This window comes from Berghia stephanieae, chromosome 6, assembly GCF_034508935.2.
Source record: "Berghia stephanieae isolate SIO BIC M18660-M18661 chromosome 6, UCSD_Bste_1.3, whole genome shotgun sequence".
Taxonomy (NCBI): domain Eukaryota; kingdom Metazoa; phylum Mollusca; class Gastropoda; order Nudibranchia; family Aeolidiidae; genus Berghia; species Berghia stephanieae.
The window spans coordinates 45,095,298-45,167,386 of record NC_088365.1 but is presented as its reverse complement, the minus strand read 5'-3'; the positions used below and the strand labels follow the sequence as shown (position 1 = coordinate 45,167,386).

The 72,089-nt window shown below is 36.3% G+C and overlaps 3 protein-coding genes across 5 annotated transcripts in view; 1 reads left to right on the top strand and 2 right to left on the bottom strand.

Annotated features, from left to right (window-relative positions):
- LOC144975104 (ectopic P granules protein 5 homolog) overlaps window positions 1-474 on the top strand; it is a 57,728-nt gene extending 57,254 nt beyond the window's left edge. For all 3 annotated transcript variants that reach the window (XM_078918831.1, XM_078918833.1, XM_078918832.1), the window contains one exon: window positions 1-474. This exon is cut by the window's left edge and continues 1,049 nt beyond it. The gene's annotated coding sequence lies outside the window, so the exon portion shown is untranslated.
- Window positions 475-15,671: 15,197 nt separating this feature from the next.
- LOC144975103 (complex I assembly factor ACAD9, mitochondrial-like) lies at window positions 15,672-44,569 on the bottom strand. Its single transcript, XM_078918830.1, has 19 exons — window positions 44,431-44,569; window positions 38,494-38,777; window positions 37,922-38,009; window positions 35,523-35,624; window positions 34,601-34,707; window positions 32,596-32,696; window positions 31,934-32,084; window positions 31,046-31,148; window positions 30,455-30,528; window positions 29,825-29,900; window positions 29,349-29,419; window positions 27,735-27,854; window positions 27,193-27,321; window positions 26,198-26,277; window positions 24,838-24,964; window positions 23,647-23,724; window positions 22,230-22,358; window positions 16,375-16,447; window positions 15,672-15,947 (listed from the first exon to the last, which is right to left on the bottom strand). Exons 2-19 carry the CDS (start codon window positions 38,767-38,769, stop codon window positions 15,841-15,843), a joined length of 1,992 nt encoding a protein of 663 aa, XP_078774956.1. The 5' UTR covers window positions 38,770-38,777; window positions 44,431-44,569; the 3' UTR covers window positions 15,672-15,840.
- A 4,723-nt stretch (window positions 44,570-49,292) lies between these two features.
- On the bottom strand, window positions 49,293-59,415 carry LOC144975102 (proteasome subunit alpha type-5-like). The gene is made up of 9 exons (XM_078918829.1): window positions 59,341-59,415; window positions 58,156-58,262; window positions 57,392-57,518; window positions 54,058-54,125; window positions 52,841-52,948; window positions 52,266-52,324; window positions 51,257-51,359; window positions 50,670-50,756; window positions 49,293-49,815 (listed from the first exon to the last, which is right to left on the bottom strand). Exons 2-9 carry the CDS (start codon window positions 58,249-58,251, stop codon window positions 49,738-49,740), a joined length of 726 nt encoding a protein of 241 aa, XP_078774955.1. The 5' UTR covers window positions 58,252-58,262; window positions 59,341-59,415; the 3' UTR covers window positions 49,293-49,737.
- Between the last annotated feature and the right edge of the window lie 12,674 nt (window positions 59,416-72,089).

Sequence of the window (72,089 nt, the reverse complement as noted above, 5' to 3'; positions counted from 1 at the left end):
ATGGGCCTGATTTAACAATGTTTTTTAATGGACGATATTTTTCATCGGTATGAGAATATTTCCATTACAATAATGAGACCATAACAATTTGGATTATCAGATCTGTAAATAAGTACAGGTATAGCTAAGCAAGCAATTGACCCATTTACGATGAGAGATTACTACACATTGTTCAAGAATACCGTTCTTGCTTAGTTAACCTAGATTGTTTTAACCATTTATATCATATAAGGTTGCCAATTTTCCATATATTTACGGAATTTAGTATGTTATAAACCCTCAGTATATTTTCCAATCACCTGCTAAGCAGAAAAAAGTAAGTACAAAAGTCTTTTTACTAGAGATCAGCACTCAAAATGGGTCACTCAGTGTGTTTGTGTAAAAGTTCAGTAAATTTTTGTCTCCTGAATTGGTAACTCTGATCATACCTTCATACTTTAAATAAATTTGCCTGACCAGACCATAGTAAAATTATCAATCATGTTGTCTCACATCTCTCATTACTACAAGTTTCATGTCTTAACTTATTTGTTAACTCTAAAGATCTCAGGTTATGATACAAAGATTTAAATTGTGTGTTATCTACTTGTGACTACCGGTTTATTGTTATTTTAATGGGACCATCAAATGTAGTTTTTAATGTTGCAATGAACCAGTCCATGTCATCTACTTATCCAAGGAGGCAATGGGATACTCCATAGCCATCAGTGATAACAGTGGCAACATATGGGTATAAAAACCATGAAATTAGAGGAGATAATAATAATAGTAGTAGGAGTAAAAATGATAATAATACCACCACTAATAAGACCAACCACTAGCTTTCATTTTTCTTTCGATGCTCCTCCAGAGAATAATAATAATAAGTATCAGTTCAACAATCTGACATCTCTCAACTCTTACCTCAGTAAAAAAAAAAAAATTTAATGAAGTGACTGGTGATACCCATTGCTCTGTAATTATTATCAACGTGACAATATCATTGTCACCATCCCATTGGCGAATATAATCACTGCTATATATAATCATCTGGGTGGGGTTCCTGGCCTCCCATAGTGGGCAGGGAGGCACTTACTGTGTCTGCTATCCCCCTATATATCTCTTCCAACTCACTCTCTGTCTTTGTCTTGGAATGAGATTACTTGGTTTTGTCCTGGCCCTGGCCGGATACTCTAGCTGAGAGGGAAACAGTCAAATGTATAGTTAGTTTTGGGAGATGATATTTTTTCCCTTGTAAATCATCTTTCTGTTATGCACTGTATTGTGTTTTCTTTATATTATATACGATTTGTAAAACATTTAAGTGTATTCCTCTTAGTGGAGACCTGTGCTTGTGTCTGGATGAGCCTTTTAGGTGATCTCAAACTAAGTACTTTGATACTGTGCTCTTGGAATCTACACCTGTTTCTTATTTGCACCAATTCCCCTTTGTCTTACCTTTTCTTGGGTGCTTTAATTGTAATTCTAAAACTTTTTACTAACCCATTTTCTTCCTTTTTACTGGTGCTGATATGACCTTAATGTGTTGCAAGCACCGTAAAACCCTTAAAACCAAACCAAAACCAATATATATTCAAGATTAGCCCATTACAATCAATATCATCATCATCATCATCATCATCATCATCATCATAGATGCCTTATTTGTTGACTCACACACTGCCTACCATATTTTCAATGCCATAATTAACATAACATTGTATGTGATTTTTAAAAAAAAAACCAAATCATAGTGATAAGGCCTCTATATACTACAACGTCTCACAATTCCAACAATTGCTGTACATTAAATGAAGCTGTTACTTTGTCTTGTGGTTTCAATCATGTTGAAAACTAAAATAATAAAATTCGACATAAATTGAACTTTATTTTTCAGCACCTAGAGACAAAGCTTTAACAAATGAGGTGAAAATAAAGACAAGTTTTAAGTTATTAGACGAAATATCAGATTCTGTGGATGTTTCGGGTTTCCCCTTTTTTAACAAAACATGATGAATGACACACTAAGGATGAATGAGATATGTGTGAATTGCATATTTAAGGTGAACATTGTTTTTTTGTTTATTCACCTTAACTGTGCCATTCACACATCATATCTCATTCTGTCTTTGTCTAATAAATTGAAGCTTACAATTCAATACGTATCTTTATTTTTTCCTTCGAGCTTCAAGCAGCAACATTTTCAACAATTGAGATGGGGAAAAAAGAACTGAAGAGGGTTCATGACCAATGGTCATGAAGATAGACATGATTACATTCTGGCAATTTTTGTAGAACTATGACATTCTATTGGGGCTGCTGACCTCCGTTAGCTTCATAGATTGAATAAAACGTTTAAAGATATTAAAGGGTTACTAAAAATCTGATGAGAGTAACGTAATTATTTACATGTCTGGTAAACCACTGTGATGGAAATACTATCAAATTAATGCAAAATATTCTCCATTACCACAATGCTAAAACAAGCCCATGATTGCGTTCAGTTGTCAGACCTGCAAATATGTAGGTGTAGGCCAAAGGCAATGTGGTATTTTTAAAGTGAGATAAAGCAATGCATATGTATCTTTAAAATTTAAAGATGGCAGGTTCGAGAATACATCCAGTTTCTTCTTATGATTTATCAGCAAAATGGAAATAGAGAACCGAGATATGGACTAAAAACATAACCATATTTTTTCTTTATTAATTCATTGTTCATTCATTCCATGTTCCATTCACCTTTTGAAATTACCATTTACCTTCATCGTTATTCACAGTGCAAGGGTTATGTTAAAAACGATCTTCTCAACTCATTTGAGTTAAAGCTTTTTATATTTTTTTATATAGCGCAATATCCACTAAACATGCTCAAAACACTTTGCAAAGAGTCCCTGACAAAAGGCAACTCGTAAAATGTAGAACGAGTCATGACGCCTGTTAGGTGATTTAACATTTTTTTTCCGACAGAGACAACGCTATTAACAGCGAGATACTCATTTTAAGCTTGAGTATGGTGAGAGAATGTGATTTCTTTCCATGCGGCAAGTGAGGCTGAAACCCAGGAATTTCCGATCCGAAAGCGAGTGTCATACCGCTAGACCACATAGCTGTACATCAATTTATTTTTTAAATATTCAGATAAAGCAATGGCTTACACATGGCTGGTGTGTTTAAATCAGATTCAAGATGTTTTTCAAGTGAAAAATTAGGGAACAGGCACTGGTGGAAGATAAAAATGTGAAAAGGTGTGATAATTTGAAAATAGAAATGGAGCTAAGTCCTACGTCTTCGTCCCCATCTTTTATTGTTCAACGTTTGTTTGTCAGGACACAGCACATGTTTTACAGCAGAAACACGTACTCTTGTGAAGAACATTAAGAGCATTATCTATAAATCACCCTAAATATCAGATATTCTCTGTGGTGTAATGGTAGCATATCTCACTGGTAATCAGGAGGTCGGAGATTCGATCCTCAGTCGAGTCGAGTTGGTGTTTTTTTGTGGTGATTTTTTCTTGTATTTTTATTTGTGCTTTGTCTGGCACTGTTTCATTCACACCTTTTTTAGATTTTTATCTTTCACTTTATTGGACGCTTTGTCATTTTTAATTGTTTATTAGACAATAACTTTTATTTTCTCCTAAATATGTTGTGCAGCTATGTGGTCTTGTGTGGTATGACACTCGCCTTTGGATTGGAAGGTCTTGGGTTTGAATCCTGCTCTGAGCGATGCATAGTTGAGTCCTTGGAAAAGATTTTTTACTCAGATTCTCTCACCATACACTAGCATAATACTACAATGAATAGCTGGCCGTTAACAACATTGTGTCCGTTGGAAAAAATCACTTGTAATAGTGTCCATGTCTCATCTAACATGTTAAGTATTGTTGTTGGCAAGGGACTCCTCGTAAAGCACTTTGAGCACACTTAGTTGGTATTGCCCTATATAAAAGCTCAAGTTTGTTTTGTTTTGTTTTTATTTGTTTGTTTTTTGTTGGTTTTTTTTTGGGGGGGGGGGGGGGTGTGTTCTTATTCATGTCATGGTTTATAATCAGACAGAAGATAAATCTTTCTTTACAATGAATTGAATATGCAAAAAGTGTTTTAATTAAGAATTATTGATATTTCACGCAAATACAAGTCTGCAAAATATATTGAAACATAATACTCAATAAATAAATACTGGGTAGTAAAAGTTTTTTGTGAAGAGTTCACATGTAGAAGGTGCATGAGAATGCTATATATATACGTCTTTATATTTGTCTTTGTGTGGTATTGACTGTCTTTCATATTTCCAAGAGAAAATATCCAATCAAAATAAAGTACTTCAACATTTTTACCAGTCTTCATTTTGACAGATTTTGGCAGGGTGTTACTTTTTTATTTTATTTTGGAAAGGGCGGGGGGGGGGGGGGGGGGGGGGGGTGAGGATGAGGGGGTATTTTTTCTTTTCTTTTTTTTTTTTTTGATTATGTCTGGTTACATTTTCTGTTTTTGGTGGAGTATTTTTGATTGTTTTTGTTTGTTTGTTTTTTGGTGGGGTTTTTTGGTGTTTATTGGGTTTTTATTTGGTTTTTAAAACTGTATTTTATTTTTTTTACTTATGTATGCAAATGTATTATGCTACGTAAGAATATTACTATCGATTCATGGATAATATGCAGTGTAAAATCGTATACGTTGCCAGTTGATATTTGTGGTCCTAAGTTATCAATGGCACATTATGAAGCAATTTGTATGAGATTATCAATTTTGTTTTCCTTCAAGCTTTTTTGTTATTTATTTGTGTTTTTTTTTTGTTTTTTTTTTTGGTGTTTTGTTTTGTTTTGTTTTTTGATATTTTTTTTTCTTATTGTCATTTGAATTTTTAAACATTTAAATGTGTAACGCCAACCTGCTAACTGGGTGGGGTTCCTACCTCCCATAGTGGGCAGGGAGGTACTTATTGTGTCTTCTATCCCCCTATATTGTTTTCCAACTTGCATTCTGTCTTTGTCTTGGAATGGGATTGCTTGGTTTTGTCCTGGCCCTGGTCGGGGTCCTGGCTGGGAGGAAGACAGTCAAATGCATAGTTATTGTTTTGGGAGATGATATTTTTTTCCTTGTAAATCATCTCTCTGTTATGTATTATTATATTTGTTATAATTTATAATATAAGCATTTGAGTGTGTTCCTCTTAGTGGGGGCCGTGCATGTGTCCGGATGAGACTTATTGGTGATCTCAAACGAAGTACATTGGGGATATGCTCTTGGAATCTACATCTGATCCCTATGTGTTCCCAGTTCCCCTTTGTCTTACTTTTTCTTGGATGCTTTAATTGTAATTCTAGAACTTTTTACTACCCCATTTTCTTCCTTTTTACTGGCGCTGATATAACCTAAATGTGTTGCAAGCGCCGTAAAACCCTTAAAAACAAAAAAACAAAAACAAAACAACCTGCTAATGTGATTTTCTCTGTGATCAAAATGGATAAATTAATCTTAACCAGTGAAATAAATGACCTTTGATTGGTGAAGGATGTAATCAAATTCCTATCAATTTTGTTTTGTTTTGATTGATTAAAAAACAAAAAAAAACCATTTAATTATTATTATTATTATTATTATTATTATTATTATTATTATTATTATTATTATTATTATTATTATTATTATTATTATTATTATCATTATTATTGGGGAGCGAAGTGGCCGAGTGGTTAAGGCATTGCACTGTGGCCCAGAAGGACCCGGGTTCGAGCCTCGCTTCAGGCACTTGGTTTTTTTCTCCTTGAGCAAGATTATTAACCCCCAATTTGCTCACTTGGACTACATGGGTGATTCCTGTTGACATCAGACATCTTGTTTGATTAATTATATATATTCCTTCATGGATTGCCTAGGCGACGATATCTTGGCAGAAGGACATAATCTTTTTATTATTATTATTATTATTATTATTATTATTATTATTATTATTATTATTATTATTATTATTATTATTATTATTATTATTATTATGATTATTATTATTATTATAATTGCTGTTGTTCTTATTATTGATATTATTAAATTTATTACTATTATTATTCTTGTAATTGATATTATTATTAATATTATTATTGTAATCATTTTTATTATCTATTAGATTTGTCACAACACCAAATTGTGGTGCTTAATCAAATTGTGGTCAGTGATAATATTATTAAATATACTGTTATGCAAACCATAGATGGATTCTAGAATTCATAAGTATTTGATAATACAAGGGAGCTCAAGCGCAAAGTCTCTCAATGCAAGATAAACATAAAGAGATCAATGTGAATAGTTTTGATAGGAGGTCTGCCCCCTTTTTTAAAAAATAAAAAAGTATCCACAATGATTTAGTAGAGGACACAATGAATATGACGAATGGCACAGATCACTCTGAGACAGAAATGACACATCCTGTTTGTTTGTTTTTGAGGGTTTAAAAATAAACCACCCAAAAATTTAGCTTTTTAATATAGCGCAACTGGGTGGGATTACTGACCTCCCATAGTGGGCAGGGAGGGGGGGGGGGACATACTGTGTCTTCTATCCCCTTATATCTGTTTTCCAACATGCTTTCTGTCTTTGTCTTGGAATGAGATTACTTGGTTTTGTCCTGGTCCTGGCCAGATGCCCTGGCTGAGAGGGAAACAGTCGAATGTATAGTTAGTTTTGAGAGATGATATTTTTTTCATTGTAAATCATCTCTCTGTTATGCCCTCTATTATGCTTTCTTTATATTATACAATGATTTGTAAACATTTAAGTGTGTTCCTCTTAGCGGGGACCTGTGCTTGTGTCTGATGAGACTTTTAGTGATCTCAAACTAAGTACTTTGATAGAGTGCTTGTGGAATCTACACCTGTTTCTTATTTGAACCAATTCCCCTTTGTCTTCCCTTTTCTTGGATGCTTTATTGGAATTCTAGAACTTTTTACTATCCCATTTTCTTCCTTTTTACTGGCGCTGATATGACCTTAATGTGGTGCAAGCGCCGTAAAACCCTTAAAAACATAAAAACATAAACAATATAGTGCAATATCCACTAAACATGCTCAAAGCGCTTTACAAAGGGTCCCTGGCCATCATCAACACGTAACATGTAGAACTTGACATGACGCCTGTTAGACTATATTGCATTTTTCGACAACGCTGTTAACAGGCAGGTACTCATTTTACACCTGAGTACGGTGAGAGAATGTGAGTAAAGAGCCTTTACCAAAAACTCATGTATGTGCCGAGTGAGGCTCGAACCCAGGACCTTCTGATCCGAAAGCGAGTGTCATACCACAAGAACACATAGCTGCACAACAAAGTGATGGAGATGGGATTCAAACCCATAACATCGGCTTTGACAAGACTTCTCAGAGAGACGACTTACCCATTCAGCCACACTATTTACTGCACTTACAACCCATTTGTGGTCATATCAGCACCAGTAAAAGGGAAGAAAATGGGATAGTCAAAAAATTCTTAAAATATTTAAAGCACCCAAGAAAAATTAAGACAAAGGGGAATTGGTTCAAATAGAAATTAGATGCAGATTCCAACAGCATGCCATCAATCTACATAGTTTTGAGATTACCTAAAAGTCTCATCCAAACACCAGCACAGGTTCCCACTATGAGGAACTATTTGAACCCTTCCCCTGTCTTACTTTTTCTTGTGTGCTTGTAAATCTATAACTTTTTTGACTACTACCCAATGTTCTTCCTTTTCACTGGCGCTGAAATGACTTCAATGTGTCGCATGCGCCATCAAACCCTTAAAAACAAACATCCATACTTAAATATCAATGAGCTTTGATGACCTCCAACTCGTATGATGACCTCCAGTGTGTATGATGAACTCCAGCTTGTATAATGACCTCCAGCGTGTATGACCTCCAGCTTGAATGATGACCTCCAGCTTGTATGATGACTTCCAGCTTATATGATGAACTCCAGCGTGTATGATGACCTCAAGCTTATATGATGACCTCCAGCTTGTAGGATGACCTCCAGCTTGTCAAACATTCTTAAGCCTGAGAGAAGCGAGTCATCTGAAGCCATTGATTTGAGGCTAAAAATAAAATAAAAATTCAGGCCAAAATGTTAAGCTGGAGACATTCAGGTTTCAGGATGTATCAAAAGTTGAGAGCCATCTTAAGTGATTGATTTGAAAAAAAAAAGACCTTTTATATAGTGCAATATCCTCTAAAATGTGATCAAAGCGCATCACAAAGGCTCCCTGACCAACAGCAACATGTAACATGTATAACAAGACATGATGTCTGTTAGGCGATATTACAATTTTTTTAGACAGACAATGCTGTTAACAGACTTGTACTTATTTTACACCTGAGTACTGTGAGAGAATGTGAGTAAAGAGCCTTTTCCAAGGACTCAACTATGCCCCGAGCAAGGCTCGAACCCAGGACCTTCTGATCCGAAAGCGAGTGTCATACCACAAGACCACATAGCCGCACAGTAGAAAAAAATTCTGACCAAATTGGAAGTTATTTTGTCAGGTGTTTTCAGCTTTTAGGAGAAAAGGAAATGAGCTTACCAAGCCCACTGATAGGATTTTGGAAGGAAGAAAGAGGAAAATTCTATACAGGATAGGCACAATTCAATAATGATCATTCGCAGAAGTAGTGGTATGCCAGTGTCTTCAAACATGCTGGTCACTGGTTCAAGTCCCACTCTGGGTTATCTGAAACTTGAGTTCTTGGACAAAGCTCTTTACTCGCATTCTCTGACTGTACTGTGTAAAATGAGTACCTAGCCGGTTTCATCCTACATGTTAAAATGTTTTTGTTTTTAAGGGTTTTACGGTGCTTGCAACACATTTAGGTCATATCAGCACTAGTAAAAAGGAAGAAAATGGGATAGTAAAAAGTTCTGGAATTACAATTAAAGCACCCAAGAAAAAGTAAGACAAAGGGAAATTGGTTCAAATAGGAAACAGTTGTAGATTCCGGGGGTCCCAATAGTTGGTAGAGCACTCGCTTTGCACGCAAAGGGACCAAGGTAGGTTCTGAAGGACTCATGTGTTTATGTTTGGGTGAGGCCTTTGGGGACCAGCGTGGCTCAGCAGTACGGTCTTTGCTTCGTACCCGAAAGGTACCGAGTTTGATCACCTGGAGCTGCGCTGTGTGGCCTTGAGCAAGTCACCTCACCTTAGCTCAATCTGCAGAGCTGCACAGCGGCTTACACCTGGGTTATTCCAGTCTTCCATTGGAATAGATCCTAGAGACAAATTTTCCCTATGGGATGAATAAAAGGAATTTGGAAAAAAAGAGGAGATGAACATTAAAGACCAAGCATGAGGGTTGTCAAATTCTTATTTGTGAAATAAACAAAACAAACACTTCTCTTTCAAAGTATATTTTTGATGTCTTTATACACAAATATTCAAGATCAAAAATAACATTTTATATAAGCGGTATTTTCGGGAATAAGATCATAAAGTTTGTCAAACAAAAAAAATATATATAAAATAACAAATTAAAGCACAATGCAAAATCTGTTCCACCTGGAGATAAATATTCTACAAAAGAATGCATAGGATTTGCCCAGCCTTGAGGATGAAGGAGTGATGAGTTTGAATCTGTTTTTGAAGTAAGAGAGGGCACCGAAAATCAGTTTTAAAGGGAAAATGAAATAACATAATCATGCTACTTCAGTTTGTTATCTAAAAATTTGATGCAAAATAATGTAGCACTCAAGGGACTCTAGCACGCTCTTGGTAGAAGCAAAAAGCATTGTTAGAATCCGAGCCATGAGGAAATCTGATGCTCAAGAGAAATAACCAATACATTCTTTCACCCAGTTCTAGCGTGTTGTATTGCAGAACGTGTTGGAATTCGGCATGCTAGGGCACAGTGAGTATTGTAATAGAATATATTTACATGTATTTAAAAGGTCGCATCTTCGGAACTATCACCTTGAACAGTTTGTTCTTAAAATTCACACGTGCTTCCTTGCAGTTGCAGCACTTTTAGTTTAAATTGCTCTCATTAGGGCAAGTGAAAAAGGTTGGATTATGTTTGTCAGTACTTGCGCACTACAAGATCGTGAGCACAACAGAAAATGGGGAATAATTCAATTAAGAACACATAGATCCCAGCACCTATTTATCCTTGTGTTTAAAGTGACACCACTCAACTTGAATTTTTAAAAAAATGTTTTGCCTCACCTCCCCTCCTCCTGGAGCCAGAGTTTAACCTGGTTTTTATAGCATTTAACAGACTCAAACAATTGTTTTGTTTACCTTTGGATAGGACACTAGTCTAAAACGTACTTTCCACAAGATCTAGCACACCCAGCAACCCATTCACAGCTGAGTGGATCAGCGGAATCACAAAAAAATCTCGACCTGACCCTGGATTAATACCCAGCCACGTTGATGAGGAGCGAGTGTTCTAACAACTGAGCTATCAGGACCTCCTAATTGCCTCCCCCAGACACCAGAAAATGATTCTAGCAAAGGATAATGAGGACTATATTTCCATGATATTAGCAGGTGGATTCCAGCCACTGGCCTCAGGTATTTGTCTACAATAATTATAATGTTTATTCTTCACTAATCTTTAACATTTTAAAGTTTTATACAGATGGATGAATTCAGTGTTGTCAAAATTAAAAATAAATAAGAGTTTTGACAGTCAGTCACAGCAATAAATGTATGGTTTTGTCATTTTGTTCCTTATGCGTGCATAATTCTGCTAATCCAAAAATTATAAAAGTAAAAAATTGCAATAATAATAATAATAATAATAATCATAATAATAATAACAATAATTATAATAATAACATCCCATTCTTTACACATTATCTTAAATGCATCTTTGGTTCTACATGATCTAAAATGGAAACTCTCAAGCAATTAATGCCTATCTGGTCTAACTGGTATACGCCATTATAATGACAACAATATATTTTATGATAATAAAGTCACCTACGCCATTTAACATTTAAGTTAATGACAATATTTATTGAATCAATGACACGATTTTCACTCTACCTGAATTAATTTTTTTTTTTAAAGGGTTTTACGGCGCTTGCAACACATTTAGGTTATATCAGCGCCAGTAAAAAGGAAGAAAATGGGATAGTAATAAGTTCTGGAATTACAGTTAAAGCACCCAAGAAAAAGTAATACAAAAGGGGAACTAGGAACAAATAGGGATCAGATGTAGAATCCAAGAGCATACCACCAATGTACTTAGTTTGAGATCACCTATAAGTCTCATCCAGACACAAGCACAAAATCCAACAAGAGGAATACACTCAAATGCTTACATTATACATTAAAAATAAATGTATAATACATAACAGAGAGATGATTTACAAGGAAAAAAATATCATCTCCCAAACCAATAACTGTGCATTTGACTGTTTCCCTCCCAGCCAGGACTCCGAACAGGGCCAAGTAATGTCATTCCAAGACAAAGACAGAAAAGCATGTTGGAAAATAGATATAAGGGGATAGAAGACACAGTATGTACCTCCCTGCCCACTATGGGAGGTCAGGATCCCCACCCAGTGAATTAATATGGCGAATTATGCAGCAATTTAAATCAGCATGTGAAGCCCCAAAATGCAAAGTTGTCTAATCAATGACACTGACTTGCGCAGCTAAATCTTTGTATTCAGACTTAACGTATACAAAATGACAAACCGTATTAAAATTCACATGTTTTCTTAATGCGCTGGGAAATCTACAGCATCAAATTGAGAAATTAGGGAGCGGACACAGGTGTAAGATAAACACCTTAAAAAGTGCATATGAATATGAAATAGTGCCAGATACAGCAAGAAAGAAATGCAAGAAAAACAAAACAAAAAAACATCCAAAAAAGTAGACTTGAGGTAGACTGATTCTTTGTGGGGTTTTTTCTTGCATTTTTCTGGCCTGCTTTGTCTGGCACTGATTCATACACAGTTTTTCAGAAATCCAAAACGTAACAGTTCGGCCTTCGGGGCAACTAAATCACCAAGAGAATAAGTAAGAAGTAAAGTCTAACATTATCTTTAGAACACATCTTTACTGGCATATGGAGGAAGAGTCTCAAACTTTGTCAAGTGGAATAAAAATTGATAAAAAGGTGATTAAATCTAATGAGTTTATAGCATATCTCGATAAATATTTTTAATGAAATTTTTTTTTAATGACATGGTTGGATTTTTGTTAGTCAACGACTAGCTGTTGACTCTCTGAGTATTAAGTATTATAAGGGCTAAAACAGGAACTTCAAAATTAATAATTATGCTTTCTGATTTACAAAAAAATTTTTTAAATATATATATATATAAAAATATCACTCCTCTGGCATAAAAAATTTGGTTTCTTTGCATGTGTACGAGTTTTCCTAAAACAAAACAAATATGGTTCCATACACTTTGGTTCCGTTTTAATTAATGTACATATTATGTATCACTATGGAGTCTCATTATTATATTTAGAGCTATATAATCTTGTATGTTTTTAATTTATTTTTCATATTTTGCAATGCATTGCATTTTATTGTTCTTCTTTAACTAACGTATTCAAAAATTATATTCTCTGAATTTTACTTAAACTAAAAGGGTATCTTTATTATTTATTTTTAAAAAAATATTATTCCCCGATAAAGAATTTTGATAGCCTGCAATAAATAAACAACAAAAAAATGCACTTGTGCAGTTTTTACCATCAGATAAGAAATGTATTTCATTTTTAAATTCGTAGTTAATATCATGAGTGGTCATTTTGTAATCACAAAAATTGTAAAGTAGGGCAAAAATCAGTTTGTGCTTACATTTTCACATTTAAGCTGAAACCAAAACTCGGATTGTGCGTCAAATCATGGGAACCATTTTATCCAACACAATTTCTAAAGGAAATTGTATAACACTAACACAGCTCGTGGGAAAGTCACATCTCCTCATGAGTCCCTCTGATCTTAGTCAGCACCTGAGGTAGTCTTTTTAGTTTTTTTCAATGTGTTACGAAGCATTTTATAGCAGCTCACAATGAATATCAATAAGAAATTAAATGGAAGTTTTTTGAGCTACAAAAGGTCCTTAAAGGGGAATAATAAAATAAATTAAATTAAAACACCCTGTATTATAGGTATTCAATCTGTTACGAAAAGCTAAATGCAAGAAAAGCTTCATACAATTTGTTTCATTTGAAAAACACACACAGAAAAATATATGTAAAGAAATAACACATTCATATCAATAACAACATATTGAGAGGTTTGTTGATGAGCACTTAAGGTTTTGATGAATGAGCCTGAAGAAAATATAGGCTGTACAATGCTACCCGTTGTATCGACGATTTACATCACGGAGCAAGGCTGTATATATAACAATTGTAAGAATTTATAAGACTTTGAATTATTACTTAAAGCTGCTTTAATAGATGTTCATAATATTTCTCCTCTAGCTCTTTAAAATAATTAAACAGAATGAGCATCACTGTGTTATTCGATTTCACACCTATATATTGCTGTTTGTTTGTTTGTTTTTAAAGGTTTTACGGCGCTTGCAACACATTTAAGTCATATCAGCGCCAGTAAAAGGGAAGAAAATGGGATATTAAAAAGTTCTAGAATTACAAAAAAAAGCAAGACAAAGAGGAATTGGTTTAAATAAGGAACAGATGTAGATTCTAAGAACACACCATCAGTAAACATAGTTTGAGATCACTGAATGTCTCATTCTGGCACAAGCACAGGTTCCCACTAAGAGAAACACACTCAAACATTTACAAATCATAAATAATATATATGTAAAAAAAAAATTAATACAGTGAATAAAAGAGATGTATAAGGTGTATAACAAGACAAAAAAATATCGTCTCCCAGAACTCTGTTTCCCTCAAAGCCACGGTATCCGCCAGGACCAGGACAAAACCAAGTTAATCTCATTTCAAGACAAAGACAAAAAGCAGGTTAGAAAAGAGAGATAGGGGGAAAGAAGACACAGTAAGTGCCTCCCTGTCCACTACTGGAGGTCAAATAACCCCAGCCAGATGCCTATATCTTCTTTTTTAAAAATAAATATTCACACACCATAAATAATATATGTTTGTTTTTTTAAAACACAGAGCGCACATCGTACAAAAACCTAAATCTTTTTAAAATCAATATCTGCATATCATAAATTATAGAGCAGATCCCACATCATGCACAATCCTTAAAAAAAACTTTTATACTCAGCTGTTGCAAAATCATTTTCTTTTTTTCTTTCTTTTAGATATATAATATATATATTCCAAATAGGAATTTACGATCCTCGACTGATAAAACAAAGCTAACTCTTAGAAATAATTATAGTTATAAATTTTATGGTAGCCGTTCCTTTACCCAGACAGGAATGACCTGCCCTTAAGGATAAGAGAAGCAAAATCTACTGATAGTTTTAAATCAATGTTAAAGCACGAACTTTTTACCATTACATTTTCATGACATTGATAAGATATTACATACAATGCTGCTATTGATATCATTGTGGTATATGCAATACATATGTAAATTTTGTGTATTATTTGTAACGTGTATTAAGCATCACACAATGATGAAAATGTACTATATAAATGCCATGTATTATTATTATTTATATTTTAAAAGCCTACATATTTATGAAGCTTCTGGCGAAGTGGCAGAAAGTCAAGGCGACTCATAGATTCAAATCTCTGTAAAGCATCCTTTGCAATAAACTCTTTGAGTATTGCCCCCCTCCCCCCCTCCCCTCGCCATTCTACTCGAGCCAGACTTGGAGCCATGTTGACTTTATCTGAAATATTGCTATATTGCCTCAGGGGGCAGCGTGGCTCAACGATATGGTCTTTGCCTCGTACCCAAAAGGTACCGAGTTCAACTACCTGCATCGTTGTGTGGCCTTGAGCAAGTCACTTCGCCTTAGCTCACTTTGCAGCGCTGCACTCTGACACCTGGGTTATTCCAGTCTTCCCTAAAGACAAATTTCCCCTTGGGGATGAATAAAGGGATTTTTTAAAAAATAATTTTTAAATGCTGGTATAATAATCATCAAAAAGCAGAGCTGCCATTTATAAATATTTAGTCTGTCTACACAGATTTTTTACAAGTGGACATTTGGCAAAGTTAACATTTTTTCCTTAAGATTCTGATTTTTTGACCAACATCAAGTATTGATTATAAAAAAATATTCTGCATAGCACAACAAAGACTGCATAAATTTGCTTACAGTGTCACATTGCTTTTCTAATGGTGGTCTTGAAAAAATATCACTCACAACAGCAATAATGATGATGATGAATGATGTTGATAATAATAATAATAATAATAATAATAATAATAATAATAATAATAATAATAATAATAATAATAATAATAATAATAATAATAATAATAATAATAATAAAAATAATAATAATCATAATCATCAACATCAGCATAATCATAATCAATATCTTTTACTTAGCATTTAACAGATTTATCTGAATACAACGAGTGACTGATATGTCCACTTCATTGATTTAAAAAAACCCGACACACTCATTTGTACCTGTCACGATACAATGGTGAATGGCTAAACTCACAGCTAGTCCATAAGACTGTAGAGTTTCCCTACAACAGATCACATTAAAAACTCATTTCTTGTCCAATAAATACAGAATGTCCTTTTTTATTTTCATAGGATTTCATTTTCTTCTTCTTCTTCTTCTTCATTTTCTTCTTCTTCTTTGACTCCCCCTCCCCTCCCCCATTTTGTTTTCATATTTGAATGTCTAGTTGGTGATGGAACGCAGTCGTAAGATTTTAGCTGTCAGTCAAAACCTTTGTCGCATATGACCACAAAAATACATTATGTACATAATCTTTTATCTCCAATGAGAACTAACGGTTACTGGTCAAGGCGTGTTCAGCAGCAAATCCGCCTGCCTTGAACACACCCCCTGCAATCTGTCCATGGATGTCATCTATTTCTCTTTTAGACTTTTTGGCTGAAAGAAATAAAATTTAGAAAAAAAAATTAATTAATAAATGACAAATAAAACATTCAGTTATGTAAAACTTTAGACATTTGTCGATCAGTTATAAAAACAAATGGATAAAAAATATACCCTCAACTGGCGTATGGCAAAGTCTTCAGCTAAATACCTTTATTTGAGCATTTCCAGAAAATAGACAAATGAATTACATAATACATTATCCTCATAAATTACAAACTTAAATTTACAGAAATAACTAGAAATCCAAATTCTGACTGGAAATACTTTGACTGTTGCTTTTATTATTTAATGTTCATTGTCATCGTTACTAACGTCGTCAACGTCAGTATCGATACTATCATCGTCATTACAATATTTTCACTTGCATCACATCATCTTCATCATTATCATCGTCAAATAAAACTGAATTTGAACTTACATGGAGTCAATTCATGCACGTTCCTCTTGATTCTTTGATCAGCTTCATAACAAAATGCTCTTGTCATCAGGATCTTTATTGGGTGATGAAATAAAAAATAAACACAAGTTAATCAAGATAGCGGGGGGCTGCAAGGTCTGGGCCGGACGTCCCGCTTGCTGAAAGGAAATTGATGTGCATTTCGAACCCAACAACTCTCATTTCCAGGTGCATTGATTGCCGCGTAATCCTGTCTGACAGAGATTATTGCATATGGCCTCTCATGCATTATTGTGTCCATAACAGCACCTTCCCGTGGTGTTCCCCGTTTCTACTGAGTTTGTTATGGGCGCGACCGAGTCCCCGGCGGTATAACCGGGCTAGGGAGTAGGTGGGACCCCTTCCTCTTAAGGTGCAGGAGACAGAACCCACCGATGAGTGGTACACGCTCTGCTCCTCACCCACCCACCTCACACTCATTCTGTAGTGTGGTGTCCTCTGTATGTCCTTACTTTTCTTAATCTACCCCTATAGCTCATACTTGTTTCCTAGTGCTGTAACTTTAACACTTCTATACTCCCTCTTTGGTCGACCTGTGGCCCATGTCTTCTGTATGACTATCTGTGATTGATTGTAATCATGTATCCTTCTTAAAAAATTGAGATTTTTAGGGGAAAGGGCTGGTATCCCTTTGTTTTAGGCCCACAGAATCTCTCATCGACACAAATGACCCAGGACGTGACGATCCTCTGTTTATGAAATATGGCCCTTTAAGCAGAAAGAATAACTGAAATAGATAACTGCAAGCCAGGAAACAGTAAGTGGCGGGGAATGGGCGACCGTCAATCATGAAAGAGACTGTGGGAAAGACAAAATGAAGGCTACTTGACTAAACCCTATAAAAATTAATTATATGAGGAACATGCATCTGCAGCTCAACTCCTGATGTTATGCAGCTGACAAGGAATACAGGTTAGAGTGGGAAGACAGACCAGAGACTCCCCAGCATGCCATGACAAACAAAAGGAAAGCATACGAGCTCGGACGTCGCCTCGAAAAAGGTCTGCGCCAGACAGTGAGTACCCAGGCTGATCTGCGCGAAAAGTCAGCTACTGGGACAAAGAAATTCCACAAACATTTGAATATTTTACAAATTAACATTTGTGGAATCAGGAATAAAAAGACAGAGCTGAAGAAATTATTAAATGAAAAGGAAGTTCACATTGCTTTACTTCAGGAAACCCTGTATAAAAATAGCGATCCATATATTGCTGGTTATACATACTATACCTGCAAATGTGACGACTGCCGTGGTGTTATTACTTATATAAGAAATGACATCACGGGAGATGTTACTTCTAAACCATCACAGAACTCAACTGATGTACAGAAAGTCACCTTATGGCACCTAAATAAGAAATATACCATTTACAACATTTACAACCCTCCACGGTGTACTATAAACCTAACAGATCTAAACAGTTCCCAATACAACAACACAATAATTGCTGGTGACTTCAATGGCCACTCTCCACTATGGGGATACAAAAATCTAAACAACACAGGAAAAGAACTAGAAAAGCTTTGCAATACAACCAACCTCACCATTTTACAAAATGCAGACTCAGTCCCGACCCTTCTTCACAGAGCTCATATGTCCCTGAGTCATCCCGATCTAACCATCATCTCCTCTGACCTTCTGAATTCTTGTCACATTAAAGTCCTGGATGAAATAGGCAGTGACCATAAACCAATTTTAACACAAATAACAGTTCAAACACAGAAGAAAACATTTGAGCAGAAATCCAAATGGAATTTCAAGAAAGCAAACTGGGATGTTTTCACAGCAACATTAGATGACCAGCTTCCAAAAATTACAGATACATCAAGTGTAGAACATTTAAACGAAGCCCTCACCAAAGCCATTCTTGCAGCTGCAAAAGCAGGAATTCCAAGAGGTAGTCGACAGAATTACAAACCCTTCTGGAGCAAAGAAATTGAAAAAGCAGTAAATGCAAGAAAGGAAACAAGGAAAAACTTAGAGGAAAACAAAACCATTAAAAACAAGATTGAGTACAATAAAGCATCGGCAATTGTCAAAAGAACTATTAACAACGCTAAAAGAAAGAAATGGGCAGACACATGCGCTAATATTGACCTCAATCAAAATGGGAAAAAAGCATGGGCCTTACTTAATAATCTTAACAATGAAACCCCGAAAACCAACCCAAAGCCCATGAAAACTACAGAAGGAACAATCGTAGATGACCAAAAAAAAGCCATGATCTTCAACAAACATTTTGCTTCAGTAAACAAGGCATCAAAAAGAAGTGAAAAGGACAAAAAATTGATTAAAGACCTTAAACATCGAGAAAAGGCCCCAAAAGCTATCTCATATCTGTTCAAAGAGGGCTTTACCATGTCAGAACTTCACAGAGTTAAGGAAATCCCCTGGACCAGATAAGATACACAATGAAATGCTCCTGCATCTTAGCGTGAGAGGTAAACAGATGCTTCTCAAACTTATAAATCTAACATGGGAGACAGGAATAGTACCAAGGGGATGGAAAAATGCTATTATAATTCCAATCTTAAAGAAAGATAAACCGCCCGACGAAACGAAAAGTTACCGACCAATATCTCTCACCTCATGTGTTGGAAAGATCGCGGAGAGAATGGTAAATAACCGATTATACTGGTGGCTGGAGACATGTGGCCTACTAAATAAATATCAGGCAGGCTTTAGGATAGGGCAAAGAACAGAAGATCAATTGTTTAGATTAAGTCAAAAAATAATTGATGGCTTTCAAGATGGAAAACATACAGTCGCGGTTTTTGTTGATCTCCAACAGGCCTATGACAAAGTATGGAGGAAAGGGTTGTTATCAAAAATGATGGACTACGGAATTGATGGAAATCTCTACTTCTGGATTAAACAATTTCTCAGTAACAGAACAATCCAAACAAAAATTAATAACGGACTGTCAAACAGAGAAGTATTAGAGGAAGGTCTACCACAAGGATCCTGCCTCAGCTGTACTCTCTTTCTTATTTTTATAAATGATCTACCAGAAATATTACAGACAGAAAAGGCCCTATATGCTGACGATTTAGTTATGTGGTATACTACAAAGCACCTACCAATAGCCTCCAATAGAATAAATGAAGATTTAGAAAGCTTAAACACCTTCTGTGATAAATGGAAATTAAAAGTAAATTGCAATAAAACAGTCTACTCTATATTTACTAAGAGCCATCCTGTTTCCAAGAAAGAAATAACACTCTCCATCCAAGGCCATCGACTCGCGAAAGAAGAAAACCCCACATATTTGGGCATACAGTTAGACAGACAACTATCTCTGAACAAACACACTCAGAATGTAAAAATCAAAGCCACAAGGAGACTCCAGTTACTAAAACGACTAGCCAGTACTAATTGGGGAGCAGACAAAAACTCGCTTCGACAACTCTATTTAGGCTATGTGCGTTCCGTCATGGACTACAATTTAGCCCTCCAAAATGTAGGTAGTAAAAACACACACAAAACCTTGGACAGAGTACAAAACCAAGCCCTTCGCTTCATCTCCGGTGCCCTGAGATCGACACCCACAGCAGCATGTGAAATACATACTAATGTGGAACCACTTGGACTTCGCAGAGAATCAGCAGTGCTTGAAATGGTTGAAAGATACAAACGAAAAGAGGAAAACCATCCAAACAGAATTCTGGCAGAGAAATGGAAACCAAGAACAAGATTAAAACAAAAATCCCTGCTACACATTGCTAACAACTTGAATGAAAGACACAGACTCCCAGAAAACAGAGAAAAATCTATTTTAATCAGTCAAAAACCTCCATACGCCGAACTAAAACTTCCAAAAATAAAGATTAACCTCATAGAAGAAACAACAAGAAATAAAAACAAATCAGATATACAAACATTAGCAATGAAGACAATACAAAATACCCAGACAACTGGATACATGTTTACACAGATGGATCTGCCCACAAAGGAACTAAATATGCTGGGTATGGGTTTGTAGTAGAATACCCAGATAAAACCTGTGATAAAATCCACAATTCTTGCGGAAGCTCCTGCTCAAACTACGAGGCAGAGGCAGTTGCAATAGAAGCCTCACTGCGACACCTCTCTTCTGTTTTCCAGCTAAACCCTTCAAAACTTCAAAACACTGTCATCTTCACAGACTCCAAATCGGTTCTCCAAGCTCTCGATTTAGATAAACTCTCCTCAACGTTCAATAGTTTAAGATCTCAACTAGATGAATTCCTTACAACACACAGAGTAGACTTATCTCTCCAGTGGATACCGGGACATTCAAATATACCAGGAAATGACAATGCAGACAGACTAGACAGACTCGGATCAACACTTTTACAACCATCATTTCCAGTATCCTTAGACACAGCGAAACAAATAATCAAAACAAATAAGAGAGAAGAATGGATGAACAGTTGGGCAATGAGCACCACGGGTAGATGTATGTTTTCCCATATGACCACTCCTGTAAAGACTGATTGCCTAAATAAGCTCAGAAGACACCAGCAAAGCATCATCTTTCAACTAAGAACACAACACATACCGCTCAACGACCATTTAAGCAAAATTACAAAGACACATCCCCCTCCTGCCCCCTATGTCAACACCCCAATGAAACAGTAACACACCACTTGCTTGAATGTCAACCTCTTGAAGATCTGAGATGCACATTCCTCCCACCAAATCCAAGCATCAGTAACACACTTTATAGTCACCTGGAACAACTACAAAAGACGTCTAACTTCTACGTCATGGCACAAGACCGAAGGGCTAGAGCTCAGGTGGTCGCTGGTTCGGATAAGTAAGTAAGTAAGTAATCAAGATAGCAATTTCTTAACAATGGTTATTAATAACAACGATTTCTGAAATAATGTCTTTACAATGGTGATCAATAACACAAAGATCTGAAATAATGTCTTTATAATCGTAATTAAAAACACAACAATTTCTAAAATAATTTCTTGGATATGGCACATAAAAAATATAACATTTCTGAAATAATTTCATGACTATGGCAGTTTAAAATAATAGTAAAAAACAAAGCAATTCTTAAATCAGCTCCTAACGATGGCATTTAAAAACACAAAAATTCTTAAATAATGTCATGACTATGGCAGCTAAAAACAAAATCTTTATGTGGATTTCGCTTTTTCAATAAATAATGAATTTTAAATCAGCTCACTATATGACCATCCATGGATCAGTGGAAGGGAGAGAACTTTACAACAGACTAGCAGAAAATAATCGTTTCCCACTGTGACCATAGCCATCATTAACTTATAGCCTGACACTGACCAAAAAATGACGTCAAAATGCCAGTCTTTGGCCACAAAAGAAAACAAAACGTGAGTTGTATTCAATAGTTCAACCAATGGGACCACTTGTTTCCATGAGCACTACTAACGGCAACTCACTAGGCGGTGCAAAAACCAAATAATGACCTCAAAATGCCAGTCTTTTTGGGTTTCAGTGTCAGGCTATAACTTAACGATGGCTACGCTGTGACCCACTCACTCATGGTCTATAGAACTGTTAACTTTTTTTTACATTTTCATCTTCAGGTCAGCTTACAAAGAAAAGTTTTAGGTATAAATTTTTTGAAACGTTGACAGTCATCTTTTTAAAAATGAGCTTTTCCATAGTGTTGTTTCTTAAGTGTGCTCAATTCACTTTACAATGGGGCCCAAGCCAAAAGCAAATAAATATCAAATTGAAGACAGGACATCTATTGATACAAGGAATAAATATTATCTGACCAGGTAAAAACAAAGTTTAGTCATTGTATAGCAGCTAGTAGTTATTGCTTTATCTTACATACCTCTTGGTCAGCATTACGAATACCTGTACACAGAGACCTGGAAGCTCTTCCAATACAAGATGTCATGGCATAACAATCAATGACAATATCTGCCAATCTCCTCAGCTTCATCTGTTCGTGTACCACTTTCTGTAAGGAAAGAAATATTACTTTTTGTTTTTAAGGGTTCTACGTGCTTGCAACACATTTAGGTCATATCAGTGCTAGTAAATGTGTGTGTGTTTTAAGGGTTTTACGGCATTTGCAACAAATTAAAGTTATATCAGAGCCAGTAAAAAGGAAGAAAATGGGATAGTACAAAGTTCTAGAATTACAATTAAAGCACACAAGAAAAGGTAAGACAAAAGGGAATTGGTTCAAATAGGAAACAGATGTAGATTCCAAGATCACGCTATCAAAGTACTTAGTTTGAGATCACCTAAAAGCTTCACCCAGACACCAGCACAAGATCCCACTAAGAGGAATACACTCAAATGGTTACAAATCATATGGTTCCAGTAAAAGGGAAGAAAATTGGATAGTAAAACATTCTAGATGTTCAATTAAAAGGACTTGAGGAAAAAGTAAGAAGAGGGGAATGGTTCAAATAGGGAACAGATGTAGATTCCAAGAGCATACTATCAGTGTACTTGATAGATGACACAGCAAGTACCTCCCTGCCCACTATGGGAGGTCAGGAACCCCACCCAGAAATATGACTTTATGGCTAGGCTTTCTTCTAACCATTTAATTTAGAGACTGCGTGTACAAATTTGAAAGCCTGATACTTAAACCCAATTTGTGGGTATTTTTATCATTGTTGAAGGGGGCAGTTTGGCTCAGTGGTATGGTTTTTGCTTTGTACCCAAAAAGTACTCAGCTCGACTTTCCATTGCACTGGCATGAGCAAGTTATCACACCCTAGCTCACTTTGAGACGCTGTTTGCAGCTGATGCCTGTGTTATTCCAGTCTTCCCTTGAATCCTAAAAGATGAATAAAGGGCTTTTTTATGGAGATTTTCAGAGTCTCATTAAAAGGAGAAGATGGCAATGGTTGGGGCATGTCTGTCACAGACATGATAAAACACTGATAAGGAAGGCTCTGCGATGGGCGGACACCCCAAGGAAAGAGGAAGCAAGGCCGCCCCAAGGAGCCTTGGAGATGTACTATAGAGAGGGACCTAAACCAGAGAGGTCTGTCCCTCGAGATGACCCCAAGAATAGCTGCTGACAGGACCAGGTGGAGATCCCTTGCATCACCTCAAGTGCCAGCAGGCCTAGGGAGGATTGAGTGAGTGAGTGTTATGAATCATGAATCCAGATACGCAAAGCTCTTAAGGACTTAGTATTTAACGAGGAAGTTGAGACCCTCTGTTTTATGTTTAAGCTGAAATAAAAATCACAATCACACTGTATTATTTGCTAAACCAAAACTTACATTGCCAAATTCTGTCAAGACTTGTTCAACGGATGAACTCAGCTGCATAATTCCATTCTCTAGAATCTTTGCCTCTTGCTGTTGATAATTATAAAATATATCATATTCTAAATATTAATAACACTTTTGATCCTTTTTTTCTTTTCTAAAAGTACTTATGTAAAGGGACAAAGCAAGACAACATTATTTTCTCAATTTAAAAAGTAAATGTAATTAAAAAAAAAAAAAAGAAATGTAAAATATAAAATAAAATAAAATATCTTCTACCAGTAAAAAAAAAATCATAATCTCGAATTGTATTAAAATTCAATTTGATTTCAGCACCAAATGTGAAATATGTATAAAAATGTACTCAAAGTATGTCAACTAGTTTTCATATTACATCAGAACATGTTCCCATTGAACATTGAGCCTATAAAAAGTATACTGAGAATACAAGAAATTCCAAAGAACGTTATTTGAATCACACTAGTTCCAAAAACAAATGGCACCCTTTACAATGACTCATGGTAATCCATGTTGTTAAATTGAGGACCTGCAACCCTTGGTGTTGCAACATGGATAATCCAAATAATTTGCAACTTTGACAAAACGTACCAATGATTTTAAACAACAAAAAATAAAATAAATATAAATAAATAATACTAATAACATCAATAAAACCAACATCAATAATAGTTATAACAATAATAAGAATAATAATAATCACAATAATAATAATAATAATAATAATAATAATAATAATAATAATAATAATAATAATAATAATAATAATAATAATATTATAGATGACTGTCAAGATTGTCAAAATGTCACAACTGGGGTTATGTAATGATGGGTATGACGATTATGATAATGATGATGGTGATAATGACAATGACGAAGACAACAACGATGATGATGATGATGATGATGATGATGATGATGATGATGATGATGATGATGTTGGTGATGGTGAAAATAGTAGTGGTGATAGTTGTGGAGATAGTGGTGGTGGTTGTGGGTGGTCATGATGATGGTGATGATAATAGTGACAAACAATGGTGATAGTCAGGTAATATAGTAACAATATTTTTTTAAAAACTTTTATACACTAACTTCTAGAACGTTGTTTGTCTAGAAGTATTCAGATTATGCAGATTAAAGTAAAGAACGGTGGAATAGAATTTGACCGGTATCTGTCAATCCTACCTCTAACTCTGGGTGGACTTCGGTGTGAAGATTGAGGGGCTCAGGGACAAACACGGTTTTCCCAAGGCTTTTCCGCAAACCAATCTTAATCATCAGCCCTGGATTGTTCAGTGGATCACGAAGCTTTCTGACAGAAAAAGTACAAAGATAGAAGTAGGCTTAAATCGTTGAAATTACAAAGAGGGTCTTGACTTTTAGGTGTATTTTAGCGCTTGTGATAATTTAACCTAGATGTGACAGGGCCGATTTCACAAAAAAAAAAAATTAATGTTGAACAATAATAAGACTCAATTTTTGTCAGAATATGATGGCAGTTTCTGTTGCTTTTGGCAAGAGATCAGCATAGCAGCTTTGATGCCAGTCTATCTTCTCCAGAAGTTATCCTCATCGCAGTTACTCACTCTAATCTCTTGCTGAAAGTGATGGAAACGACATTCACATCCTGACTAAAGTCATACATTGAGTTGACTTAAAGTCAACCCTGACATATGTGGGGTTTAAGATCATTTCAGTGTTAGTAAAAAGGCAGATGATCGTGACAAATGAGGGAGCAGGCACTGGTGTAAGATAACGATCTGCAAAAGGTTTGTATAAAACAGTGCCAGATAAGGAAGAGAGAAAAATACAAGGAAAAAAAAACATCCCAAAAAAACCCAGCCTGCCTTGGCTGGGGATTGAATCTCAGATTATCCCTTGATTATTAGAATTTTGCAGGACTAAGCAAAGGGGCGACCATTTGGCCCGAGAGGACCAGACTAAAATCAAAGCTCTTTGGGTCTGAGCACAAGCTTGAGAAGACCACAGCGTTCCTGCATCCTGTTGACCTTCAGCCATTAAGACATCATGAGAGGAAAGATAAAGAAGATTATCAGAGGGCCGAGGTTCGATCCCCTGTCGAGGCATACTGAGTTTTTAGAGATGTATTTTATTCTGTCTACTTTGTACAGCACTGTTCTGTACAAATCTTTTCAGATTTTTATCTTAGATGATTGAAGAGTCCATTTGATTTTAACACAGAATGGATTTTCTATCGGTATAAAATTCAAATTCTATGATTCTACTTCACAACATATTACACCACCTGGTCAAAGACTGAAGAAAGACAGGTTATAAAATGGCATGTAAGATAGTATTGACAGAACACCTCTTAAAATCTCAAATTAATTCTTAGGCAATTCTTACCCTCTCCTTTCTAAATCATCTCCCATTTATAATATAAGAATACATAAAATAAAAACAACTTAACCTGCACAAAAAGAAAAAGAACTTTCCACTATCTTTATCTAAAAAAAAAAAAGAAGAGGAAAAGGAATAAAATAAGATGAAAAATAATGTTTAAAAACAATTAAAATTAAATTACTTCAGTATTTCCTTCATTGTTTTTCCAGCATGCTGAATGCCTTGCAAAGCCACAAACAAACGTAAAATTTCATTTGTACCCTGAAATAAATGAAAATAGAACATTAAATACATCTAAAAAAACCTCAAAAGGTCATGGGTTTGACCTCAGATTAATTGATTAAACATTCTAAAATATCAAAGCAACCAACAAATATTTTCTTTAACTCACTCAATCCTAGAGATTTTTACTACTTTTCAAAATTGGAAAAAATGGATTTAAAATGAGCATGTACAGAGATAGTTTTATTCATTATCATTAACATGTAAAAACTAAAAACATTAGCTTTGATACTATGCCTATAATTTGTCTCAGAAAAATGTAATAAATAGGCATGTGGTAAAAGTAACCCCTGGTATACTACGGATATAGTTGGTGTTAGGGTTGAGTGAGTTAATTAAGCTGCAGCTGCTATAAATATCATGTTTTTGAAATAGGATGAACAATATAGAATTTGATCAAATATAAAATATCTGAAATTTTCAATTACATTTGTATAAATAGCAGCTGTCTTATCTGAAAGGTCTAACCCCAGTATTAAGTTATGAACTGCTAGCTTAATTCTTGGCACTTTTATACTAAAAGAGTTTAAAATATGACCTTCAAACAGCATTATGTCAGGATGTTTTATAAATAATAATAAATTCCCTTAATTCATCCCCAAGGGGAAATTTGTCTTTAAGATCTGTTCCAAGGAAAGACTGGAATAACCCAGGCATCAGCCGCAGAGCAGCGCCGCAAAGTGAGCTAGGGCAAGATGACTTGCTCAAGGCCACACACTGAGGTGGGTAGTCGAAATTTGAATTTATTGTCAAAAATATGAGTCTTTGATCAATTTCATATCCTTTATTCTGAAGTGCAAAGGACTAAAAAATGTCATATTTCCGATCATTCAAACTTAATATTCACTTTGAAGCACCTAGCTCATCCACATCCGTGAACTCTGATACACACACCTCAAAAATAAGCATGATTCTGGTATCCCGTAGATAGCGTTCATACGGATAGTCTCTCATGTAGCCGAGGCCACCCCAGATTTGGAGACATTCTGACACCTGCACCCATGCGTGTTCTGAGCTGAAAATCTGGAAAAGAGAATAAACACATGTAATAATTTTTATAATAAAGTTACACTGGTCTTCATGGTCACAAATTCATAATGCTCACTTGTTTTCTTTTAGAATTTGCATTTGTAGTGTCTAGTATTTTAAGGGAACAAGAGAGGGGGAGAGGGGGGGAGAGAGAGAGAGAGAGAGAGAGAGAGAGAGAGAGAGAGAGAGAGAGAGAGAGAGAGAGAAAGAGACAGACAGACAGACACAGAGAGAAAGAGAGAGAGAGAGAGAGAGAGAGAGAGAGAGAGGAGAGAGAGAGAGAGAGAGAGAGAGAGAGAGAGAGACAGACAGACACAGAGAGACAAAGAGAGAGAGAGAGAGTGTGTGTGTGTGTGTGTGTGTTTGTGTGTGTGTGTGTAAGTGTTTGTAAGGGTGTGTGTGCTTACTTTGACAATGGCCGACTCCACAGACATGTCAGGATCCTCATACATATCAATGACACCAGACGTGAGGTAGGCCATGCTCTCCATGGCATAGATTGACACGGCCATCTTGGCAAATTTTTCCTGAAGATCACCCATACATCATTAATCATTTGATGAGAAAAATGGCAATGACAGAAAGAGCACAGGAAAAATAAGAGAAAAGAAATCATCACTTAAAATCTGCTTGTGAATCTGTGTACCGAACATCAGACCCTCTGATTGCTACAAGCGCATTAACAAGACTATCATTCATGTCTATTTTGTTTTAAGTTTTTATTTTTTTTTAATATTTCTACTAAAAGAAAATCAAGACTAAAAACCTTTAAACTAAAGACAAAATTCAAAAGACAAACAGGAAGACATGGATTTTATGAGCATATGGTTGGCAAGATTGTTTTTTAGCAACATTCTTGAATTCAATCAGATGTCTGTGAATTGATATCTATAAAACAAGAAGTTTTGTAGTAAATGCTTCCACCATGCTCATCATCCTTTCTATCACAAACACATGACTATTACCACCTGACAATACGTTGCTAAAGAACCGTCTTAAGGAGGTTTGGAGAAATGGAACGTTGTCTGCAGTCTTAATCAATTTAACAACCTAAAATTAAAACACAGACAAAAATCCCCATTCACAAAATCTTTTTTTTTAGAAGAAGGAAATCTGAGACTGTTACTTTTGAAAGGAATAGTTACATATATACTATGCTCAAGCCCAGTTTGGGCTCAAATTGAGAAAGCATCAAATGATCGTGGATCTTTTTTTTTATTTCCTGTAGCTCAACAGTTACAAATTGTGCATCTTTTGCTGGCATATAAGAAATATCAACTGATTGATCAATTTAGCCCTCTAGATCACTGCTATCATCAATTTCGTCAATCACTTCTAGAAGCAGCTAACCTGAACTTCGGCAGGGCATAGAACTAACCCCTTTAATAAGATTTGCTTGCATTTTTTGTTCACTGGGTAAAAATCTGATATGCTGTATATGATAAGGTGCCAAACTAAGCTGATGGAGAAAAAATTGTCAGTTTTCCATGACTAGTGCATCGAACTTTAACCTTCTAATTGTTGAATGGATACTTGAATAATCTTAAAACTTTTAAAAACCATTAAGAACCATTAAATACAATCAAACAGGATATAACATATAATATATCTGATAGTGTATGAAAAAATCAAATTAAAATATGAAAAAAAAAATCAATAAATTGCAATAATTAATTAGACAAAACAAGACGCTTCCATCCATCCTTTTGGGCTGGCAGTCACGTGATTCTTCACTTGTAACAAATTCGGAATTGGGGTATGAGGTAGAGCCAAATCTTTTACATCATGATATTTATCTTACCAACTTTAAATTCCATAATTAATTCTCCGAGAAGGGGTTTGATCCCAAAATATTCATTAGGTGCACTTACTATATTTATTCAATCCTTTCTAAGTACCATTTTCTAAGAACCATTTAGCTATAACTATGTGGACATTACAGGATTTAGACACATACCATTTTCTCAAATATTTTCTATAACAACCTAGATTTTGTGTTTTTTTTTGTAAAAAATACTAACTTGAATGAGACCAAACTCAGACAAACGCTTGGCAAACTGGGTCCTGGTCATCGCATGCTCCACGGTCGATGCTTTCATGGAAACATTTTTGGTGGGGGAAATCAAAAAACAAATAAGATTAAAACGATATCATAGTTTTTGTTTACACTTAGAAATAACAAAGCAGATAAGTTTTTCTTTGCTTTTTGTTTGTTTTAGGTTTTTTTTTGTCTTTTATTTGGGGGGGGGGGGGGTTCTTTTCTTCTTTTTGTTTTATGTCATGCAGATATCTCTGATGTAAATTTTGATTTTAAATCAAATAAATTACAGTGTAGAAGCTTGTCATTGAATTCCACAAAATAAATCACCTGTGCTGAAAACAAGCTGACAAAATAGAACAAAAATTAAATCTAGACCTCAGATCTGGTGTCCTTTAATCTTATTACATTTATAGCACTAGCGCTTCTGCCACATGAAATAAGAAAAAAAATAATTACCCATGAGCTTCTTGAGCACTCCAGAGCTGGAGCTTCCCATGCTAAATCTTCCCCCATTCAAGATTCTCATTGCCAACTGGTTTGGGAGAAAAATATATTGCATTGCTGTGTCTGTATTAAAATATTAGTACTACAGAAAAAAAAGGATAAAACATTTAGTACATGGATAATCAAGAAGGCTATGTGGTCTTGTGGTAGGACACTCACTTTCGGATTTGAATGTCTAGGCTTCGAGTATCACTCTGAGCGGTGCATAGTTGAGTCCTTGGAAAAGTCTCTTTGCTCATATTCTCTCACCGTACTCAGGTGTAAAATGAATGCCTGGCCGTTAACAGCATTGTCTCTGTCAAAAAAAATAAATTAGTGCCTAAGAGGCGTCATGTCTCGCCCTATATGTTAAGTGTTGCTGTTGGCCAAGGACCCCTTGTAAATCACTTTGAACAGGTTTAGTGGATACTGCACTATGCAAATGCTCTAGTTAGTTTAGTTAAAACCTCTTGAATATTTAAATCAAATTCCGAATGAACTTTTATGAACACTCAAAAATTAATAAAAGAAATAAACTAAAATCATCTTGATTCACCCCAAGACAAGGACTCTATGCCTCTAAATATCAACATCAGAAATTACCTTGAATCCACTCCCCACTTCTCCAATCACATTTTCTGCCGGCACTGGCGTGTTTTCAAAATGGACTTCACATGCTGAAAATAAACAAATGCCAAAAATTCATTGATATAAATTCTACTCCACCTGTTGGCATTCTTTCTTTTATTTTATTTATTTATTTTTTTTTTTTTTGTGTTTGTGGGGGTGTGTTAGTGGGAAGGGGAACAATCTACGCATTTTTATTACTATGACATCCATCTGTCAGCTTCATGGCTCTGCAAAATTCCTGCAAACCCATGACTAAGAAATTTTTTGAGACCCATTCCAAAATCAATGAGATTGAGATTTCTGTTCTAAGAGAAATCATCAGCAGTGACTAATAAAGTGTTAGAAAATAGAAAAAGAGAGAAGAGAAAACAGGAAGAGACTTTACTAGAGCCACAAATAAAATATTTAGACAGAAAAAGATTTTAAAATTTTTAAAAATAAAATAAAATAATAGATGTATTACATTCTACTCTCTTCCATAATACTTTCATAACCAGTCACTCAAAAATGGAACAACCCTGAATTTTGACACCAGGGCAATTTTTTGCTGAATCTGTGACTTACTGTTGGATCCTCGAATTCCAAGCTTGTCTTCTGGTTTGCCGTTGGACACTCCACCAAAAGCTCTCTCCACGATGAAAGCTGTCACCTTGTCCTGCTTCTCACCCTAGTTTTTTTTTTTAAATAATAAACAAAAAGTTTGTTAATTAATAGAAATTTTATATGGTCACAAGACTTGATTTTGAATCTCTTTCATAATTAACCGACAGCTAACATGTAGCCAATATCAAATCAGAGAATTTCAATTTCCTGGTAATGGATTTGGTCCTCATTTTTCTAGTGCACACAGAACACTTATTATTATTATTATTATTATTATTATTATTATTATTATTATTATTATTATTATTATTATTATTATTATTATTATTATTATTATTAGTTGCTAATTTGGTCATGGAGACGGAAGAAAGTCCAAATAATCATTTAACGTAAAATTACGATAATTATGTGAAAATGATCTGATTAAAAGAACAAATATTGTTTTTTTAAAATGTGTTTTATTTGACGATGAATGCTATTAAATAGATTTGGAAAACATAAACAAGGAAAGGGGTCTCAATAGTTCAGTTAGTAGATCACTCACTTCACACACAAAGGGACCAAAAGCGATCCCATGTGAAACCGAGATTTTGTTCCGACCCCCTGTCCACCTAACAATGATTGGGTAGCTGGATCTGCTAGACCTGGCATAAAGTATTTTGCAATAGACTAGCATCCTACCCAAAAGATTGCCATTGTCTGTTTCACGCTATAGAAACCGGGATAAACTCTGGCTCCTTGGGATTAATGGTTTTGAAGGACTACAAAAAAAAAACAAAAAAAAAACAAAAAACAAAACAAAAACAAGTAAAGCGTATGGGAAATACCGATAATGGAATGTCTAATTACCTCTGGTGTGGTGATTTCTGTTTTGGCAAACACGGTGAAAACATCAGCCCACCCACCATTGGAAATCCAAATCTTGCCTCCATTAAGATACCAAGTCTTGCCATCATCCGAAAGGGTGGCTCTAGTTTGAATGGAGGCAGCGTCACTGCCACTGGAAATACAAAGTAAGCACATTAAATAACACAGAATGAAATGAAACTGACATAGAAAATACCAAGTAAGCACATTAAATACAACAGAACGACAATGAAACTGACATTGAAAATACAAAGTAAGCACATTAAATAACACAAACGACAATGAAACAGACATTGAAAGTACAAAGTAAGCACATTAAATAACACAGAACGACAATGAAACAGAGACATTGAAAGTACAAAGTAAGGACATTAAATAAAACAGAATGACAATGAAACTGACATTTTGGAACTGGAAAATAAAATAGAGATGGAAAAAAAAACATGGTGAAATTTTAATTTATTTAGAGCATTTAAAAACATTTTCATGTCCACCAAATCATAATTAGTCTTTTTTTGTTTTTTTCAACTGTTTATTTTCCTCATCAAGTTTTAAACAGTCAAGTTAGATGTTTATATGCTGATGTCGTTCAGTTAATGTCATTTTAAAAGTAAATTGTTATTTTTAAATTGACAATGTTATACCTAGTAGGTTCTGTGAGACAAAAAGCAGCAGTCTTTTCTCCTGAGGCCAAAGAGGGAAGATATTTCTCTTTCTGTTCTTCTGTTCCTTCAAGCAGAATACCCTTTGTTAAAAAATAATAATAATAATAATAATAAATAGATAAATTCCTTGAAAGAATTCCCTTTGTAAATTAAAAAAAAACCCTCTCTATTTTGAAAAAATAAAAAGCATTAAATATTGAATCATTGTAACCCATCGTGTATATATCGACTTAAACATATTAATAGGTCTGATAACCGGATGAAATTATGGGCTTGATTTAACATTGTTGTAATGCCTTGGTTTGAGAGTATTTCCATTACAACAATGAGCCCATAACAATTTGAGTTATCAGACCTGTAAATAAGTACTCGTCTGTATACTTCACAAACCCAGTAGTCAATTGGTACAGCAAAAGATTACCAAAAAAACAAAAAACAAAGCAGATTAAGTTCGAAATTGAGTGCAGTAAGATTTCTTTCTGACAACAGTTATACTATAAGTGACTTGGCTGCTTGATCTAAGATAGATTTGGTGAAAAATACTTTTGTGATAGAGCTCATCTAATCCAAAGGGTCACAAGCAATTGCTCCCATCCATTTCACTTTTAGTTAAGTGAATCTTAAGGACAGCCTCTCTTTATAAGCATACAGATTTTCAATTTATTTTCTCTTTCTGTTGTCTTAAATTCAGTTGTTTAAAAATGTCACATAATGGTGTTGACAATACAACCTTCTTTTGCTTTTCTTTCTGACAAAAGAGTTATAAATTTTCTATTTATAAAAATAGAATATTTTACTCTTGGTTGCAAACAACTTTAACTGCCAGAATGATCATTGCTCTGATGCAATATAATATCTACAAGAACTGTTCCAAAAGATAAACATGGCTTACATTCCAAGATTTTTCTTCAACAGAGAGGATGTACAAAATATTTAGTCATCAATCTGTTTTTTTAGCAATGTATTTATGTTTTTATTGGGTTTTTTTTTGTTGGCTGAAGAAGAGTTTTGAGTCTGAAACGTTCTGTGTTTGGTATTTTGTTCTTTTTTGAAGCTGCTATATTAATTTTTTATTATCACTTGGTATAAATGGCTATAGTTCACAAATTATTATCCAGAACAGTTTCGAACTATCAACAAACTAGAGCATAAATATAGCGTAAACGGCCAGTTGCTCATTTTACACCTGAGTACAGTGAGAGAATGTGAGTGAAGAGCCTTTTCCAAGGCTTCAATTATGTGCTGATCAGAGTGGGACTTGAACCCTGGACCTTCCAGGCGAGTGCAATACCACTAGACCACATAGCCACACAACAAATGTGTTTACACACCTCTGAGCTTTATCATTAACATCTTTTTAAAATTTGAATAAAAGACAATTAGAGTCTGAAAAAAAAATAATGCTCTCATCATCATCATTGCCTTTTTCACCCTGGGTCTGGGTACAGGCCACAGACAAACAGTTTCCATCCTTCTCTATCCTGAGCTAACTTTTTTATCTCATTCCATGCCTTATCACTTCTTTGTATATCAGCTTCTTTTATTCTTCTCCATGTTCCCCATGATCTTCCCCTTGATCTTCTGCCCTGAGGGTTCCAGTCCAAGACTTTCTTTGTTATAGTGTGGTCATTCTTTCTAAGGGTGTGTCCGATCTACTTCCATCGTCTTCTTCCTATTTCCTCTCCCATAGTTTCTGCTGTGTTCTTTTCCATACTTCTTTATTCTTAATTCTATCCATCCATTTTATTCTGAGTAGCTTAAGCATGCACTTGCTTACGAAAATCTGTATCCTCCTTATACATGCCTGCGATGCATTCCAAGTTTCACATCCATATAGTAGGAAAGACTTCACGTTTGAGTTGAAAAGTCTTAGCTTTAGTCGAAGGGAGATATCTTTAGTTCTCCAAACTCTGTTCAAAGATGTAAATGCAGCCTGTGCCTTTCCTATCCGTGCTTTAATGCTCTCACAACCAATCAATGATACCTTCAATCCAATAGCTTGATGAGCAGCTAGAGTGACTGCAATGGCACCATCACGAGCTGTAACCTCTGCCATGCGAGCGTACCCAGTTGCATTCAAATTGAGACCTCCTACAAACACAAAAGGAGGAAAAAAAAGAATCACTTGAGTAGAACTACTAATGAGGTGGCAATAAAGGAATGATTTTAGTGTCTTTCTGGCTAAATCAAAAATATATATTCAGTAAAAACACAGTTGATCTTTTAAAACCTATAGGTCCATTTTAGACTTTTAAAAAATTAAAGAAGTCCATCAGAGTCATGAGGCCCATGGAGCAAGAGTATATCACGGTTTCTTTAGAATGAAACGGACAATAGTAATTGCTTCCTACCCTTTCGGTAAGACGTTTGTCTTTTGCAAAGTACTTTCTGTCAGATCTAACAGACCCAGCTACCCAATCACTGCTAGGTGGGCAGAGGGGTCAGAAAAAAAATCTCGACATCACCCAGGACTGATCTCAAAGCTCTTGAGTGCGAAGCGAGTGCTCTACCAACTGAACTATTTCAGGTTAAAGTCTTTTTTTTTAAAGCCTGATGGTCAGACATTAGAAATGAATAAATAAAAAAATGAATTTCCGTTTATCATCCCATAGGGGAAATTTGTCTCTAGGGTCTATTCCAAGGGAGGACTGGAACAACCCAGGCGTCATTATCTTAATCATCACATACTCTGTTTGATATCTCATTTATCAATTACTTATTCTGATTCATTATCTAATCAGACCTGTAAGCGACAGTCGACAAACCATTTTTTAAGTCTATATGTTTACATACAGTCTAAAATGATGATGAAAAGAATTTTTTTAATTGTTGAAATATTAAATCTGACAATTTTCGAACATTTTACAGGTCTGCCTTATTCCATACATTTTGCTTCCAGAATTTACCATATTCTTCTGGAATCTGCAATCCGTAAAGACCGAGATCTTTCACCTGCTGGAGAACTTCTTGTGGGATTTCTTTCTGTTCATCAATACTTTTGGAATCCACTGAGATTGAAAAAAAAACAATTATATTATTTAATCAAGTTTAAAAATCAATTTACTGACAACCGCAGGCCACATCTTGCTTTTAAACCTATAATAGTCATAAACAAAAACTCTCTCTCTCTCTTCTAGGTTCCATGCCTGGTCCAGGCTTCGGATACTGCATGAATTATCTCTCTCCATTCCTCTCTATCTCTTGCTTTTTCAAACAGCTCTTGGATTGTTAGGTTGGTGAAGCCCTTCAGTTGGTCTATGAGTGTTTTTCTTTGTCTCCCCCGGGCGCGTTTACCAGGTATTTTTCCACAACTTGCCAGGTATTCATTCTTATCTTTCCTTACTATGTGTCCGAAAAAGGATAGTTGTCGATCCGCTATTAAGGGCATTAGTTTCCTTTGTTGGTATGTTTGTTTTAGCACTTCTTAGTTCGTTTTGTGTGCAGTATACGATATTCTCTGCATCCTTCTCAAGCACCACATTTCAAAAGCTTCAATGTTCTTTTGTGTTTCTGCATTTGTAGTCCAGCTTTCGCATCCGTATAACAAGATTGGCCACACGTAGCACTTCAAGACTCGGAATCTAATCCCGAACGACATCTGTTTGTTTTTCAAAATGTTTCCCAGGTCCATGAAGGCCTGTTTGGCTTGAGTTATTCTTGCTCGTATGTCTCGGTTACATCTTCCATCTGTTGTCACTATTGAACCTAGGTATTTAAAACTTTCTACGTTGGTAAGTTGCTCGCCGTGAATCGTTATATTGCAGGTGTTGTTGTTTTCGGGGTTTTTCTGTATTACCATGCATTCCGTTTTGGTGATATTCACTTCCATTCCCTTGGCTTCACTATCTACTACCACTTTGTCAACAATCTTTTGAAGTTGGATTTCTGATGTTGCAATGAGTACCGTATCGTCTGCGTATCTTATATTATTTATGTTGTGACCTCCTACTTTTATTCCCTCCATATTAGCTATGCCCCTCATGATTGTTTCTTGGTATAGATTAAACAGATCTGGTGAGGCAACACACCCTTGACGGACTCCTTTCTTAATAGGAATGGAATTTCCTGTAGAGTTTCCGATTTTGATAGATGCCTGCTGGGTGTAGTATAGTGTTTGCATGAGTCTGAGGTCTTTCTCATCAGCGCCAATGGAGTGCAGTTGTTTTAGTATTTCTTCGTGGCGTACTCTATCAAAAGCTTTTTTGTAGTCGACAAAACAGAGGTATAGCGGGGTCTGAACCTGTATAGCTCTTTCACTTAAAACACGGAGGAGGTATATTGCGTTCCTTGTCCCTCTGTCAGGTTGGAATCCATATTGTTCTTCTGCGATTTCGGGGTTAATCTTATTCCTTAGCCTGTTGATAATTATACGCAACAGTATTTTGTTGATGTGGCTTATTAAACTTATAGTTCTAAAATTTTCGCATCTGACTGCACCTGCTTTCTTTGGTATTGCTATGAAAATAGAGTTACAGAGATCTTCTGGAATTTTCCCAGTGTTGTATATATTGTTGAATAATATGTGAAGTTCATCAATTGCTAGATCTCCTAGGCTTTTTAATACCTCTACAGATATTTCATCAGGGCCTGTTGCTTTACCATCCCTCATTCGTTCCATGGCATGTTCAATTTTCAAAACAAAAACATTATAAGGTAAATACAATTACAAACAGGCACAAGAGTTTGTGTTGGACATCATTATGAAATCTTGAAAAAAATTTAAAAAAATAAAAATAAAAATTGAGCTTTATATTATAAGATACAGTCAACAAATGGTCATTTAAGTAACTCTAATTAAAAAGAAAAAGACAGATAATCAGAAGAACCATCCATTTTCATGTGCAGTCCTGATCTGAGTATTGAAGTTTAATCGTCATAATTTTATAAACTTTATCTACTTATCAACATCTATAATGGTGAACGCAAAAATAATTCAAAACCCTTTGAATATTCCCCAACAAAAAAAAACAAAAAAATTTTTTTAATTTAAATATAAGAAAACAGTTTAAAAAAAAAAATAATTACAATACTTTAAATAACTGCTGAATGACTTTTTTTCTAGGAAAAAAACCCCTTGAAGTAAAAGAAGAAAATAAAATTTGAAACTATCAAGGTATATAGGAGGGAATGAAAAAAAAAAATTCAATAAACAAATTAGTCGATCAGATTGCCTTTTATCAGTGATAATTCAGCATTGCTTTAAGGTAAGAAATGTAATATCCGAGTGCAATCCTCAATCTGAACAGCTGCTAGGGAGCAACTGATCACAAACAAACAATATTGATATTAAATTCTTTTAACTCACAATTGTCATAAAACTTTTCAACTGGTGCACACAATTCATTCAACTGCTCATATTCTTCAGTGCTGATCTCGGGGTAGACAAGAAAATTCTGAAATATTATAAATTTTGAAATCAAAAAGACATAATAAAACAACAAAACAATAATAATAATAAGAAGAATTATAATAATAATAATAATAATAATAATAATAATAATAATAATAATAATAATAATAATAATAATAATAATAATAATAAAAATAACAATCACAATTATGACATAATAATAATAATAATAATAATAATAATAATAATAATAATAATAATAATAATAATAATAATAATAATAATAATAATAATAATAATAATAATAATAATAATAATAATAATAAAACCGAACTCCAAATCAGACATTGATTTTTCAGAAACACATCGGTCCTTCAGAGCAAACAGAAACACACACATACACACACACACGCACAGACGCATATACACACACACACAAACACACACACACACACACACACAAAGAGTGAAGCCAAACAAAAAGAAAGAAAAAAAACTGACAAAAGGAGAACATAACATACACTTACAGGGTCAAGTTTTCCAAGGAACAAGTTTTTAGCAACGGGCTCTTTCAATACTGGTTTACGTTCTGTTGGTTCATACTGACTTAGACCCGATGAATCTTGATTCTGCTGTTGCAGGTTGTTGTTACCAGGAGATTTGATGGGAGTGGGACTTGCAGTTGATGCTAAATATCTGACTGGATACAATCCTCTGCATTTTGTTGAGTTCAAGGTCTGTTTTGCGGCTAATTTCAAGTATGATTCGGAAAAGCGCAAGAGTTTGTTTGTGTTGGACATCATTACGAAATCTTGAAAAAAAAAAAGATAAATTATGAAAATTGAGCTTTGTATTATATGATACTGTAAACAAATGGTGATTAGTATAACTCTAAAAGAAAAAGAAAAATCCAGATATTCAGAAGAACCATCCGTTTTCATCTACAGTCCTGATCTGAGTATTGAAAAATGATCCTGAAATTGAGAAATTGTCACCAAAAACAAACATTGATTTGAGCCTTATGAATTTATGTTGTATCTGATATCTGCTAGGTCGTAGTATTTCTGTAAAAGATTATCTTTTATATGGAATGAACGAAGTTGAAATCATTTGTTATATTGTTTCAAGAAGTGATTGGTTCTTAAAAATTATCTCTGTACTATCTTGTTAACATCTTATTTTGGGAGAACTTTTGAAAGCTCCGAGCCCTAGCATTTCTTTCAATTTGTATTTTCACCTGTATCCGTATCTGTATGGTTGGCGCTGAAGAAACCAATGGTCTGGTTGTATTTCAGCGGCGTCCTCATTGGGCGCGGGCCCATGTCAGTCGGGCCTTGAAATCGTTTAGGTGTGGTGCCATGATGACCAGTTCATCCAGCCCATTCCACTCCGAGATAGTTCTAATGAAGAAAGAATTTCTGTAGTTTTGTGTTCTTGTCTGTGGGATTTTGAAGCAGTTCGAATTGTTTGTGGCGTATCTGTCAATGGGGTTTTCGGTTATGTGGTTGGCAAAAGTGAGTGCTCGGATTTTTCTTTTGTTTGGTCGTGGCGTGAAAAAGGAGTCTGCCTTTATTGATGGTATTTGATCTGTTATTATCTTGAACATGAATGACAGACGGATTTCTTTTCTTCTTTGTTGGAGGCTGATGAGATTTCTTTCTTCTAACATTTTTGTCATGCATCCTGGGGTTCTGCTCTTATAGTTCCCAGTTATGAACCGGGCGCCTTGTCTCTGGACTCTCTCAAGTTTTTGAATATCCTGTTTCAGGTAGGGGTCCCAGGCAACTGCTCCGTATTCCAATTGTGATCTCACAAGTGCGAGGTAGGCGTTTTGTTTGCATGACGTTGGGGCGTGGCTAAGATTTCGGCTGAGAAACGCGAGGGTGCAGCTTGCCTTTTGGGTTATTTTGTTAATGTGTTTCCCCCATTTCAAGTCCTTTGAGAAGGTGATGCCAAGGTATGGGTTATCGTCGACTTGTTTCAGGACGGTGTTGTTTAACTTGTAGGTCTCATTGTACTTTTTAGCTGTGCTGAGGATGTAGCATTTGTTTGCGTTAAATTTCATTCCCCAATCATTAGCCCACTGTTCGAGACTATTCAAGTCCTCTTGTAGCAATTTTTGATCATTTGCAGATTTTATTGGTCGGTATATTAGACAGTCATCGGCGAATAACCTAATCTGAGATTTTACTCATAGAGGTAGGTCATTGATGAAACAAAGAAATAGTATGGGTCCTAGCACCGTTCCCTGTGGTACTCCTGATATGACTGGACATTCATCCGATGACGTGCCGTCGAGGACTACTTTCATGGTACGTTTTGTGAGGAAATTACAAAGCCATGTGTGTAAAGAGACACGAATTCCATAATTTTCTAGTTTCTGCAGGAGTTTTTGGTGGGGCACAGTAACAAATGCTTTGGAAAAGTCGAGGATGCCGATGTCTGCCTGAGTGTTGGCATTCTGGAGTCTCAACAGGTCGTTTACAGTTATTAGGAGTTGGCTTTCACATGAGTATCTTTTGCGAAACCCGTGGTTCAGGTCAGTTAGGATGTCATTGTTCTCAAAGTGGTTCATCATGTTCTTACAGATTATATGTTCTAATAGTTTGGATGTTACAGACGTCAGTGAGATTGGACGGTAGTTCTCTGCTTTATTTTTGTTGCCTTTTTTTAATACATGTGCGATGTTTGCCTTCAGCCAGTCATTAGGGAGCATCCCGGTGTCGACCGATTTTTGGAAAATTATGCATAATGAGGAGGCCAAACTCTCAGCACACTCCTTTAGTACTGTGTTGGGGATGTTATCTGGACCTGACGCCTTAGATGGATCGACGTTTTTCAGCAACTTTTCAACTCCTGAGATGTTTATGTTGATATTAGTAAGAGATTGGTCACACCTATGTGATGTCGGTGGGGTGTTGTATTGTGTGGATCATGAGGGGTAAAGACAGATTTAAATTGATCCAAGAGGATCGTTGCTTTATCCTTCCCCTTAATGTACAGGGTTTCATTTTCTTTCAATGGGGCTACACCAATGGAATCGTATTTCTTGCTTTTTATGTAGTTCCAAAATGGCTTGGTATTGTTTGTTTCAAGTCCTTTTTCTATAACATTGTTAATGTGCGTCCATTCTGCTTGCCTTATTTCACGCCTACTTTGAAGCTGCAACGATTTGTATGTATCCCAGGTTCCGCTCAGTTTAGCCCGCTTGAATGCTTTTGCTTTGCGTCTTAGTAGTACTCGTATTTTCCTGTTCATCCACGGCGGCGTTCTTGTATTTTTATGTACTTTTTGGGGAATTGACTCCTTGATTGCACTGAGTAGGCAGGACTGAAAATGGCTCCACATTTCATTTACATCCATACCGTTTTTGTGCTGTTCTGTGATCTCTGATGACAGTCCCTCGATTCGTTTTCGTAGTGCGGCCCAGTTGGCCTTTTGAAAAGGTATCGTGTTTTGGGGGTTGGTTCATATAATTGGGGTTTAGTGTAGTTTCAGTAACAACGCAGGCATGATCTGATATTCCTGGTTGTGATGTTGTTGAATGGATCAGTCATGGATTGGATACGAAAACAAGATCTAAAATATTGTCACCGCGTGTGCATTCTTCGTGAATTTGTGTGAGGTGCGCTCCTGCTGTAATGTCGATGAGGCTTTGTTGTATTGCACGTTGTGGGCAGACAGATAACGTTTTTGAACCGTCCCAGTTTATATCAGGACAGTTAAAGTCTCTGTAAGAATCATTTGGTTTGGAGTTTTTTCTGAATTGATTATTTCAAGCGATTTTTGCAGTTCTACGATGTCAGTTTCGTTTCGATGGGGCATGTAGAACGATCCAACAAGGATGTTTTTATTGCCTTGGACCTTTTGTCAGGCATTTATTTATTCAATTTGCCATCATATATATAAGCATTTTATAAACTCTAGAACAAACCTTGATAGATTTATGAAAGTTTAAAATTTCCTAATTTGACCATTGTTTTGATTCTCGGCCGCCATTTTGATTTTTGAAGTATTGAAAGGTAGTGCAAAGCAGTCCTAGGTTGTTTTTTTCTTTATAGGGTTAGCTTGAGATCGGAGGATTTTTTTTCTATAAGTGTTAGTCATAATTCTTAGTAAAGGAGCTAGGGTGTTTGTTTTTCCTATTAGGGTTAGTTAAAGATACTAGGCTTTATTTTTTCTTTGGGTTAGTTGAGGGAATATTTCAGTTGTTTCCCTTAGCACTAGAAGCGTTCGGAAGGCCTCGACTCATTTTACTTTTAACTTGTAACTTCCGTCCACCTTGTCCAAATGAGTAATGCCAACTTTTCCAACCATAAAAAACCGCCAAAGACCAGAGTTTGTAAATATTGATAGAACCTGGAGACTTGAACCAACGAGCTAAAAATAGGGAGTTTAATAGAAATTCTAAATGTACCTCACACACTTGAAACCAATGTCATATGAAAGAGCTGGCAACACAGATTACAAAACAGTTTGAATTTTGTTTGTATCTTGATTAGAAATGTAGTTACGGCAGTTCAAAGTCTGAAATTTCAGACCGATTTTTACCCCAAAATTACCATTGCAAAGTTGTGACCGAAATCGCGTGATGTTAATAAAAAATGGTTAAAACAGTCAATATGGAGTTCTTATAATATATTGTATACCAAAATGTTCGTCTTATCGAGGACAATGCATTTACATTAATAAAGAGGAAGATAAACATTTCAAATTAACACATTATTACATAATATGACGCAAATGTTACATAATCAAAAACTCGGCTAGACGTAAGAAACAATTTGCTCTATCACTTTTGGATTTATCCCCAATATCTCATTGAAACAATTGCAAATAATTCCCCTCTTCTAATTAATACATAGAGGATAAAAAAGGGTTTGAGAGTATTTAAATGAAAAGATATAAACATGTTGTGTAATGTCATAATGAGTTTATTTTTACCTATGGCAATTTAATTGCATATAAATAAAATGGTAGAAAAAGTTCAAATAAATTGAAACAGATTCCCTATTATACCTAATTAGAAGGAAAGTTCTGGCTTTTAATACTTTAAAAAATTCTGCTGAACCACTTTGGGTTTATTGCTATTACATCATTTGAACTGACAATTAATATAATTTTATCCCCCCACCCCCTTCCCCCTTCTCTCTCAATATATGGGGGTGTCAAAACTAATAGAACTTCTTACCATAATAATTATTAAGGCTAAGGCCTTTAGAATATGGATACAAATGATAAACATATCTAAACATATGGGAAAGAAACTTGATGACTTGATGGCAAAGTAAAATAAAATTAAATTAAAGCAATTGGTATTTTTAAAATATCGATATTATTAATATCGGATTTCACAAAGAGAAGAAATATACGAACTTTTAAAACAAAAACTATAAAAAGCCTATAAATAAAGTTGGAAAGTATGTATTCAAAATAAAAACATAGCAAATAATAGTACTGAAAATATTATGGACTAAATTTAACATAATACATAACTAAGTTTAAAATATCGATATGAATATCGATATCGTCCGGCAGCCATGATGAGAAGATAATGTAAACAAGGCATTTCGGCGCAGAGTTAAAAGGTGTCTGCGCATCGATATAGAGCCCTGAAATTTGGCATGCATAAAGTTTAGATGTTATTCTAAAAACAAGCGTTTAAATTTTAAAAACACACGCGGTAAATAAAAAAATAAATGCATTTGAAAATTGCCAAATTTTAACTTCATATAACTTCTGGAATTATCAATGGATTTTTCCTTAATTGGCACCATTTAAAAGGAAATTGAAAGACGAAAATAATGATATCAAAATATCTGCGATATTCCTCTTTATAACGAAGTTATGCATCTTTAATTGAACCCCCCAAAACGCGAACGGCAATTTTCGGTCACAACTTTCCTATGGGCGAGTTGGGTCAAAATTTGACTGCCACTGCTGTTGCTCACTAAACTGCCTACTAAAAAGGCTGTAATTTTCTAAGTGAACAAAAGTTGGTGATGAATGAAAAAGTTGCAAAGAAAGTTGAAACATTAAGTTTTTAAAATATAAGTAGGTTTTTGCAAAAGGATTTCAAAAGAACTTCAAGTTTGCCTCATCAGTCATCAGTCATCAGTACTTAAATTTAAATTGATGGACTTGACTTGTTCTCAAAACTCAAAGGCAAAGGCAAGGGAACTTCACTTGAGCCTACTACAACTGTATAATTCTTGGGAATATCTAGTAACATCAAAATAATTTCTGTGAAACTATGGATTTCCTAACCCCCCCCCCCCCTTACCTCTTTACTTACAGACATCGAGACTCAATGAATGTCAAGCTCCTCGAGCAGATCAAAATCAAGGACAATCTCAATCTCAATCACTCTGGTAACCGATGTCAAGACCAAGACTGACAGATAGATAGATCAACTTATGGTGGGAATTATGTCCTCATATATATGATAATATGAAATAAGTTACCTGCTGTTTGAACGCAAGATGTAGTGAAAACGGGCTTCAAGTGGCGTTATTAGTTTTGTTTTGTTTTGATGTAATCTGGAATAACGACAGCAAAAATCACAGTCACTATACTAGGAAAAAGGACAAGGGCGTGGCGGAAGTTTATACATTTATACACGTGAAGTGGCTCCGGAACAAGAAATCGTGCAGAATAAGTAATGAGAAAGGATTCGAACCACAAACCGTTTGATTTCTACGGCAAGCGTGCAAGCCGACATTTGCAGGTCTGATAGCTCAAATTATTATGGTCTCATTTTTGTAATCCATCTCTAGTCGCAGTACAAATTGAAAGAAATGCTAGGGCTCGGAGCTTTCAGAAGTTCTCCCAAAATAAGATGTTGTGCGGCTATGTGGTCTTGTGGTATGACACTCGCTTTCGGATCGGAAGGTCCTGGGTTCGAGCCTCGCGCTCGGCGCATAGTTGAGTCCTTGGAAAAGGCTCTTTACTCACTTTCTCTCACCGTACTCAGGTGTAAAATGAGTACCTCGCCGTAACAGCGTTGTCTTTGTCCGAAAAATTCTAATATCGCCTAACAGGCGTCATGTCCCGTCCTATATGTTAAATGTTGCTGTTGACCAGGGACCCCTTGTAAAGCGCTTTGAGCACATTTAGTGGATATTGCGCTATATAAAGCTCTTTTTTTTTTTACTGCGAATAGTGATTTCCTTTATTCGCAGTAGTATTGCGAATGATTTCCTCTATTCGCAGTAGTGATTTCCTCTATTGGCTTAATACTGCGAATATATATTTCCTCTATTCGCAGTAGTACTCACATATTAGTGAGAGGGGCAGATATGACAACAGGGGTGAATACGTCATCAATGCTGGCGAGTGAGAGGTCGAGCGCCGCCATTTTCTTTTTTATGCAACCAGGGACGCTGTGCGATTTAGTCTCTATTTTAATGACTTTGATTGAGCTAGATTAACCTTTATTTGTTGACGGAACATAGGTTTATGACGATAAACTAACTTAGAAATATTAAACTTTACTTTTACTTGTACATTTCTGGTTCGGTCCCATTGGTCGGGTTTATATTATTAACAATGATAACAATAGAAGTTAAACATACATCGACAATTAGACAAAAGAGAGAGAGGGACTTGTTTACTTGGATCTATCTATCTACACATATATCTTTTTATCTATCTATAGATTTGTCTATCTAAGCCCCTATCACGCTGATTCTTGATGACATGTGTCCAATTAAGTTTACAATCCCTGGAACGACAGCGGTTCACACAATTCTTTGATTTTTACACCACCATTAGCCGGCTTTAACTTTATGCAGATTAATGAGGAGACTCAACGACAAAGAATAGGACTCTCCTCTTTGAACCTGCTGTTCGGACTTCCTTGTTCATTTGACACATACCTGTTTTATGACACATGGCTGTTATTAGTAGGGATTGATTAAAAGTGATGAGAACGTGGGAATTCCTTTCAACATTTCAGACCCGTTGATTTCTAACAATGACAGTACCATGCGAATACGAAGTTTGGTAATTATTCAAATATTATGTACAATAAGTAGCACAGTCTCTCTCTCTCTCTCTCTCTCTCTCTCTCAAGCAGTATTCAGTGAGGCCAACAACAGAGTGAGTGACAATGATTGGGAATTCACAAGATAATGTCTTTTTATAATGCATTTGAACAAAGTGACCCCAACTGTCGTCAGTTTGAATAAATACCTGACGATAGGCATTGGTGGATAAAGTATACGAGCAAATAATTATTAATTATGCTTTCTTGGTGACTTGTACAGCATGAAATGAAAATTTTGTTCTATACTGTCAATGCTACTACTACTACTGCTACTACTATATGTAACACGCCTGGCCGGCGGTTTTGTTTTCAGTGTTGTGACTAGTGCTTGTTTTCTGGACCCCCCACCATCAGGTAGAAATTCGTCAACGCACAGTGCATTCATCCAGAATTTAGAAGATCTTATTGAAACTGAAACAAATCTTTGTAATAAATTAGTTATCCTTGGATATCTTAACTTTCATTTTTAACCCACGTCAGATCACTTCAGCATATCTGCAAATACTCTTCTTGAAAATCACAATTTACATCAACATGTGAGTAAACCAACACACATAAAGGGTTACACCATGATTGGGTAGTTACCGGGGGAATTAATATTTCTGATTTGTCAGTGACAGACAGATGCATTGCTGACCACCACGTGATCACATTCTCCTTCCATAGTCCACGGACAGGTAGACCGAAACGCGAGATAACATCTCGTAACATGCGGGTCATTGATATTGTTGCCTTCAACAATCAGATCAAAGCGGACCTTGAGAATCGCCAACACCAAGAGCACAATAATCCTGCTGAAATTTACAATGCCTGTCTCCGTGCTGTATAATCATGCGCCCATACGAACTAGGATTGTGTCAGATCGACTTTCTGGATCACCGCTGACGTACAGTAGAAAGGAGATGGCTTTAAACAAACAACCAAGATGACCGTGTTATTTATAATCCAGTGTGTAAATAGTAAATGAAGTGAAAAACAAAATTATTTCTGAAAAGGGGATTGTATTTCAGTTGTAAAATGAACTCATGTTCCACCTCTAAATCAAAATCCCTTTTCAATGTTGTTAATGAAATGAGTGGTAAATTAAAAACGAATGTCATGCCAGGCAAGATAGATAGAAATATTTTACCAGACGTGTTTGTAAACTATTTTAAAGAAAAAATTGCTAAGATTATATGTAAGCTTGGCTCATGCCAAAATGGAGAAAATTTGATTGTTAGCATGTCATATAAAGGCCCTCTTTATTTACTGATTTTAAAACAGTTCATCTGAAGTACGTGATGTCATCCTATTAATCATATGGCCTCCTACTAAGTCCTGCTCATTAGATCCTATCCCATTAAAGCTTCTTTTAAAATGTCTTGACTCAACCTTAGATATAATTACCTATATTATTAATCCCTTTGCTCTGGAATAATACATATCTGCCTTTTATTAAAAAAACATCTGTCACTCCTCTCCTGAAGAAATCGAACCTTGATCCTGATGATTTAAAAAAACTACCACCCCGTATCAAATTTGCCCTTCACTTCTAAGGTTCTCGAAAAGATTGTTTTAAAGCAGTTAAAATCACACCTATAGTCTAACAATTTAATTGATAAATATCAGTCTGCTTATAGAGAATATCACAGTGCTGAAACTGCTTTACTGAAAATTATCAATGATTTATGTCTGTGATAGAGGAGAAGTCTCCATACTTACTTAACTTGACAATTCAGCAGCTTTCGACACAATAGATCACATAATTCTATATAACAGACTTTTTGATAATTATGGTGACACCATCCTTCAATGGTTTAAGTCATATTAAGTAATAGAATAAAATCTGTCTTGATTGATGGCAAGCAGTCAATTGATTTAACATTGAAATTCTGTGTCCCACAAGGCTCGGTCCTAGGTCCAGTGCTCTATGCCCCTTGGGCACACCATTGAGCCCCACGGAGTGAATTATCACACGTATGCCAATGATATGTAGCTGTATAAGTCTGTCTAGCATGCATGTGGGTTCACTTCATGTGGAACAGTGTTGCGCACCCATAGGGCATTGGATGCAGAGTCATAGACTAAAACTTCATGAAGAAAAAAAAATGAAATTTTATTATTTTGTACACCCTCTAATGTCATTGACCTAGTCTTCCTAACTCAGGAAGACAAGGTTTATGACCTGTTTTCTCAGGTCATCATCTACTGTTTTAACTGTTTGATCACCTCTGCTGGGAACCTCTTGCCAGATTGATCAGCACAATCTCATTTCCTATAACTATATAAAAGTCTAGACTGAGTGTCTTCTTTGAAGGGCCTCCCAACTTTGAGATTTTTCGCATACTTGTACAGGCTAATTTCATTTGGCAAATACTCTGCTACTCTTTTTGATGTTTCAATTTTATTAGTTTTTTTTTGGTAAGCTTTTTTATTATTTTTTTTCACGAGCTGCAATAAGAGTTGCTCCTTTTTTTAATCTTTCACTAGTAATGAACTTATGACTGGTGGTAGGGCAGTTAACCCTTGTAGGATAGAAAAATAAATTGAGTAAATGTGGCTCATATATAGGGGAACAACACAAGCCAAACAACGGTTCGGCCCTTGGCCTTCGTCAGGAGACGACTAAACACAAAAATGTAAGGTTACAAAAATCATATTATGTCAAATCCACATGACAAAATGTGATTTTTTGTAACCTTACATTATTATTACAAAAATCACATTTTGACAAACCACATTTGACTAAATGTGATAATTTGTAACCATACATTTTTTGTGTTTTGACGTTGATTGTCTCCAGACGAAGGCCAAGGGCTGAAAAGTTGTTTTGTGTTGTTCCCCTATAGGTTATATATGAGTCACATTTACTCTCTTTACTTTTCTATTCATCTTATTGGCTCGTTTAGGTACCTCTAGTTTTTGGTTTAACCCTAGTAGCTGGATTTTAGTGTACTCTGCAATGCGGCACACTGGAACTGATGACCAAATTTTGTCTAAATATAATAATAAGCTGTTACCTCCCATGAGCAAAAGATTTTGGCACACCCTTTTTTAGTGTCTCCTGAGAGCATGCTGGAAGCCAGCGAGTACTGTATGCCATTTACAAATTATGGACAATTGTAGTTGTAGTATTCTTTGATGACAGACATCTCCAGAACGTAATTTAAAAAAAATAAAAAATAACCCAAAGCAGATAGTCTAGTCTTTTGAAAGTCAGTTTCCATGTTGTATTCTACTCATGCTAATTTTTTCAGGTTATCTTTCTATGTTCAGAAAAACAAGAACTATTTCATTGGGTTTTTTTAAAGAGTTTTTTAAAATTTGTTCTCATATGTATTCAAGCAATACAGAAATCAACAAAAGATTTTTTTAAAATGGACATTAACATATCCTCTCATTCTCTCCACCTGAAACCAACATTGTTTTAAAACTTTTTTTTTTTGTTATCATTTTATTATAGTTTTCATAATTCTTTCAACATCACAATTTCATTATTGTGCTCAAGCACTCCATCACACAATACTACAGCTAATCGATTGTAATGTTACTAACTTAAGCCTTTTTTCTTTCTTTGAGAATTGTGTCATACATGTTATAAACTAAGAATGTGTTAAATAGTTTCAGTGTTCCTCAACTCATTCTCCTCTCACACAAGGTCATTTTTAACACGTATCTACCATACAACAAAAATTTGTGAGTTAAAAAAAACATTTTATGTAAAAATCAAACACAGTAAAGTAGCTCAGATGTCCTTGATAATTGCTTCCAACTCGTCTTTAGTCATCATGCAAAACAATTCCTTGGGAGTTACCGTGCACATCTGGTGGGTTGAAAAAAAACAAAAACCGACATGATAAATCAAAGTTAAATAATAACATAAAAACATATAAAACATTTTGGTACACCAAAATGATGCATTATTAGCCCACTAGTCATCGCCAAGTGCTAAGTAAGATAAGAAGCAAAGCAATAAAATAGGGTTGATGTTTGTTTGGAGCAGCTATCATTAACTAAACCCTCTCCTTACCATCCAGAGGAAAATCGTCACATTCGTTATGATTCAACTGACAATTGTCTCATTCTGATTTCTTTTGTACATCACAAAATGTAAAGAAATGCTTTGATTACAGCTATAAATACTAAACACTGTGTTGTAGTTGTAGACATAATTTTGCTAAACAACATTCTGTATACAATGCACTTGTTACTTTTCTGTTTGAGTAAAGAAAAGTCTATATTTGTGTTGGGTGGGTGTGAATTTTCGGGGGAAATTGGCTAAAATGGCCGGTAATACTGGTAAGGAGAGAGTTAAGTAAGTTCTGAACACAGACATAGAAAGAAATACAAAAATGAACATTAACCGGTGGAAACAGAAAACATATATAAATAAAAATTGTAATAAATATTATTTTAACTAATTTTTCCTTTCAAAAGAACAATCACAATGCAAAAATTTAAATACCATAATTTATCACAAACATCATGGGGAAACACCCACTAAATCTTGGTCTGAACCATAACCATGAGCACAATCACAAAATCTAATTTTACCCCCCCCCCCCCCCCCCCCCCCCCCACCAAAAAAAAACAACAAAAAACAAAATAAATAAAACCAAAAACAAACAAACAAACCCAACCCATTTCACAGTTTGTGCTCTGATAAAATCTCATTACCTCTACATTGGAAGAATTCAATTTCTCCTCCATGACTTGCTTCAAAATGGTAAGTGCTGCCTTACAAGCTTCCTTCAATGTCATTGACTGTAAAAGAATGTTTTTTAAAAATTGGAAATCAATGAAAAGAACAGCAAAAAGTTAGTATACTTAATTCTGAGAAAACTCAAAATTACTAAAGACTATCACATATGCGTCATGTTGATCGGTGGAGTTTCGAACAGCTTTCATAAAGTGAATAATTGTTATGATAATTACAATATCTCTGCAAAATGTATCTTACTATTTCTGTACAAATCTTGTTCTATTTTGTCTGTAACGTAGCTGCAAACACCCAGCTTGCATGAATAAATGATACACGATAGGTAATGTTAAAAATGTCACAGTCTCAGTAAGAGATTGAAATAATCCCCTAATGAAAAATAACTATATACTTTCTTGTTCATAAACTTGTTGTGTTTTGTCTGTAATGTAGTTACAAAGAAGCAGCTTGCAAGATTAAAAGCGACACATGGTGTTAAAAATGTCACAGTCATGGTAACATATAGAAACATTCCCCTAATGAAAATCAAAATCAATGTACTTACTTTGTGATAAACTTCCTGCAATGCTTGCTGAGCACCTTCAGACCCTGAACCAATGGCTTTGCCATGGTATTGTATGAATGTGCCAGATGGGTCCATGTGGAATCTATAAAAGTAGAGGAAAAATATTTGAGTACATAATGACAATGGTGTGTTGGAGTATTTTCACAATTGATGCTAAGCATTGGGATAAAATACTCACCTGAACTGCCTGTCAGAGATTCGTACCAACACATAAAAAACTATGTGTGAAATGTACTTTAATGAGAACTAATCAGCCAGCTGTTGGCCTTAAAAATAATTTTAAAAGAGCAAAGTGAACTCATCTTCATTTAGTCTATACGAGAAGATAAAGAAATAAAATTAATAATAATAATAATAATAATAATAATAATAATAATAATAATAATAATAATACTAATAATAGCAATAACAATAATAGTAATAATTTTTTTTTCTTTGAAAGGCAAAATTTATAGTTATAGCACAATTTGAAAAGAAGGAAAATTTCAAGTATTGGTAATATTTAACGGCAGAAATGGCCAAGTAATGGTCTTTGTTGAGGGGACAATAAATATAAATATACCTCCTATAGGGAATGAGATTAGCGGAAGAGTAGCGTCCCTTGATTGGACGTCACCTTACAGAGAGAACGCCAGAATGGTTTTGCGCATGCGTCTCTCTCGTCCTCGCTTTCGGTGAAGTGTCTCATGCTGCTTTCACCGGAAGCGAGGACGAGAGAAGCATAATACACAAATCCAATTTGACGTTCTCTCTCTAATAAGTTCTCCGCCGGTGACGTCCAATCAAGGGATGCTACTCTTCCGCTAATCTCATTCCCTATAGCTCATGACCAATCAAAATAAAAGGAAATGAATAAACCCTATAACCATACAGTACGCAAATGTATAATTTATCTTTTGACTCCATGTCAAAGGAAAGAGAAACCAAATTATTAACTAAATCATTTTGAACAAACTGCCAAAAACTTTAATGTAGTTCTTGTACTTACAATCGAGGTCCGTTTTCATCAACACCAGCAAACAACAATGCAACTCCAAAAGGCCGGCTCTGAAAGATATATATAATATCATTTATGTAAGTAAAATGTTTCACTACAATATTTCAACACCAGGAAAAAAAAAAAAATCATGACTCCCTCCAATATTCAACCACAACTTGACAGTAAACCATTGAATAGCTATGAAGAATTAAGAAGAAACTGAAAATAAAGTACAACTAACAAACAAAACAAACGTTAGAATCAAATAATTTTCAAAAGAACAATTTCTTTCTCAATAAATTAGAATGTGATCAAAGACTGCAGTTCTTGTCAAAATATCATGAATAATTCAGGGATAAAGATTAACTTGCCCCACCCCTCATCCCTCATTTAAAAATAAAAAAGAAGTAATTTTCAAAGAAGAAAAAAGAAAAACTATGTAAAAGTCTGCAAAAATCTTCTTTTCTTTTATTACTTCCGAACAAAAGGAAATTTTAAAAAAATAAAAATCTTGTAACACAATATAAATTATTTTATAAATCTAAATTTAAAAACATGCACTTACTATGCTTACAAGTACTTACCATTGCACCTGGGTCAGGGTCGTCATCTCCAAACTGTAATGCCAATTTGGACACGGCTTGTGTGATGCTTTCTACACTCATGTTTTCATTGAAAGTAAACCAGTGATTCTGTGAAATGGATATAAAGAACATTTTCATGTTCAAATAGAATAATGATAATAGTAATAATAATCATAGTAATAATAATAATAATAATAAAAACAATAATTATAATAACTATTATAACAATAATAATTAAGTTCATGAATTGGGTTAAATTTGTATTCATCCGTTTAAAACGATTATTTGAAGGCTCTACATCTTGTATCAGCAATGTAAACATTGTCCATTAGTTGCAAAAGTAAAACAAACTATGGATATATACAGGGCTGTCCAGAACAAAACTGCTTAACAGATTTTTAAAAAAGAGGCAATAAACAGTGATAGTCCTGGCTACAGTAAAGAAATTTTAAATATATATGTCCCTAGAAGAAATTGAGTGAATGACAACATTTTAAGTTTGGTTGAAATATATCCTTATTAAAATCTTCAATAAAATAAATTGTCTCTGTGCTATATTTACTTTTTTACTTCTGTATCTATGATGCTGATTTAAATATAATTTTGTCTACAGTTTGTAAAAGCCCTTGGAGCCTGTTTTAATGTATTTTGTAGGTTCTGACATAAAAGAGATAAGAATTATCGTCTTTAATCAGGTATTCAGTTCTATTTCTTGTTGATTAGAAATGGATAACTCGTGTAAGATGCTTCTCACCAATTTATCCTAGAGCAGACTTGCATATTTAAAAATTAGTAATTTTTAGGAGATAAAAATAGTAGTCACTATAGTAAACTTTAAAATACTCTCACAAGGATTAAATAACACTTCAAAATCCTTAAAATAATATAGTCTGGCATCAACTTTCATTTTCAATAAGTTTTAATGACTAAGAGATGTTCATGAAGTTCTGAAATTGGAATAAAAATTCGTAATTCTACGAATTTTTCATAACAGTAGGCAGGTCTGCCTTAGAGTAACACATTAATGGAAAACACATGAGTGAAAAGCATATTAATTATACACTTTTTGTTTTCCATCAGGCCTCTAATTATGCCCCCTGTAGCTTATAATAAAAATTACATGGCATTTATGTGGTGCTTCATCTCATTAAATCACGCTCTAAGGGCTAATAGACAGATTGCATATCAAGTTTTAATTTTTTTAAACATGAACTTACCTGTGCTTCAACTCGTGCTTTATCAATTAGTGTTTTAGAGTCAGCAATAAGACCACTCATAGCACAAGCTGCAAAATATTATCAAATGTACCATATTAAAATCAGAAATCAAAATAAGAATATTTTGATGAATAATTTCATTTTTTTCCTCTATATTATGAGAACACTACAGTAGAACATGAAAGTAACGTACTCGGAAATAGCAAGTAAAATCTAAATCCCCGCTTTTTTCCCTTATTTGAGTCAATAAAATTAGCATGCAAGTAGCGAGTATGATTTGGTTTGTCTGTCTGTGTTTCTGTAACGGTTTGAGTTTAACGGAAAGGGGTGTTAACCCTTTGCCAACCCCCAACCTGGAGGACCAGGTGACTCAAAGATGGGGGAATCACACACCATTAGTCGCCTTTTACGACACGCTGGCTTGGCGTTGGGCTATTCTTGACCCTCTCAGTTGAGGGACCCCGGACACCACACACCACAAGCTTCCAAAGAAAGGGGACCTCAGTAATTGTAATAATTATCGAGGCATCACTCTTCTTTCTATCCCAGGAAAGGTTTTCAACCGTATTATTTTAGAGAGAATTAAGAATGCAACAGATGCTAAACTGCGGGACGAACAGGCAGGTTTTCGGAAAAACCGTTCAACCACCGACCAGATTGCCTCTCTGCGAGTCATAGTGGAACAGTCTATAGAATGGAACTCTCCTCTTATTGTCAACTTTCTGGATTACGAGAAGGCTTTCGACAGTATTGACAGAGCAACATTGTGGAAAATTCTGGCACATTATGGACTCCCTGAAAAGATAGTAAACCTCATTAAGGAAATGTATGAAGGATCAAGTTGCAGGGTTGTACATGAAGATCAGCTGACTGACAGCTTTGAAATTAAGACTGGTGTCAAGCAGGGATGCTTGCTCTCTCCATTCCTGTTCATCCTTGCCATTGATTGGCTAATGAAGGAAACCTCCAAAGGGAGAAGAAATGGGATACAGTGGACCCCCTGGACACAGTTGGATGATCTGGATTTTGCAGATGATCTGGCTCTTTTGTCCCACACCCAGGACCAGATGCAAGCAAAAACCACAATTATAAACAGCCTCTCGGAATCAATTGGTCTAAGAATACACCCTGCAAAGTCAAAGGTCTTGAGGATAGGTATGCGTCAAAGGGAGCAGATCAAAGTAAAAGATCAGGAACTCGAAGATATAGACACTTTCTGCTATCTCGGAAGTATAATTGACAAGGATGGAGGCACGGAAGCAGAGGTGAAAGCACGAATAGGAAAGGCACAGGCTGCATTCACATCTTTGAACAGAGTTTGGAGAACTAAAGATATCTCCCTTCAACTAAAGCTAAGACTTTTCAACTCAAACGTGAAGTCTGTCCTACTGTATGGATGTGAAACTTGGAACGCATCACAGGCATGTATAAGGAGGGTACAGATTTTTGTAAACAGGTGCATGCGTAAGCTACTCAGAATAAAATGGATGGATAGAATAAAAAATGAAGAAGTATGGAAAAGAACACAGCAGAAACCAGTAGGAGAGGATATAGGAAGAAGACGATGGAGGTGGATTGGACACACGCTTAGAAAGAATGACTCAACTATAACAAAGAAAGTATTGGACTGGAACCCTCAGGGCAGAAGATCAAGGGGAAGGCCACGAGGAACATGGAGAAGAATTAAAGAAGCTGATATACAGAGAAGTGGTAAGACCTGGAATGAGATAAAAAAGTTGGCTCAGGATAGAGAAGGATGGAAACTGTTTGTCTGTGGCCTATACCCTGACCCAGGGTGAAAAAGGCAATGATGATGATGATGAGCGAGTATGAAAAAGACGTCAACTCTGAAATAACGAGCATTTCCTGCCCCAGCCTAGGACTGCGAACGAAGTAAAGCAAAAAAGAGACAAGGGCTATTTAAATATTTTTAGCCTAGCTTCTTTTCTTTTCTTATTTTTCGTTACGAGTAATATTACATATTACTAGTCTGTAGTAGTACATAGGAGGCTAAACAAATTTGGGTGGGGGTTGGGTGTGTGTGTTTGTGTGCGTGTGTGTGTATCGGGGGGTGGGGGGTCAATTATTCACCCAATGTGATGCCACGCGACGTGCGAGGTAAGCACTGGCAGCCAAGATGTCAACATGCCTCACTTCGCAGCATCGGTCAGCGAGTAGCATTCGTTAGCAAATGACACGATCAGCGTGGAACCATTATTTCTGTGGGTCAGTGATTGAGTGATGCGCTTGCTTACCTCATCAAACATGCCTAGTGCATACAAACACTCGCGCACACACCACACACACACATACTTCTATGTTCTTGTTTTTTCTAGTCATGATTTTTCTTGAAATAAAATTTTAAAAAAAAAAATAATAAAAATAAAAAACCAAGCATTCTGCCACTTCTGTGAAGAAATTGAAATTGGGGCGACAGCTTTTACTCGAATTACACACTCGAGGGAAATAACCAGCAATATTATAACCTTTTCTTCCACCGGCCGAGTGACCTTTCCTGGCAACTCGGGAATAACGAGAACTCGGAAATAGCGAGTAATCAGGAGTAGACCCATCGAACTCGCTATTTCCGAGTTCTACTGTATTAATTATCTGACTCAATATATTACACCCTGGTATACTTTACACTCATTTCGTAGAACCAAGATATGATCCAACATTTGATATTATGTCATCAATATAATTCTTTTAAACTAAAACAGAAACCATAAAATCGGAACATAACATTTTATATGAAAATATAAAAAAAGGTAATTTATGAGGGTTTCAGGATAGGAGGGAGGTAACAAAAATGCTTCAAGCCAAACAGGCATAATGGGCAGTACATAAGTAAAAGGACTTCATGCATTTCTCATTAGATCAGAATATATGAAGAGTGGTTTTCCAAAACTCCTTGACTCCGATTTTTTCCAATTTTGAGATATTGGGGATTATTTCCCCTAAAATATCTTATTCAGTCTATTATTTTATCATATTTAAACTTCAAATTCACACAAATCTAGGGAACTTTTTGTGCCAATTGATACTTAAAATGAATTTTAGATTTCAATTTATCTCATGGATGGAAAATCTCAAAAAGTAGAAAAAGCAAGGAGTTTTGGAAAACCAGCCTTCATATATATTTGGTCAACCAGATTTATTTTTCAAACTCAAATTACAAATTCCAACCAACTGATTTTTCAACAGGTTCCAAGACATGTGCATCATTTATATATAGTAGTACCATGCTGTACTGTAAGCGATACAAGTAGATTGAAGATTATACAACCATCTTGAGAAAGAGATGAGGTAGAAAGTGAGAACAAACACATTTTACCTATATGTTTGTCCACTTCCATGATTTTTTCAATACTGGAGGCTTCAATAAGAGGGGATGTCACTCTCTTTTCAACGGCTAAAACCACTCCTTCACTTGTATGAATGCCAATGGCAGTCGATCCCAGCTAAACAGGTAGAAAAAAAAGGAAAAAAAGAAGAAATAATATATTTGACAAAAATTCAACAAATAAAAGTAGCCTTAGAAAATTGAATGAATGTCAAATTGAATCAAATACTTATATTTTGGAATGAAATATTAATCAAAAGAAAAAGGTTCTGGGTCTTGACCTATAACACTATTATTATAAAAGCAAAGTTGACAGAAGTGATCAAAAAATAAAAAGTAGAAAGAAAAAAACATAACATCAAATGAGAAACAATTATTTTTTTTAACAAAGGAATTTATTATAGAAGTCTATGTCTATTTTTATGAACTTAAAAAAAAAAGTAACTTAAAGATTAATTAGTAAATATTTCATAAATGATAAGATTCAAGATCTTTAAGAAACAGTGTGTGGTTAAATCTGTTGTATCATTTATTTCATCATTTTTAATCCCCCCCCCCCCCCCCCCCCGACTTATTTAATAAATACCAGCATGTATTTATCTGCAGGTCTGATAACCCAAATTGTTATGGGCTCATTGTTGTAATGGAAATACTCTCAAACAAATGCAAAATATTGTTCGTAACAGCAATATTAAATCATGCACATAATTGCGCTCAGTTATCAGACCTGAAAATATATGCACAGAGATGCATACCTTTATGGCCTCGATGGCATATTCTACTTGAAAAAGTCGTCCTTCTGGTGAAAAGGTATTGACACCTCTGTCGTACTCAGATCTTGTGAGAAACATTGTTTTGACTTCTGAAAGAAAGAAAAAATATGAAAAAATTAAAATTGTCCTTAATATTACAATATTGTATTTTTAACCCCTCACAAGCAGGAATAAATTGGAACTCTCCATCCCATTTGAAATAAAAAATACCCCTCCCCCTATCTCCACACCCCGACTTTTAAAAAAAAATGGCAAATTCCAACTTTAAAAAACTGGAAAACTGGCTGCTGGGACCACTGTTCTTTAAGAAAGACCAAAAAATCCTCTAAACCCTCTTCAATAATAATAATAAAGAGATAGTAGGTATTTTGATATTTTTTCAAAGCAAAAATTAATAATTTATTTTGACGTAGACAAAGATTAAATAGGCCTTTAAAAAACATTTAATATGATACCTTACTTTTAGATCTAGGATAAAAACTAGAAACAGTGATTATGTGAAATTGTGTTATTAAAATTTTAACCCAAACTTCACTTTTCGGCACCTATAGATAGGCTGGAATCAGCAGACTACTTTACGTGATAAGTGATAGTGATAGCGATAGTGATAGCGGCAAGAAACCCAACCATTGTGACCTGAACAAACAAAATAAGTGCAGCGGTCAGAAAGGAGTGACTGTTTAGAGACTGACAATGGGACTAAATGTGGTCAACTGCGAACTAAAGTGGCAGAACAAAAATGTCAAAGACCCCACAACAGCAGTGCATTTATTTATGATTTCACTCTGTGACTCTGTGCAAGTGAAAGTGAAAGAAAGTGCAAAATTCAAAATCGATTGTCTGACTGCGGGTGGAACATGACAATTGATTATTTAGCCATTCAAAAAATGTGTAAATCTATTTACGATGATTAACTTGATTGAATTTGAAAACATTGTATCTTTTTACGAACAAAAGTTATGATGGCCTGGACAGACGTTGACGACGTTCCGTCGCCGTTGGTTGATTACCGATTCGCAGCGTTGTATAAATTGATGTCGTGCCAAATAAATGACAATAACGAAGACTAGATGTGGATCTATTTGTCCTTAAATAATAATTAACACTGTCGGCGAACACAAATTTCTAATTGGAACATTATATAATACAATAAAGATGTAAACCTACCCGCTTTTGTCGGTTTGTAGTTGTCGGTGACAAAGCATGAAACAGAAAGTAAGCGTTATTTGACAGGGTTGCCAGATTATTTTTCAACAAAATGCCAGGGGAAGACTCAAAAAATGCCAAAACACTCCAAAAAAATGCCAAAGTCTGTTGACTCCCACCCCCACTAAGAAAACTACTCACTTTTGATAGACAATTTACTATCATATCCTGGTGGCTTTTTTTTTCTTTTTTTTTTTTTTTTGAATTATACTAAATTTCTGTGGGGTAATTTTTTACCATTTACTATAATGGAGTGCTAAACACTACACCACGGTTGGATTTTAAAATGATAAAGAAATACATTAACCATGAAGAGTTTTTCGCGTTTGAAATATTAAGATAAGGTTTGTATTTGATGTTAATATACAAGAAAAGAAAATGCCAAATAAAATGCCAAATGCCAAATGATTTTTCTAATGCAAAACGGTTTTTACAAAAATGCCAGATTTTTGGATCTGGCATTTAAAATGCCAAACTGCAACCTGTTTATTTGATCGCTTTTACTCGATCGACGACCGAGCGCCAAGCCACGAGTCAGTGCTCGATCTCAATGCCGGAAGAGCGAGTTAGTAAAACGATCACTCGATCGTAAAACGATCAAGCGGGTTGTGAGCTTGAGACGATCTTGACACGTGAGACGAGCTTGAGACGATCAGGATTCGAGCGAGCGGAGGGGTAACGAGTGTTTCGAATCATTTCAAATTCAAACGATCACAGTTTGCCATCCGATACCAATCGCCAATGTTTGCACACGGTAGTCTGTGGTTCTTCCACAGCCCTCACTCCTTGTCAGATGTTAGTGTGTCTGGGTGGCAGTGGCAGGGAAATTCGTATAGGTGTATCACGCGTGTGTGACAAGACTTCATTAAACCTACTAAAGTTTGACTATCACACACACACACACACACATACACACACACACACACACACACACACACACTAAGGCTATTTCTATGACACACACGCATCCCTCTATCAATGAACACTCCTACAGTAGTGCGGCTATGTGGTCTAGTCATGACGTAACTATAGGTAGTACTCTAGTCGACCATGGCTCTCGTGCATTATAATGGTCTAGTGGTATGACACCCGCTTTGGGATCGGAAAGTCCTGGGTTCGAGCCTCGCGCTCGGTGCATAGTTGAGTCTTTGGACAAGGCTCTTTACTCACATTCTCTCACCGTACTCAGGTGTAAAATGAGTACCTGGCCGTTAACAGCGTTGTCTTTGTCTGAAAAATTGTAATATCGCCTAACAGGCGGCATGTCCCGTCCTACATATTAAATGTTGCTGTTGACCGGGGACCCCTTTACAAAGCGCTTTGATCACATTTAGTGGATATTGTAAAGCTCAATTTTTTAAAGTAAAACATTAGCTTTGAATATGGAATGTTTCAATTTTAGATGCCTGTGTATTCTTTGTTAGTTCCCATCATCATCATCATCATCATCATCATCATCATCATCATCATCATCATCATCATCATCATCAGGGGCAGCGGTACGGTCTTTGGTTGGCACCCGAAAGGTACCGAGTTCGATCACCCGCCGCTGAGTGGTCTTGAGCAAGTCACCTTGCCCTAACTAAATTTGCGGCGCTGCACTGCGGCTATCGCTTGGGTTATTCCAGTCTTCCCTTAGAATAGACCCGAAAGACGAATCTCCCCTATGGGATGAATAAAGGGAATTATGTTTAATTTATTTATCATCACCATCATATCAGCGGGATCATCATCATCACCACCACCACCACCACCCTAATAATAATGGATAAAATAAATATCAACACATTTCAATGTAATAATCAATCTAAAATCAATCAGTGCTCCTAAAAGACCCTTTGATTTCTTTGTCTAATTCGTTCCATACTTTTGGAGTCCCGACAAAGAAAGATTTTCAGCTAACTATAGTTTATGTATGGGAATATTAATCAGTCGTTTATATTGGAATCGGAGTTGTCTAGCAGGTGTATTAGTTCAAAGCGCATTTCCAAGGATTTACCATTCTCAATGAACTTCACAATATTTTATTTAATTTATTCCTCCGGCACGCCATATCGACCATACATCCATTTCGTACAGTAGGTACCGATCGCTGTTTGGAGTCTTTTTGTATTAAAGCTCTTTACAATACCCGTCATTGCTTATAAGATAAGAATACATTCACACCTGAGTCAAGTGCCTGACACACGGACTTAACGTCTGGATCACAATTTTCAACAATCACTGTCACTCATCCGGCCATTGGCAAGGCTTGATTTTGTGACAAGAGACACCGTACCACTGAGCGACCGAACAAATAATCACCATCTGCGCCATCGTCATCATCATCATCATCATCATTATCATCATCCTCATCACAGCCGTAACAGCCAGCAAAACCACAATCATCATCTTCGGGTCCGGTCTATCCGTGTGGGGGGTGGGGGTGGAACCTGCTAAAGTATTTCATTTTTTAAACAGAAACACGATAATCATCATCATCATCATCATCGTCATCCATTGTCGTCGGCATCGTTATCATCGTGTCCGGGCAATCCGTGTGTGTCTGGGTGTGGAACCTGCTAAATATTATTATTATCTACCTACCTAATAAAAACACACCATTCTTGTTCATTTATTTTTCAAATAATGAAATGAAAGGCACGACCTTTCCCGCACACACAAGAGGCGATGACGACCAGTGACAAATTATGGGAGGTGGGGGCGGCCGACAACTTTTGGCGCGACATAAATATGAAATGTTAAGGTGACAGCGGGATGATGGTGGTGGAGGGGGGGGGGGGGGTCTCAACCCTTCACCATCAACAACTGTTTGATGGCGTGTGTGTGTGTGTGTGTGTGTGTGTGTATGTGTGTGTGATGCGACGAACGATCATAATCAAGGCTGCCAGACAGCCAGATTTCTTCTTGCCCAAGTAGTCAAATAGACCCCAAATAGCCCAACACCACAAGCATTCTGACTCCCTTGAAAAACTCATTTGTTTTGATTAACAAAACAATCGACTACAGTTGGATAAACTTATCTTTTCATTTTTTTTAAATAAAAGATTTTTTTTTTTAATGAATAATAATAGAAAAGCGTTTTTAGTAACCAATTTTGAACTTGGCCATCTGGCAGCCCCCATCATAACCAGCTGCAGTCAAGCCAGCCACAGACATAAGAGAGGGAGGGGTATGTGAAGTTTCCTGTGGCAAACGAGTTGCTCGTGTTTTTTTTTTTTCAAACGAATCACTGCTCGATGACGTCACTGACTCGAAACCCGCCCGAAACCGACTCGATTTTAGAGGACTCGATCGAAAACCCGCTCGATTTGATCGTTTCAAACTCGACCCAGCACTAGCAAGCAGTCGCTACCAGGGTTGCCAGTTTGGCATTTAAATGCCAGATTCCAAAAATCTGGCATTTTGAAAACCGTTTGGCATTAGAAAAATCATTTGCATTTGGCATTTCATTTGGCATTTTCTTTTCTTGTATATTATACTCAAATGACACCTTTCTTAATTATTTCTAAACGCGTAAACACAAATCTCTTCACATCGGAAAACTTTGCTATTAAAACTCGCACCTGAACTAGCCTGCTCCTCAGATATTCACTCAAATTCAGCCCTCGACAAGTATCCTCGTAAGTTTTCTGGAATCTCCTGCAAAACTCATGTATATTTGCGTCATGGTCGCCTGTTAACTTTCACTCCACTTAGTAGTCAGTAGGTAAAAAATTACCCCAATAGGAAATTTAGTATAATTCAAAAAAAAAAAAAAAAAAAAAAGACAAGAAAACACGCAAGCCACCAGGATATGATAGTAAATTGTCTATCAAAAGTGAGTAGTTTTCTTAGTGGGGTGGGAGTCAACAGACTTTGGCATTTTTTGAGTGTTTTGGCATTTTTTGAGTCTTCCCCTGGCATTTGTTGAAAAATGATCTGGCAACCCTGGTCGCTACTCCAAATTCTGAATAAATATAAAAAGTTGCATCGTTCTCTGTGCGTTAACGATTCGCGAAATATTATGTACCACATTTTGTACCAGATTACAAATTCAAACACTAATTTGATTCAAAGTATATTTCTAAAACAAGTATCCGCCAAACCAATTGTCTAAAATATAAATGTTTGCAGGGCTTTTGATTATTTGTTGTTTTTTCCCCCTTTCTAGTATTATTTTTATATCACCCACCTATCCAACTAACTACAGTCGACTCTTCATCATTTATTTTTCTATTTGTTTTTTTTTTTTTTAATTTATTCATACAATTCTATCCTCACTAAACTCTTATAAAGATATTTAGCTCAGATTCACGAGGCTAAAAAATAAACAAGATGACTGCCAGCAATCTACTTAATTGGATCTGTAGCTAAGTGCAGGTCTGATAACCGAGCGCAATACGAAGGCAATATTATGCTATGCTCTTTGTTGAATTGTCAAAATAATAATAATAATAATAATAATAATAATAATAATAATAATAATAATAATAATAATAATAATAATATAATAATAAAAATAATAATAACAACAATAATAATAATAATAATAATAATAATAATAATAATAATAATAATAATAATAATAATAATAATAATAATAATAATAATAATGATAATAAAAACACATGAATTGGATAGTGTGATTAGAAAAAAAGACGAAAAAGTAGGAATCATACTTATAGATTATATAAATACATTGATATCCCCATTCTCCAATTTTTAAAAAGTAATAGATAATGTTCTTTTCAAATATGGCATAAAAAATGATGTGATCAAAGCGGTCTAAAATTGTGTCTAAACGACATTGACGTTTGAAAAAAAATGTTATCAAAATTATTATGTCTTGTCACGGAAATCAATTAAAGTTAAGCGTGCTCAATTGGCGGATGAGTGACACTGATCCCGATGTTGTGTCCTTGGGCAATGCATTCAACACACATCACCCCAGTGAATTCGGATGTGAATGAGTTACCCCGCCGAACTCAGGTGTGAATGAGTACCTGGCTATATATAATATTAGTACAAAAGGACCCATTACAGCAGATGCGCATCTCTGTTGGTTGATATGGCGCCAGGCACGCAACCATCTTTTAAAAATTGATAACAGCATTTTAAAATAAATTTAACTGGGAACTATTGCCTTTTATCAACTGTACGAAAAATTACGGTCTCAGACTGCAGTGAGATCGACCAACGGCGTGGAAGAAAACGAAGATGACTCCATACTACACCACCGCGAATTGTTGACGTACACGTAACGTGTAGGCTCTCCAACGATACGCAGCATCGTCACCACCGATCTTAACACCGTGCTTGAGATAGGTAGCGTATGATAGTTGATGAAGCGTGTAAATATTATCTAGCTAACATACACAAATTCACTCGTTAATACGAGCTCAAACATATAACATTTATCATATTCATTAATCACTATTATCTTCTATCCATTATCTTGCAAAATGAGCAAAATACATTTCAACAATTTGAAATAAGTTAAATAAAACTCACGTGATGAGAGAACATGTGGAAGGCTCTATTTTCGTTCTACATCGATCATGAAGAACGACGGGAATCCCAATTCTGCATACATCACTTCAACGAGTGCTCGTGGGTGACCTAAGTTTAGATTGTTACGCGTTAGCTGGGGTCGACTAACAGAATCATTAACTCTGTACTGAAGCCCAAAAACAATATAACGGTTTTCTTTTCCTATGACCCTTGCCGAGTTCGCCCACTGCAGGGGTTCTTTACTAGTAAGAGGAATCACTTGGTGGCAGCCGATATTTCAGAGCCTGTCTCACGCCGGTGCCCCTACATGTGGGATTTTGTATTTTTTTGTTTGTTTTTGTTTTGCGGCGTGGAGACCGCACAGCATCTGATTGTACGTATGTTGAATTATGACGTGGCTGCCGAAAGTGTCTACGAAGTACACAAGTGCGTTAGAATTCACGGACTGGATAGATCATTATAATATTGCAGTGCGGCTATGTGGTCTAGTGGTATGACACTCGCTTTCGGATCGGAAGGTCCTGAGTTCGAGCCTCGCGCTCGGCGCATAGTTGAGTCATTGGAAAAGGCTCTTTACTCACATTCTCTCACCGTACTCAGGTGTAAAATGAGTACCTGGCCGTTAACAGCGTTGTCTTTATCCGAAAAATTGTAATATCGCCTAACAGGCGTCATGTCCCATCCTACATGTTAAATGTTGCTGTTGACCAGGGAAACCTTGTAAAGCGCTTTGAGCACGTTTAGTGGATATTGCGCTATATAAATGCTCAATTTTTTTAGACTGAAGCCGTCAAAAGCTTCTGTCCACCTGCACTCATAGTTGACACAGCGAGGAACGCTGTATGGTGATGGCACGTTTGGAGGGCGATATCAGAATGTTTAAATCGGCTTTGCTGCCTGTCGCTTTGGTGTAGAGACACAGCCTTGGACTCACGACTCAACCTAAATCAAGTACAAAGGTCCGGCTCCACGATTTGGCATCCCAACGGTACCCTTACACTTTAGGAGAGACAATTTGCACACTTATTCCTCTGGGTGGGATATTTTGACCTCCCATATTTCCGTTTCCAGGCTGCTTTCTGTCTCATAAGCTTACTGAATTGTTGACACTGGGTTGTCACCGCTTGTTCGTCAATGTCGATCCCTTTTCCGTTTATTATCATTATTATTATTATTATTATTATTATTATTATTATTATTATTATTATTATTATTATTATTATTATTATTATTATTATTATTATTATTATTATTATTACTATTATCATTCATCTTGAAAATGAAATACAAATCAACTCTTCCTCACCAAGATCTTACCGACATAACATGGCTGACGTGACGTGTCACAAAAGCACGTTTAATGTCAATGAATGGCGTCAACGATTCTTGTCTGCTGTGCATGGAGAAAAAATGAGTGGATGCATAATAAAAATAATATAGATTTATTACTAAGTACAAATCTAATCTGCAGTAAACATTATTGATTTTCTGAACGACATGGGGCTTGTGGTTATAACATATCCAATTACAAAATTACTATTAATGTGGAAAGGTCATGCGACCTAATACGACACTGCAATAAACTGGCGAGCGCGGCCATATGAGAGAGAGAGAGAGAGAGAGAGAGAGAGAGAGAGAGAGAGAGAGAGAGAGAGAGAGAGAGAGAGAGAGAGAGGGGGGGGGGGGGGGGGGGTGGATCTCTGTCTTAAGAGTGTGGAAATTATCCTTTAAAAACAAAATCGTCTTACAGTGCTTGTGACACGTTTAATTTTGAGATCATCTCAGCGCCACTAAAAAGGAAGAAAATGGGATAGTCAATTGAAAAAAAATTTTTTAAAAAAATATTTTTCTTTTTTTTTTTTTAGATTTTACTTAACCAGCTAACTGCCGTGCTCTGGAAAACCCCATTGTTGAAATTTGGCCAGAAACTCGTCCTTCGAATATCGATCGATTTAAATGACCTTCGTCTTGGCAAAAACTCTCAAATCTGCGACTTTTTATTTTTCCCCAAGATGAGGGTAATTTAGATCGATCAATATTTGAAGGACGAGTTAGGCCAGGACAAAACCAAGTAATCTCATTCTAAAACAAAGACAGAAAGTATGTTGGAAAACAGATATTGGGGGATAGAAGTCACAGTAAGTGCCTCCCTGCCCACTATGGGAGGTCAGGAACCACACCCAGTCATCCTGACCGCTTTGAGACGGTGGGTCAAACACACATATGTGTGTGTGTGTATATATATATATATATATATATATATATATATATACATATATATATATATATATATATATATATGTGTGTGTGTGTGTGTGTGTGTGTGTGTGTGTGTGTGTGTGTGTGTGTGTGTGTGTGTTAGAATCGCCCCAAGAATCGGATGAATACGTAATAATATTATTGTCGGATGGACTGAGGAGTTGAGTAATGGTTGCGGTGGCGAGGCGACCCTCGGGGTTTATGGAATGAATTACGTGACTGAAGTTGTTATTTCTCGCACCAATGAAATAACATGATTCATAGCAATAACGAAGTAGGGGAGAGAGCAGAGCAGAATCTACAAAGACTGTGATGACTATGCTGCTGCTGCCATCCGATGACAAAACACTTTTTAAAATTTAAATTTTGAAAATATGCAAGTGGCAAAATCTATTTAATAAGGGTTTTGTTTGTTTTTAAGGGGTTTACGGCGCTTGCAACACATCTAGGTTATATCAACGCCAGTAAAGAGGAAGAAAATGGGAAAAATAAAAAGTTCTAGAATTACAATAAAAGGACCCAAAAGAAAGTAAGACAAAGGGGAACTGGGAACAAATAGGGATCAGATATAGATTCCAAGCTCTCCCGACGGATTATCACCTTGTCGTGGTGGGAGGGCTTGCGTATCTCGAACCTCGGACCTCCAATAAGAGAAAAAAGGAGAGAGATCAGACGAAGAGTAATCCACCGGCCCTCCAGGAATGGGGGTTGAGCGTAGGGTTAACAACCCACCTCATAAAAAGCAAACTGTTACAGAAACAGAAACCAGACGTAAATCCACAACCGGCGGCAGCAGAGAAGCGGACCAGAGTACTGGCTTCATGACGGTAGGAGGTCAAAGCCGAGAGGACGCCCCCGACCAGATTGCAGATCTGTTGTCACCAAAATGCAAGCTCAATGTCTCGTGCTCGAATGTTAGGACCCTATATCAAACAGGAAAAACTGGCACAAGCCCAGCGCGAGATGTTGAAATACAAGATCGATTTGCAAGGCATATCAGAGGCAAGATGGACAGGAGCTGGGAAGCGCCAACTCGCTGCACCGGAATGCGAGGCAGACACAATTGCCAAGAATATTAAGAACCGTAGTAAGCGGGTCCCTAATCAGGCTTTTGAGCGCGGTGTCCGCAAGGCGTACCGAACGATTTTGGACTCGCTACCTGCGGAGGAGTCGGACTGGACGGCCCCGTTCAGTCCCCGAGAAGTGGGTGCAGCCATTAGCGAAGTAAAGAACGGCAAAGCAGCAGGGATAGATGGTGTATATCCCGATATGGTGACGCATCTGGGCCCCAGGGCACGGGCCTGGCTAGCAGAGGCAATGTCTGACGTCCTTGCAAAAGGAAAGCTTCCACAAGTGTGGAAGCACGCGAAGATAGTTGCCATCCTGAAGCCAGGGAAGCCGGCGAAGGAGGCAGACAGTTACAGACCCATATCGCTGCTGAGCTGTCTTTACAAATTGTTGGAGCGTGTTCTATTAAACCGATGGGGGCCGGTCCTAGACGCTGCCCTGCCACCTGAGCAGGCAGGCTTCAGGGAAGGGAGGTGCACCACGGAGCAGGTCATTGCCCTTACAGAGCATATTGAGCACGGGTTCGAGAGAAAACAGCAAACAGGTGCTGTGTTTATAGACCTATCAGCGGCGTACGATACGGTCTGGTGCGATGGGTTAATGCTCAAACTTGCAAAAATCATAAGGTGCAAAAAGACCTTGAAGTTGTTCTCTTCGATCTTAGGGGAAAGGCAATTCCACGTCGCGCTGGGAGACGTCACGAGCAAAGTAAGGAAATTGAAGAATGGGGTCCCTCAGGGGTCGGTACTTGCGCCAATGCTGTTTAACGTTTACATTAGCGATATGCCGAACACTTCCTCCCTGAGGCTGGGATACGCAGACGACTGGGCACTCGTTACTCAGAGTAAAGTGTGGACCCGTCTCGAGAGCGTACTCAGCGAGGACGTCACCAGACTCAAATCCTACTTTGACAAGTGGTACCTGAAGATGAACACTTCAAAAACCGTGGCCACTGCATTTCACTTATGCAGTGGTTGGCACACCCGTAAACTGAATGTCCTAGTCGGGGACCAGCCACTCCCATATGAGCCGCGTCCAAAATATTTAGGGGTGACGTTGGATCGCAGCCTTACCTATCGGGTTCATCTCGAAGGGGTTGCCCGGAAGATAGAGAAGCGGAACAGTCTTCTGAGGAAGCTGGCGGGATCGACTTGGGGCGCTAGCCAAGCGCTCCTGAGAACATCCGCCCTGGCACTATGCTATTCCACCGCGGAGTATTGCGCTCCAGTGTGGGGTAGAAGCAGAAACGTTGAGAAGGTGGATGTAAAACTTCGCAAGTCGATGCACATAGTGTCGGGAACGCTAGCAACAACCCCTAGAGAATGGGGCCCGGTAATGGCAGCGATCCAGCCCCCCGATGTCCGGAGGGAGACCATTACGGGAAACTGGCTGAGTAAGATCAAAGAGAGAGGGAATGGGGATACCCCTCTCATGCGCATAATGAACGGTGCCCCGTTTCGAGCCGAAATAAGTCCCGGCAACCCTTGTACGCAGAATCCCTGACTACGGACAGAGCTGCACATACGAGATGGAAGTCGGTTTGGACGAATTCAATCCCTCGTGGGGGCGGGGACCTACACTCCTCTAAGCTTGGTGAGAAGTTGCCAGGCTTTGATACCAGTAAGAGGAGACACTGGGTAGCTGCGAATCGGCTTCGGTCGAGGAGCTGCCTAACGGCCGGTGCGTTACATCAGTGGGGTCTAACTTCCTGTCCTTTATGTCCACGCTGTGGACAAGAACCCGAAACGGCAGAGCATCTAGTCGAAAGGTGTGTTGTGACGATGCTACCAGGCGGGTTCGCGACGGTGCACGAATGCGGACCGGACTTTGCTGATTGGGTCGATCGTCATAACATAATAGTGTGAACCATAAGAAGCTGCTGCCAACTCTCTAATGGCGACCTGATCATTTGGTCAGGACGAACGGATGACCAACACAGAGAAGGTGTTGCCCCCTTGATAGCCAGGTAAAACAACACGTCACTATTGGAATGGAAACCGATAAATGAAAGAATTTTATACACAAGACACAACTCAAATACACCAAACTATCAATCCTCACATGTCACGCACCTACAGAAGATTCCGATGAAGAAAACAGAGAAGAATTTTATGATATTCTAAGAATGGCCGTTGAAAACATTCCAAGACATGATATGCTCATGATCATCGGAGACCTTAATGCTAGAGTTGGCAATACAGCTGAAGAACAAACAAATCAGTCAGTCGGAAAGGAAGGCATAGTGGTGATGAACAACAATGGAAGCAGACTGGCAGAATTTTGCGAAGAACACAACCTCATTATTGGTGGAACTTTCTTCCCACACAAAAACATACACAAATTGACCTGGAAATCACCAGATGGGAAAACAGAAAGTCAGATAGACCATATAATTATCAACAGAAAATGGAAGAGCAGCTTAAACGATGTCAGAGTCAGACGATTGGCAGACATTGGAAGTGACCACCATCTTGTCACAGCCAAAATCTCTACTAAATTGATGAAAACAAAAATAGCAAAACAGAAGGAGAAACGTTTCAACACAGATAAATTGAAAATCCCAGATATCCAAAACACTTTCAATATCTCAGTAAGACACAAATTCAGTGCAATACAAGATATTACAAACATGACAATCCAAGATTTCAACCACGTCATGCAGGAAAGTGCCATTGAACACTTAGGACACAATAAATCCAATACAGAGAATTGGATATCAGCAAGGTCATGGGAGCTCATTAACCAAAGAAAATCAAACTAAATCTTTTGAACTCTAAATCCCCCCCACTGAAAGAAAGGCTATCCAGTGAATACTCATTGAAGGATAAAGAAGTGAAAAAATCCACAAGGGAAGATAAGAGATTTTGCAGAAAACTTAGCAACTGAAGCAGAAAATGCAGCTGTAATACAAGACACACAAACGCTATACAAAATCACAAAAAAACTCTCAGGAAACAGAAGTTATGGTCAAGAGAAACCATTAAAATCCCAAGATGGCAGTGTCATCACAGAAGAAAAGGAGAAAATTGAAAGATGGAGAGAATATTTCGCAAACCTTCTAAACAGACCAGAAGCAGAAATGGACGTAGAGGTTAATCTTGGTCCAATCACTGAGCACGAGATGCACGAGGCAATATAACAACAAAAAAATGGCAAGGCCCCAGGTATTGATAAAATCAGTGCGGAAATGCTTAAAGCGAACTCGCAAGAAATGTCCAAAATTCTCAGTAAATTGTTCACCAACATTTGGGAAAAGGAAGAAATACCAGAGGATTGGCAGAAAAGCATCATCCATAAAATAGCAAGAAAGGAGACCTGGGAAATTGTGCTAACTGGCGTGGAATCACACTCCTGTCCGTAACGAGCAAAATTTTTAATAGAATCCTTCTGAAAAGAATCTCACCTCACATTGAAAACATTCTTAGAAAAGAGCAGGCAGGGTTCAGAAAAGGGAAGTCATGTAGTGACCACATATTTACCCTGAGACAAATCCTGGAGCAAAGCATTGAATGGAACAGCCCCCTCTACATCATTTTTGTCGATTTTGAAAAAGCCTTTGACAGCTTACACAGAGAGTCCCTGTGGAAAATACTCCACCATTATGGTATACCGATGAAGATAGTCAACTTAATAAAAGCAATGTACAGCAACTACCAATGCCAAGTGATCTGTGGTAACAATTTAACAGACAGCTTTAATGTAACAACAGGTGTAAAACAAGGCTGCATACTCTCCCCGCTTCTGTTTATCCTGGCTCATGAAAAATACAATTGATGGTATGAAGAGAGGCATTCGCCGGACACTGACATCCTTTCTGGAAGATATAGACTACGCAGATGATATCGCGTTAGTTTCCAGTACACACAGAAACGCCTCAGAGAAACTGAACG

Bases quoted from the DNA above. Each gene is read 5' to 3' on its own strand.
- LOC144975103 (XM_078918830.1), bottom strand. From the start codon at position 38,769: ATGATGTCCAACACAAACAAACTCTTGCGCTTTTCCGAATCATACTTG. The intron at 29,901-30,454 runs GTAATTTCTGAT...CTCCCAAACCAG, and splicing joins AAGTGGGGAGTGGATTCAAG to TTGGCAATGAGAATCTTGAA. The intron at 16,448-22,229 runs GTATGTAAGATA...CACCCAATAAAG, and splicing joins TTCGTAATGCTGACCAAGAG to ATCCTGATGACAAGAGCATT.
- LOC144975102 (XM_078918829.1), bottom strand. From the start codon at position 58,251: ATGTTTCTCACAAGATCTGAGTACGACAGAGGTGTCAATACCTTTTCA. The intron at 51,360-52,265 runs GTAAGTACAAGA...CTACTTTTATAG, and splicing joins GATGAAAACGGACCTCGATT to ATTCCACATGGACCCATCTG. The intron at 49,816-50,669 runs GTAATGAGATTT...TCAACCCACCAG, and splicing joins TGAATTCTTCCAATGTAGAG to ATGTGCACGGTAACTCCCAA.